The sequence below is a fragment of the Macrotis lagotis genome, chromosome 1, assembly GCF_037893015.1.
Source record: "Macrotis lagotis isolate mMagLag1 chromosome 1, bilby.v1.9.chrom.fasta, whole genome shotgun sequence".
NCBI lineage: Eukaryota > Metazoa > Chordata > Mammalia > Peramelemorphia > Peramelidae > Macrotis > Macrotis lagotis.
Genome location: NC_133658.1, coordinates 608,521,172 through 608,593,260, shown reverse-complemented (window position 1 = coordinate 608,593,260; position 72,089 = coordinate 608,521,172). Strand labels below are relative to the sequence as shown.

The 72,089-nt window shown below is 37.8% G+C and overlaps 1 long non-coding RNA gene and 1 pseudogene across 1 annotated transcript; one reads left to right on the top strand and one right to left on the bottom strand.

Moving 5' to 3' along the window:
- Positions 1–22,341: 22,341 nt before the first annotated feature.
- LOC141507379 (uncharacterized) lies at positions 22,342–39,705 on the bottom strand. Its single transcript, XR_012474129.1, has 4 exons — positions 39,405–39,705; positions 33,278–33,564; positions 31,649–31,833; positions 22,342–29,435 (listed from the first exon to the last, which is right to left on the bottom strand). It is a non-coding gene; the product is annotated as an uncharacterized LOC141507379 (long non-coding RNA).
- Positions 39,706–56,353: 16,648 nt separating this feature from the next.
- Positions 56,354–58,224, top strand: LOC141521891 (WD repeat-containing protein 1 pseudogene; annotated as a pseudogene).
- Positions 58,225–72,089: the final 13,865 nt, after the last annotated feature.

Here is a 72,089-nt window from a genome sequence, read left to right as displayed (position 1 = left end):
TGTCTGTCTTTCTGTTTCCATTTATGTATGATATATGTGTGTGTGTGTGTGTGTGTGTGTGTGTGTAGAGAAAGAGACATATATATTTATGCATGTATGTATATTTTGATCTTATGTATGTATGATGCAAATATCTTCCTGAAGTTTTTTTTTACTAAAGGCTGTGAAGAGGACTGCAAGATAACCCAAATGTCCTATGAAATGGTATTCCCATCAAGTGATCATCTAAATAATGACCGCACTAATATAATTAAATTTAAAACACCACGAACACTCATCACCTCAACAGAAATCAAATTAATGAAATGGTCAATCTTGTTTTTAGAGGATTAATGGCAAATACTTTTCTGCCGTAGAGAAAAGGTGAACCAAGAGTAGAGAATGTTGCTTGTGTTGTCAGATGAAGTTGCAAGATCTGAGCTGGGCCTGGAGTCAAGAAGACTCAAATCTTTGTGAGTGCAAATCTGGTCTTAAACACCAGCTATCAGACCCTGGGCAAGTCACTTGATTTAATTTTCCTTGGTTTCTCATCTGTAAAAATGAATTGAAGAAGGAAAATCCCAAATGAGGTCACAAATAGTATGAAATGCCTGAGCAACAACAATGGAAATTACATCTTTATTTTCAGTAATTTAGACTACCAAAGACAAAAATGGTTAAGAATCCCTGGATTAGATGAGTTTGAACTTCAAAGTTTCCTCTATGTAAGAGATTTTTAACTTTTGTGTCATGGACACCTTTTTAAAAATAATATTGTATTTTTTTTCCTTAAATACATGTAAAAACAATTTAAACATGTTTGCTTTTATTTTTTAAGTCTTGAGTTCCATGATGGACACTTTTGGCAAGCTGTTGAAGCCTAAGGACCCCTCCTTAGTATAATATTTTTAAGTCATAAAATAAAATACATAAAATTTACAAAGAATTCTCATTGTATGTGAAAACAATTATCAAGGGGCAGCTAGGTGGCCTAGTGGATAAAGCACCAGCCCTGGAGTCAGGAGTACCTGGGTTCAAATTCAGTCTCAGACACTTAATAATTTACCTAGCTTTGTGGCCTTGTGCAAACCACTTAACCCCATTTGCCTTGCAAAAACCTAAAAAAAAAATTATCAAATATATTTCTTTAAACTGCAAAGGATATATGAAGGAAGATGCTATCTGTACCCAGAGAAAATACTGATAAATAGAAGTATGGATAGAATGTATATTTATTTGTGTCTGATAGTATTCATTGCTAGAATTGCATTAGGAAGGAGAGGGGGAGGGAGGGAGAAGAGGGAAGAACAAAAGAGAAAAAAAGACATGATAACATATTTAAAAAGAATAGCAAGTTGTACATAATAGATTTGTCATTTCATATGCAATCATCTATTTATTTCTTTTACTTTTTACTTTTACTTTACTTGTTATGGGAATGCAAGTGTTATTTACTCAATTAAAATTTTAAAAACAAATAAATAGATGCTGTATTGATAACTCCTGACTAAGGTCATAAATGACAAAACCAGAATTAAAATCCACATTTTCTAATTCCTTTTCTATTTCCTAACTATGTAATCTTTAAGGTCATTTCCAGTTTGAATCTGTAATTCTCTGGGCTTAAGAATCCTTGCCTGACCCCTTGGGCTTTAAGCTTTTTAATTTGACTCCTTCTAAGAAGAATTCTAAAATAATGAAAGAATAAGACTTTTTAAACAAAGGCTGATGTCTGGCCTCATGCTAACAAACCTCCTGCTTAGACCTTTGTGTTCCTTTAGGACTTAACTACTGGAGATGAGGAACGCCAGGGGAAAGATATTGCCAAATATTTCCGGCAGTTATAAGCATGAACATTTCAGAAGATCACCTAGTTCAACCTCTTCGTTTTACATATGAGGAAGATGAGGTGCAAAGAAGCAATTCCCAAAGCTCACACAGATAGAAATGACGGAGCTAGGGTGAAATGTATTCTATGTGTGATCCTGCCAATACTTTGCCATGTGACTTTCTATCTCTGTACCTCTTCCTTACAAGAGAGGTAATAATACCAATCCAAGAATGTCTCCACCATCCAATGCTGTGTTTTTTACATAGTCCATGATGTCAGACCCTATTACAGAGTTTACATAAGAAGCAATGATGGTAAAATTAAAAAAAAAAATCAAGTGGGAGACAGAATAAGTGAATAATTGAGTCTTGGCTTTGATGCTAATTAGCTATGTGACTTTGAGCTTTGCCCCTTATCGTATAACAATGTTGCTAATTCTTTCTCTTGAAACTGTTGTACTATAGAGTATTTTGTTAGCCTAAAAGCACTTTGAAAATGCAGGTGTCATAAGGGTTTTTTTTGGCTAGAAGACTAAGTAATGTAAGGTTGTAGTTTCTCTAAAGGCAAGATTCGGGGCTGTGAAGCATAATAGAAAGCTTCCTCTCTCTCATAACTTCATAGACATACTTAAAGATTATATCTTTGTATTCTTTGCATAGAAGAAACAGAAACCAAGATTGATCAGTACAAGTCTTTTGAATCAACAAATGTATACTAAGGACTGTCCCAATTCTCATAGTAGCTGTTTTGGAGATTAAAGAGAGCTTTTGGCCATTTGCCAATTACACGGTCAATGAATACCAAAGCCAATAGACTTTTATTGAAAACATCTTAATTCACACAAAGGAAGGTTTAAAGCTTAGGTCACATGAAGCACACAGGAGTGAGCTGGGGCAATCAAGGATAAAACTCCATGAGGCCACCAGAATCATAGACGCATAGATTTAGAGTCAAAAAAGGGAACTTAGGGAACTTATTTCCTTTTACAGATATGGAAACTGAGGCCCAAGAATGTGAAAGCATATTAGACCCTGAGTTAAATCTAAATGACTTGCCGCAGGTTACACAGGTAGGATGGGTTTTGAACCATGTACTTTTTAGCGTTGTGGTCTTCAGGCTATCATGAGAAGAGAAAGGAGGTTAGCAAAGATCCTATGAGAGACTAACCACATAGACACATTGGTTGTGTCAAACTCTGCATTCATCCAAGAGAGTGTTGGGGACACTTAAGCCCTTACTTCCTTGTCTTCTTCCCCACCTTGCCCCCCCCCACACACACACAGCAGTTACTAGGTGATACAGTCAGCTCCAGATAAGGATTTTCTAGGTAGGGATGACACTACATTGTGTCTAACTGGTTTTCTATCTCTGATATCCAAGGTCAGGAAACCCCAGAGATGACCTACAAATCCAACCTTAGTGTAGGTTTGAAAGCTTCCAAATGTAAAGCATTCCATAAAAGGGAAGAGTCAGGAATTGGGGAGAAGAATGTTGTCAGGCAGGAGGAGAGGGGATGTCTAGAAAACAAATAATTTATGCTACAGCAAGAGAGGCTGTATGGATATGCTTGTTCTGATTTCTTACTGCATTTCATGATCATTATTTGATAACGTGTCCTTTTTAGAGCTTTGTTAAAATATAAATGGGAAAGCTGGACTCCTCTGATTTTTTTCAACATTTCTGTCTTAATTGAAAATTCTTTACTTTCATTTTTGTTAAGTATCAATGTCTTTTTAAAAACAATGAGGCCAATTCGCAATCATCTTCCCTCTATTCACCCCCACCTCTCATCAACTTTTCTTCTAAATATAACTTCATATTACAACTTTAGTGTACTTCCTCTCTGCTAAGAGGAAGGAGTCATGTTCTATTGCCATTTCTCTGGTGTCAAAATTGGTTAATGTAGAATTCTTAATTTCCTAGACTTTTGCTACTCCAACAGCTATATACATCAGATAATTTAAACAAATTCTTTCCTAAGGGAAAATCAAGAAATCTCTCCTAAAATGTATATTGATAGTTTCTGAAGGTAGTCAAAGGTTCCTAGTACAATTATGTATTCTGTTGGGCCTAGAAGACAACCCAAGTCACCCAACATGGAAGTAATTTTTAGAAGATGATATTTGTCAGGAACAAAATGAAGTTTAGCTCTACTGGCATATGACTACCCATATTAGTAATCTAATACTGAGTTATCATGAGAAGACAGTAGCTGGAAGAGAATAAAACAATTTGTTCATGAAAAAGGCTCTAATATGAAAGTACATACCAAGGCTGACCCTCCTGTAGGGAAATCATGAAGGTGGCAATGTCAATATCCTTTAGGCCTATCAACTTTACCTCTTCTTACCTGATAATCATTTAACAAAACATGTGCTTTTAATTGGTAGAATAAAATAAGCATTTCCACAATATAGTACAATAAAAAGATGATTCCCAATGAAACTATAAACTTACTATGTACAAATTGCTATTGCTTTTAAATATATAACAAAATTAACTTGTAAATCATTTTTCTTCCCCCCTATATATACACACACATTTCTTATTTATCACTTCATTCTCTGGATGCAAATAGCATCTTTCTTCATAAGTCCTTTATGGTTAAATTAGGTAAATATAATAGTCCTCCCCACTACCATCTATTATATTTTCTCTCTCCTTTTTCACTCTGTTCCTCTTCAAAAATGTGCTGTGGGGCACCCAAGTGGCACAGAAGACAGAGCACCGGCCTGGAACCAGGAGCTCCCAAACCTACATCCCACCCCGGAGACCAGCAACTATCCAGCCCCGTGGTCCTGGACAGGCCACCCAATCCCACCATCTTGCAAAAAGTAAAAAAGAAAATGTGTTATATATGACTATCCTGTCCTATGATCTACCCTCTCCTCTATCACCCACATCCCCCCCCATTCCCCTTCTCTCCTTTTTTTCTAGATGTCTATACTGTACCCTATTGAGTATGTATACTGTTTCCTTTCTGAGCCATTTCCTTTTCTTTTTTTTCTTTTTTTCTTTTTTAGGTTTTTTTTTGCAAGGCAATGGGGTTAAATGGCTTGCCCAAGGCCACACAGCTAGGTAATTATTAAGTGTCTAAGGTCAGATTTGAACTCAGGTACTCCTGACTCCAGGGCTGGTGCTCTGTCCACTGAGTCAGCTAGCCAACCCTCTGATCCATTGCAAATGAGAATGAAGATTTCCTCACCTTCCCCCCTTCCATACCATTGCAAAAGCTTCATGAAATATCTTTTATATGAACTATCTTAGCCTATTCTACCTCTCCTTTCTCTTTCTTCTAGTAAATTTCCATTTCACCCATTGACTCCATTTTTACAAAATATTATATCTTCAAATTCAGCTCTTTCCTGTACCTCATCCATAAAAGCTCCTTCTAGTAAATGAGAAGGTTCACATGAGTATTATCATGTGATAATACTCATCTTTCCATTCAGGAGTACACCCAGTTCATCATCATTAAGCCACTTATAATTTACCCTTCTCATCCACCCTCTCTCTGCTTCACCTGAGTCCTGTACTTGAAGGTCAAACTTTCTGTTCAGCTCTGGTCATTTCATTTGAACATTTGAAAGTCCACTATTTCCTTGAAAGTCCATCTTTTTTTCCCAGGAAGACATTCAGTTTTACTGGGTAGTTGATTCTCGGTTGCATTCCTAGCTCTTTTGCCTCCCAGAATATTATATTCCAAGTCCTGTGAGTCCTTAATGTAGTTGATGATAAGTCCTGTGTGATCCTGATAACAGCTCCATGATATTTGAATTGTGTCCTTCTGGCTGCTTGTAATATTTTCTTCAACTTGGAAGTCCTGGAAATTGGCTGTAATATTCCTGGGGGTTGGGTTTTTTGTTTTTGGATCTCTTTCCAGGGGAGATCAGTGGATTCTCTTTCTATTCCTATTTTACCCTCTGCTTCTAGGATATCAAGGCAATTTTCCTGTAGAAATTCTTTTAAAATGAAGTCAAGGGAGCCAAGATGGCAACAGGAGAAGAGCCTCTCTTAGGTGTTCTCTCTATATAATATTTCAAAATGCATAAAACAATGACTCTAACTAAATTTTCGAGAGAAAGAACCCACAGAAAGATCCAGTGAGGCAATTCTCCATCCCAAGGTAACCTAAAAATAGTGGAAAGGCTCCACTCCATGGGGTTAGAGGGGCAGTCCACCAGAGTGAAGGAACTTCAGCCTCCAGGAGTCAGCCTCAGGACATTTGGGAACTGCAGCTCATGGCAGCAGGGGCAGTTTCCTGACCTACACCCCAGGAGCACCGGGCACAAAATTGGAATATCAGCAGGGGGACCTCTGCCAGAGCAAGCACGTGAAACCCAGCCCTCAGGCCACTCAGTGAGCAGAGGTGGCCGGGCAGACTACATCCAGGAAATAAAAGCAGGCATAGCCAGTGGAGCCAGTAAGCAGGAGCCCCCAGGCAACTGAGCCTTGAGTGCTCAGCCTACCAAAGGTAGGGGAGTAGATAGGGACTTCTGAGGTCTATCCTCTATACCAGGAACAGGACTCTGGGGCTCTGACCACATTCAGATCCTGATCGCAGTCTAGGCCCCCCATAGAACAAGACCCCTCTCCACTTAGCCCCGTGGCAGAGGGATGCGCTTGGGGTCATTCTCAGACCAAGAGAGCAAACAGAGCTTAACAGACTGAGGTCCTTGGGAGGGAGGTATACCAATAATACTCAAAAGCTCAGTAAGCACCCCAAAACCAGGCATAGGCTGGGGAAATGAGTTAAACAGAGAAAAAAGAGGAATACCATTGAGAAATATATTGTCTATGATTCCAAGAAGGATCAAAATACTCAATCTGAAGATGAGGAAGTACAAGTTCCTGCATCTAAAGACGGCAAGAAAAACAGAAATTGGACTCAGGCTATGACAGATCTCAGAAAAAAAGATTTTGAAAATCAAGTGAGGGAGATAGAAGAAAAATTGGGAAAAGAAATGAGAGAGATGCAGGAAAAACATGAAAAAGAAGTCAGCAGCTGGGGGTGGCTAGGTGGCACAGTGGATAGAGCACTGGCCTTGGAGTCAGGAGTACCTGAGTTCAAACCTAGCCTCAGGCACTTAATAATTACCTAGCTTTGTGTTCTTGGGCAAGTCACTTAACCACATTGCCTTGAAAAATCTAAAAAAAAAAGCAGCTTAGTCAAGGAGATCCAAAAAAATACTGAAGAAAATAACATGTTAAAAACCAGCAAAGATCAAATGGATAAAACAGTTCAAAAAGTTATTGAGGAGAAGAATGCTTTAAAAAGTAGAATTGGCCAGGTGGAAAAAGAGATAAGAAAGCTCTCTGAGGAAAAAAAATCCTTCTGATCTAGAATGGAGCTAAAGGAAGCTGTTGACTTTAAAAGAAGTCAAGACATAATACTTCAAAACCAAAAGAATGAAAAATTAGAAGAAAATGTGAAACATCTCATTGAAAAAAACAACTTATCTGGAAAACAAATTCAAGAAAGATAATTTAAAAATTATTGAGATACCTGAAAATCATGATCAGAAAAAGAGCCTTGACATTTTTAAAGAATTCCTACAGGAAAATTGCCCAGATATCCTAGAAACAGAGGACAAAATAGAAAATGAGAGAATCTACCAATTTCCCCCAGAAAGAGATCCAAAAAAAAAAAACCAACCCCCCAGGAATATTATAGCCAACTTCCAGAACTCCCAAGTCAAAGAGAAAATATTACAAGCAGCCAGAAAGACACAATTCACATATCATGGAGCTCAGTCAGAATCATATAGGACTTAGAAGCAACTACATGAAGGGCTTGTAGGGTTTAAAACATAATATTCTGGAAGGCAAAAGAGCTCAGAATGCAACCAAGAATCAACTACCCAGCAAAACTGAACATCGTCCTTCAGAGAAAAAGATGGACTTTCAATGAACCAGGGGAATTTCAAATGTCCCTGTTAAAATGGCCAGAGCTGAACAGAAAGTTTGATTTTCAAATACAGGACTCAGGTGAAGCATAGAGAGTAGAGAAGAAGGCTAAAATATGAGGGACTTAATGATGTTAAACTGCATGTATTCCTGCATAGAAAAATGATACTGATAATACTTATAAGAAACTTCTCATTTAATAGAGCAGGTAGAAGGAGCTTTTATAGATAAAGCACAAGAGAGAGTTGAATTCGAAGATACAGTGTAAAAATGGAGTCAATGGCTAAAAGGGACATTTAATGGGAATAAGAGAAAGGAGAGGTGGAATAGGCTAAGATATTTCATATAATAAGATTTTTTATTACAATGAGCTATTGCAATGATATGAAAGGAGGGAAGGTAAGGGAGAATGAGGGAACCTTCACTCTCATCAGAGGTGGCTTGGAGAGGACTTTACAAGAAGTAAAGTCTGGCTGCTTGTAATATTTTCTCTTTGACTTGGGAGTTCTGGAACTTGGCTATAATATTCCTGGGAGTTGGGTTGTTTTTACTTTTGGATCTCTTTTCAGGGGAGATCAGTGAATTCTCTCTATTTCTATTTTACCCTCTGCTTCTAGGATAGCAAGGCAATTTTCCTGTAGAAATTCTTTGAAATTGAGGTCAAGGGAGCCAAGATGGCAACAAGAGAAGAGTCTCTCTTAGGTGCTCTCTCTCTTTATAATATTTCAAAAAGCATAAAATAATGACATGGATAGACATCTAGAGTAAGAAGGAGAGAAGGGGATGGGGGAGGGGGGGTGAGTGATAGAAGAGAGGGTGGACCATGGGGGATAGTGGTCAGATATAACACATTTTCTTTTTTACTTCTTGCAAGGGGTTGGGATTGGATGACCTGTCCAGGACCACAGGGCCAGGTGGTTGCTGGGCCTTCAAGGTGGTATATGGGCTTGGAGCCTCTTGGCCCCAGGCCCAGTGATCAGTCTGCTTCACCACTCAGCTACCCTATAGCACATTTAAGAAGAGGGACAGGGTGAGAAGAGAGAGAAAATAATAGTGTATGGTAGTGGGGAAGTATGAATGGAGGGAGTTGCAATCAGCAATGGCAACAGTGGAAAAATATGGAAGTAGCTTTTGTGATGGACTTATCATAAAAAACATGATCCACCCACGACAGAGCTGGAAGTGTTGGAACACAGACTGAAGCATGATGATGATGATGATGATGATGATGATGATGATGATGATGATGATGATGATTTTGGTTTTTGCAGGGCAATGGGTTTGGGCTGACTTGCCCAGGGTCACATAGCTGGGTGATTGTTGGGTGTCTGAGGCTAGATTTGAACTTGGGTGCTCCTGATTCCAGGGTCGGTGCTCTGTCTACTGCATCACCTAGCTGCCCCATTATGATTTTTTTAATTTTAATTTTAATTTTTTTCTCTTTCTTTTAATTTATTGATCATGAGGATCTATATTTTTTGGTGGAGGGGGTATTATGTTTACTCTTAAACAAACATATTTTAGTAATGTATTAAAAAACATCATTTCTACATAAATAAAAATAAATATAATAAAAAATAAAATAAAAAATAAAAATGAGTCCAAGGTTCTTTTTCTGATCATGAATTTCATGTAGCCCAATACATTTTTGAATTATCTTTTCTGGATCTTTTTTCCAGATCAATTGCTTTTTCAGTGAGATATTTCACATTTTCTCCTAATTTTTCATTCTTTTGGTGTTGAACTATTATATTTTGATTTCTCAAAAAGTCATCAGCTTCCTTTAGCTCCATTCTACATCTGAAGGATTTGTTTTCCTCAGAGAGCTTTCTTATCTCCTTTTTGATCTGGCCAATTTTACTTTTTAAAACATTCTTCTCCTCAATAACTTTTTGAATTGTTTTATTTATTTGACCTAAGTTGGTTTTTAACATGACTAAGCTGCTGTCTTCATTTTCATGTTTTTTCCTGCATCTCTCTCATTTCTTTTCCCAATTTTTCTTCTAGCTCCCTTACTTGATTTTCAAAATCTTTTTTTTTTGAGCTCTATCATAGCCTGAGACCAATTTCTACATTTCTTGGAGTCTTTAGATGCAGAAGCTTGGACTTTCTCATCTTCAGACTGAGTATTTTGGTCTTCCATGGGACCAAAGTAATTGTCTATGGTCAGGTTCCTTTTCTTTTTACTCATTTCCCCAGACTTTGCCTGGTTTGGGGGTGCTTCCTGAGCTTTTGAGTATTATTGGGACACCCTCCCCACAAGGACCTCAGTGTGTGAGGCTCTGACTACTCTCTAGGTCTATGAATGACCACAAGTGCACCACTCTACCCCAGGACTGTGGGGGGGGGGGGGGTCCCTGCTCTATGGGGGCCTAGACTGCAACTGTGTCTGAATGTGGTCAAATCCCAGAGTCCTATTCCAGGGGCAGAGGACAGACCTCAGCAGTCTCCCTCCACTCCCTTACCTTCAGTGGACTGAACACTCAAAGAGAAGCTGCCCTGGAGGCTCCTGCTGGGCAGTTCCATAGCCTGCTTCCATTTTCTGCAATCTGGACTGTGGCAGTCAGGCTGAGTGCAGTGGCCATGCTGAGGGTCTGGGCTCCACACCCGTTCTGGCAGAGGTCTCCCTGCTGGTCTTCCATGTTGTGCTTGGTGCTCCCTGGGGTGCAGGTCAGGAAACTGCTTCTGCTGCTGGGAGCCAGCACTCCCAGGCACCCTGGGGCTGTTTCTGGGAGGCTGAAGTTCCTTTGCTCCAGGGTGGTGCCCATGGAATACAATTTTCCCATTATTTTCCAGGTTACCTTGGGCTAGAGAATCACCTCACTGGACCTTTCTGTGGGTTCTCTCTCAAAAATTTAGTTAGAGTCATAATTTTAAGGTTTTTGAAATATTTTGGAGAGAGCATCTAAGAGAGCTCCTGCTGCCATCTTGGCTCCACCCCAAGAGACTTTGTTTAAGTGCTTTGTTAAAATATAGATGAATTTTATCTTCACGTTTTCCCCAATTTATCAAGTTAGTAACTCTGTATAAAAGGAAAAGGATTGTTTCTGTATTACCTGTTCTTGGTAAAGACAAATGGTGCACTCTATCATTCACTTCCCTTTCTTGGATGTCAAGAAAACATATGCCCATCTACATTCTTGTGATGGCTCTCCCATTTTGCCAATGAATGCTACCTCATCTGGTCAAAGAGAAACTCTTATTAGAAAACTAATACTGAAATATGAGTGAAGATAGATAGGCTAAAAGATTCCCCTGATCATGGAAATTTAAGTACATTTTGTAAGGACCTTTCTAAAATAGCAATTCTGCTTTTGATAGTTGTCCTCACTGGTAGGAAATTCAAACTGGAGACATAGGTTCTTCAACAAGTCTAGTGTGCTATAGATGACAAGTGTGGGCACTATATTAAATTTACTCTGAGGTGTTAAGGCATGTGTCAACCATATACCAAATGTGCCATCTACAGATGATAGAAAACCAAAGAGAGAGGTCCAATCAATCAGTAAACATTTATTAAGGGTCTGAGATGTGCCTGCATGGTACTAAGCACTGGAGATAAAAGAGATAAAATATATACCTGCCTTCAAGAAGCTTATCATCTAATGAGGAAGACAATATCCCAGCAGATGTGTACAAAACAAGCTATGGACAGGATAAATAGGAAATAATGGAAGGAAGGCACTGTAATTAAGAGCATTTTAGGAAGGCATCCTGTAGCACAAAGAATTTTAGATGAGACTTAAAGGATTCAAGGGAGCTACGTTAGAGTTGAGAAGGAGAGCATTTCAGGTATGGCGGATAGCTAGAGAACATGCCAAAAGCCAGAACCAAGAAATGAAATTCTTTTCTGGAACAGCCAGAAGACCAGTGTCACTCTAACAGTATGAAAAAGACTGGAAAGATAAGAAAGGTTTAGGTTATGAAGGATTTTAAATGCTAAACAGAGCATTTAATATTTGCTCCTGGAGGCAATAGAAAGCAAATGGAATTTATTGAATGGGGGGGGGGGGGTGACATGCTCAGACATGTGTCTAAGGAAAATCATTTAGTGACTGAATGAAGCATAGATTAGAGTGGGAAGGCTGGCAACCAATAATGCAATAATCTGGATGTGAAGTGATAGAGTTCTGGCAATCAGAGGAAAGAAGGGAGTGTATTGGAAAGATGTTGCAAAGGTGATATTGACAAGTCATGGCCTCAGTTTGAATGTGAGGGCGGAGGGGCAGGGAGAGAAAGTAAAGAGTCTGGGATGACCCCTAGGCTGTGAGCCTGCAGGACTTGGGACTGCCTGGTTGGTTGTTGTTTTTCATTCTTGAAGAGTACCAAAATGACATCTCTATCTTAGAGTCAAGTTACAATGTGTCTGACTGTGACTGATCAAACCAATATGAGCTCAAAATGTTCTATCACATGGGTGGCTAGGTGGTGTAGTGGATAAAACACCAGCCTTGGAGTCAGGAGTACCTGGGTTCAAAATCCGGTCTTGGACACTTAATAATTACCTAGCTGTGTGCTGTGTGGCCTTGGGCAAGCCTCTTAACCCTGTTTGCCTTACAAAAAAAAAAAACCTAAAAAAAAAATGTTCTATCACAGACCTGGCAAAAATAAGCCATGTGAATTTTTAGAGTGGATTCTCTAAATGTGCACAATTTGCACTACTACAATTCTACTTTGCTCAAAATACCTTCTCTGATGAAGACACTCCTTGCTGGGTGGTCCTGGGCCAATGTGTCCCTACAGTAATAGGCAAGGTAAGAGAGTTTAGGAGGAAAGAAAGTAAGTTCTATTTTGAACAAATTGAGTTTAAGGTGTCTACTGGACATCCAATTTGAAATGTCTGAAAGGTAGCTGGAGATGAGAAATTCATGAAGGGAGGTCAACAAAGCAACTGAGGCAGGAAAAGTAGATTTGAGAATCAATAGTATAAAGATGGTAATTAAATCCATGAAAACTGATGAGATTCCCAGTTAAAGTAAGATTGTGGGGGAAAAAAAGAGAAAAGTACCCAATTCAGAACCTGAAGGAAGTCTACTGTTAGAGGCATGATCTGGAGGATGATCCAATAAAGGAGTAAAGGAGTAAGAGCAGTAGTCAGAGAATGGGGGGGGGGGGGAGAAGAAATGAGTGATATACTGAAAAGTTAGAAGAGTATATCAAGTTAAAGAGTGATCAAAGTTGTCAAAGGTTGCCAAGAGGTCAAGGAGAATGAGGATTGAGAAAAGTCCAGTGAATTTGGCAACAATGAAATTATTAGTAACCTTGGAGAGAGCAAGAAGAATTGTCATGGTTCAGTGAAAAGAGCAGAGGTATTTAGGTGATGGGGTAGATAGAGTTCCAGCTCTGGAGTCAGAAAGATCTATCTTCATGTGTTCAAATTTGACTTCAGACATTACCTGGGAAAGTCACTAAACCATGTTTGCCTCTGTTTCCTTTTCTGTAAAATGAGCCAGAGAAGGAAAGGGAAAATCACTTCAGTGTCTTTGCCAAGAAAACCCCACAAAGAAGGAGGTCATAAAGAGTCACACAAGACTGAAAATAACTAAACAACAGAAACAATGGAAAGAACACTATCCCAGGAGATAGAAAACATCAATTCCATTCCTATATCTGCCACTCACATACCACATGACCTTGAATAAATCCCTTCCCCTTCCTAAACCTCAAATAATGGGACTTGGCCTGGATGGGGTTTTAGTTTCCTTGGAGTTCTAATATTCTATGTCTTCTACTCCATCAGGTGGAGTCCTCTTTGATCATTATCTTTAGTTACTTTCCCTTTGCTGGAAAGTGTCTCCTGGATATCTCTGAAGGCATTGTTAGCTAGGGGAATCTCAATGGGCTACTTACCACAGCCACAATTAGAGGATGGTAGATCCGGGATATTTTCCAACAAGTTATTGTTACATTTCAAGGACCAATTTTAAAAGCTGATGTGGTCTGATCACCTCATCTGAAAATCCAACTTAAGGAACAAAACATTTGTTCTTCTTAAAAAAAAAATCCTGTGCTTTATGCAAATGAGCCTATTCTGATGAGAAGAGAATGAGTTAAGAGGTGGCAGTTTGGAGACAGAGAAAAGGAGAAAACAAGAGAGAAACGAGACATGAGATTGATCAAGAGAGAAAAAGGCAAAGACAAAAGTAAAATAGAGAGAAAAGACAGAGAAGCAGGGAGAGATTGAACACCCAGAGCTTTATTTAATTTCCAATGTTTCACGTAAAGCCAGCTCCATCCAGCTCTGACCAGCTGAAAATATGTCTTTTCTATCAGAGCTCTCAATCTCTTGCAAAGTGAGTTGGAGGGAAATGATCCTTGAACATGTTATTCTGGGTGACTGTGAAACACTCTGTGTTCTCTGTAGGGTGACAATAGGTGGCAATGATTTCATAGGCACTTGGTGTCCTGCCCAGGTAGGGGCTTTGGCAATGCAAGATAGGGATGGAGCATTGGATGTTGATGGAGTGAGTCTGAGTCAGAGATGCCCATCTAAGAAGGGCTTCCAAGGTACTTTACAGTGGATTGCTGATCTTAAGAAGAATTTCATACACACTCTAAGTCAAGACTGTGGAAAAATAAAATCTTCCTGACAGGGAGTGAAAAGGTGAGAGAAATGTATGGATTAATAAATGTTGTAGATATCCTGATTGTTCCACTGACCTGCTCAAAGTTAACATTTTTATAAGATATTTTTGAATTAAGATATGTACATTGAGTTTTGTTGAGTTAACAGCATAATGCTATTGCACACTAAACAAACTACAACACAACTTTTATATTCACTGGGAAAGCAAAAGAATTATATGACTCCTTTTATTGCAATATTTACTTTATTGTGGTGGTCTGGAACACACCCTCAATATCTCTGAGGTATGCCTATATACAGATTCCACAACAGACTTCTTTCAGGGCTTCATTGTATTTTGGAGATGATCCTGGGTTCTCAAAAGCAACATCAGTACAAAGCAAATTTGGACTGAATTTATCATGATGTAAAGGCTTCAAGTATAATTCAAGGGGCAAACTATCTTGGCAGCCAAAGGATCAACTTAATTTAGTGTAAAGAAACCCATTACCAATGATCTGGTAAGCAAGGAATTTTAAGTTATAGAATCATAGCTTCAGAAACCTCAGAGGTCATCAAGTCTAATGCCCTGATTTTACATATGAAGAAACTGAGGCTCAAAGAAAGTTAAGTGACTTGCCCTAGGTGGCAGAGCTTTAAAGTGTCTGATATAGGATTTGAACACAGATCTTTCTAACTATGGTCAGGTATTCTATCATCTCTGTGACCCAGCCATAGCAACTCTTAAAAGAAAATGAAATAAGAAGTGGCTATCAGTACTAGGCAGCGTCCTTTCATTTCTGCAGTGATGATGGCAGCAGTAGAAGCAGAAAATGCTAAGTATCAGTTGTCATATAGTCATTACCATTTATTTAACCTCTGGTTCTTTAGGTGTAAGACACTTATCCAATAACTTCACCTAAGTCAATATGTCATTAGAGAAAGTGAATAATAATAATAACAATAAAAATAACTAACCCTTTTTAAGGTTTACAAAAGTGCTTCATCAACTCCTTTGATCTCCACCACAATTCTGAGTAGTAGTGGTTACTATTTTTACAGATGAGGAAATTGAAGTCTGAAGAGTTTATATTAACATCCTTATCAAGGCTATACCTAAGGTACATGTGTGCAGGGGACCCTAGACAAATTTTTTTAATTTTTTTAAATTTTTTTTTAGGATCTCTGAATATTACAAGCAAGTCAAGCTGAACAAGAGTACTTTCTAGGAGAGAACAGGAAAAGAGAACTGCAGAAACAATAGCAAAATGCTTAACATAGCATTGATTGACTGAATGAATGAATGAATGAATTAGTTAATTAATTAATTAATTAATGGAAACCCAAGACACAGTAGTATATCAATGACCAGGAATGTACTGGGGGAATGCGGACCTCTTATCTAGGAAATAATGTTCATGTAGAAAAGAACTTCTTAAACCCTTTACATAATATTTGTAATATAGTTTCCATTAAAATGGAAACTATGGCCTGCAATCTCAAGGACTCAAGTGTCTCAAAACTCAAAGAGTAAAGCTGACCCTTTACTCATATCAAAAAAGTAACAAAACAAGTTTCAAAAAAGAAAAAACAATAAATGCACCTGAAAAAAAATTCAGTTGTGTTAAAGTATTGTAGAACCTACCAAGCCATATAGTTAATAATCAAACTCATAGAACTTGCTCTCTAGAGTAAGATAGAAAAAGATAGAAAATTGAGGAAAAAACTAAGGGAAATATGACTTCTCAGCATGAAAAAGCAGTAAGTGTGCACCAACTTCAAATGAAAAGCAAATTTGTAAAACACTGTTAATTCTGCAAAACTTACAAAATAAGACACTTAATTTCTTTTTTTTCTCTCCTCTGTTCTACACACCTGTTCTCTCACTTACAAAGCTAAGGTCCACTATTATCCCAAAACAAGATCTTTTTTTTATAAAGTGCCTAGAGGTCTTAGTATTAGATGAATAGGGAGCCCCAATGTGATGGAAGGAACAATGTGTTGTGAGTAGGGAGACAGGTACAAAATCTCCTCTGTTAATAACATACTATATGGCTTTACAAATGATCACCTTTCTGAATCTCAGTTTATTCATCTATAAAATCCTGAAGTTGGAATAGATGATATCTAATGCTGCTTCTAGCTCTAGCATTCTAGGATTCTATGAATAGAGGTTCTAAAAGAGAATGGAATCAGAGAATTGTAGATTTTAGCTCTGATTTAGATTATATAATTGGAAAAAATCTTAGAGGTCATCTAATCTAAACTCATCAGAAGTCTTAAACAGAATTTGTTATCTTTTCCTCTAAATCTGGCCCTCCTCCTAAGGCCTTAATTCTTTCCATTTCCCAGGTTCCCAACCCAGAAGTCATCCTCAACTCTTAGCTTTCACTCCTTCTTCTAGACTGGCTCTCCCTGTACTTGCCCTTCAATTGACTGGTGCTTCTGGCCTCTCTCTCTCAGAGATATACTAGCTGGTCCCTCACATCATGGCTTGGTATGCATGTACTATTTCCTCTGTCTACAATGTCTACTCCCTTTTCGCCTGTACCAAGTATAGAATGGTTTTAAATTTCAATTTGTATCATGGTTGAACTTTCTGAGTACTTCCTTTTTCTATCCATTCCTGCCAGCCACTGGTTCAGCCATGTCTCCATCTGAATCCCTCTATCAGCAATGACATTAAACAAACATACACACTAATTTTTCCCCCTTCTGTTTCTGCCAGAGTGCTAGGGATCTCTATTTTCTATGTTTCCCAACTCTTTATAAATTAGACAAGGGAAGAAAAGACCTAGTCAGGATGACTTTGCAGTGCCTCCAGCCATCCCATAGGCAGCAACAACACATTCTGGTATCCCCAGGACTCAGAATCTAGGAGAGCCATTATGAGTGGGGTGCTTATTTAGCAGATTTTTTCTTTTGCATTTCTCTTATGATTTATTTAGTTCTTACTCTTCTGTTAGTTAATACCAAGTCGTTACAGAAATTGTGGTTTTGGGGGCTACTTAATAAATAAATAAAATTTTGAGAGCTGTTTTTGTTGTTTTGTTTTGTACCAGATGTGTCCTTGGATTGTCTGCAAGAATTCCTGGTGTGGAATTTCTTCTTCCAATGCACTTTCTCTATAACATCTACACATAGTATATGCTTATGAAATCTTTATTGATTGTTTGATGTATTGTCTGGAATTCCAAGAGATTTAGAAACCTACTCAGGGTCACAAAGTCTTTAGCAGACAGTTTTTATGATGTTGTTCCAAGGATAATTCTCTATACACAACAGCCTCTCCAAAATTATCTAATGGAGGGGAAAGGGTTGTTGAGGGGTGAAAAAGGAAGGATTTAAATTGCAGGACAAAACAAGTAGACTCTTTTTCAATTCTTTCAGGTTACTGTAGCCTGCCCATCTAACAATGGACACAAATTAAGATAACTTGACTCCTTTTTGGTACAGCAGTTAGGATTACTTTTAAGCAAGTATGTTTTTTGTTCTTCAGTCATTTTGGTTATGTCCAACTCTTTGTAAGCCCTTTTTGGGGTTTTCTTGGCAAAGCTATTTGAATGGTTTTCCATTTCCTTCTGCAGTTCATTTTACAGATGAAGAAACTGAGGCAAACAGGGTTAAGTGACTTGCCCACACAAGTAGTAAATATCTAAAAACACATTTGAACTTGGGCATTCCTGACTCTAAGCCTGGTGTTCTATCTACCACTTGGTGGATAGAGCATTGACCCAGGCCTCAGATGATTGACATTTACTAGCTGTGTGACCTTAGACATGTCACTCAACCCTGACTGCCTCAAATCCAGGGTCATCTCCAGTTGTCCTGATTCATATGTGGTCACTAGACCATATGAGTCTGGAGGAGAAAGTGACATTGGTGACTTAGCACAGCATCCCCTCACTCAAATCCAATTCATGAGCTTGTCATGACATCATTTCCCTGATGTCATGGTCTTCTTCTAGAACAAAAAGACAATCATCATCATCATCTACTGTGCCACCTGGCTGTCCTGGGCTTTAGCTAGGGAGGTAAGATTATGAACCAGCATATGTCTTTTTTAAATTGCTTATTTATATAGCAGCATATAAATTATTTAACTTCTATTTTCAACATGTAAATAGAATCAGTAATTTCTTTAGATAAGTCTAAATTAGAGAGGTAGGAGTTTGTCCTGCCATGTGTCTACTTTATATTTTTGTTTATTTAAATATCAGCATATGACTTGTTTAACTTGTACTTTCTACATGTAAACAGAATTATAACAAGTGTTCTAAGTTCCATTTCTCTCAATATTTGCCCACTGTTTTTTTCTCTCAATCACAAGCTGCCCCAACCTTTATTCTGGATTTCTAGGTCCATCCTTTCTAGCTCTGCAAATCAACTGCTTCTAAAGAATATTTCACAGTGAGTGTTGTTCACTCACATAAGCTCAGCACAAAATGCCCCAACAAGTTTTTATTTTCTTTAATTCTAAATTCACATTCCAGAGCTCTGATTCTTTGCAATTTCCCTTTTCCTGAATTCCATTTCTTAATTGTCCTTTTTTTTTAAATGGATGTACAAATATGACTGGATATTCCCTCAGCTATTCCTTTTTTGTTCTTTCATTCACTCCTCCTCACCTATTTATTTACTTATGCCCCTTTCTTTTTGCTACAAGACTTCTTAAAATGTTCTGTATCAGTCCTTGTGAACTGTTGGAAAAAATCAAAAAAGAAAGGAGAAAATAAAGTTCAACTGGAGTTTTCATAGTGATTAATACTTTTTAATTTATTGACTCCCTTTTATGTGTCCAACCCTCTCCTAAATACTGTAGAGGTATTCACAGAATCAGTCTCCACATTTAAAAAGTTTATACACTAGAAAGAAATGTAATTTAGGAATTAAAACATATCTTTTCTTACATGTCCCAGTAATAGAATTATAGATATCATGTTGGATAAGACTTTAAAGATTATCTTTTTTTTCTTCTTTTAAATTTTTTTAATTATCTAAAATCTATTTTCCTCCTTGCCACTCCCCCACCATAATTATGCAGAAAAGAAGGAAAAAACCTTGTAATAAATATATATTCAAGCAAAGCAAATTTCCACATTAGCCATGTCCAAAAAATACTTTTCCACTATACCCTGAATCCATGGCCTCACTCACAGGATATGGATGGCATGCTCCCTCATCACTCCTTTGGAATCATGGTCAGTCATCACATTGATCAGAGTTGTCAAGTCTTTCTAAGTTTTTTGTTTTAACAATATTATTATTATATAAACTTCATTCTGAATGTGTTCATAAAAGTCATCCAACATTTCTCTAAAAACTGTCTCCTTCTTCAATACAAACATACATTACCGCAATAAAGCGAATATCGCAATAAAGTGATTCACTCATATTTTTTGTTCCCCAGTGCATATAAAATTTATGTTTATACTATGCTGTAGTCCATTAAAATGTACAATAGCATTATTTTTTTAATGTATATACCTTAATTAAAAATACTCTATTGCTAAAAAGGCTAACCCTCATCTGAGCCTTTGTATTATTTTTGCAGGTAGAGGGCCTCATTCCAGTATTGATGGCTGCTGACTGATCAATTGTTGAAAAATGAGATGACTGGGCAATTTCTTAAAATAAGACAAAAATGAAGTTTGCCTCATCAATTGACTCTTTCTTTCATTTGTATTCTTAGTTGCCATTATAGAGTTATTAGTTTGATCTAATTTCAATATTGTTGTGTCTCAGGGAATAAGGAAGTTCAAGAAGAGGGGGGGGAGAAATGAGGAATGGCTAGTAAATGGAGAAATTGGAATATACACACTGTTTAAGTTCACCATCTTAGATTATAGTTTGTACTGCCCCAAAATAATTACAATAGTAACATCAAAGTTCACTGGTCACAGATCACCATAACAGATATAATAATAATAATAATAATAATAATAATAATAATAATGATGATGATGATGATGATGATGATGATGATGATGATGATGATGATGAAAAAGGTTGAAATATTGTGAGAATTTCCAAATGAAACACAGACATAATTTGAGCACATATTGTTGGCAAAATGGTGTCAATAGACATGATTGATGCAGAGTTACTATATACTAATTTATTTTAAAATGCATTAAAGGAGCAGCTAGTGGCACAGTGGATAGAGCACCTGTCCTGGAATCAGGAGTACCTGAGTTCAAATCTGACCTCAGACACTTAATAATTACCTGGCAATGTGACCTTGGGCAAGCCACTTAACCCAATTGCTTTGCAAAAACCTAAAATAAAAAATAAAATGCATTAAAAATGCAAAGTGTAGCAAAGTACAATAAAACAAGGTATGTCTGTACTTACAACATAATAGTACCTCCTTGTATTTAAATCCTCATAATTTGTTCAGTCATTCCCTAAGGGTCAGTCATTGAATGGATTTGCCTAAAGAGGACCCAGGCTTCAACTGGTGTTCCTACTAATTTATTGAGCAAATCACAACTTCCATGAACCTGTAATGTAAAAGTGCTGAAGTAGAGGAGGTACCCTTCACCTTTTTGTTTCCTATCTCTTTTTAGAAATCTAATTAAATCAATTGACTCCTTATCAGAAAAATGTTTTGAGATCCATAAGGATAAATACATAGGATTTCAAAGGAAACCAGTCCTATTGAAACAGATATATTTTTGTTCCATACAAGTTCTAAATCCCCTTGAAAACTGTTTGTAGATTACAGTTTAAGAACCTCAGGACTAGATTATCTCCACTATCTCTCCTACCTCTAAGTCTCCTGAACTGAGAATACTCTGTCTTTTGCTGATTTCCCCACTTTAATTCTGAAAACAAAGTTATGACAAGGGCAGAACTTATGTTTGGAGTCTTACTCCTCTCCTTCCTCACCCTCTCCCTTTAGTTGCCTCTATCATGATCCAAAAAAGGTATTTCTCACAAGGATCATTTACTAATCCTCAAAGGTGTACCTTCTTATGTAATTGAGGATATCCTAATGGTTGAAATGTCTTATGGACCTTGAGTGAAATCTCAGTCAACATGATATTCTTCCAATGACTAGCTCTCTGACCTTGGACAAGTGACTTCATTCCTCTATGCTTCAATTTCCTCAACTCTAAAAATAGAGGTTGAACTAGATAATCTCTAAAGGTTCGAATAATTCTGAAACTTTGAATTCTATTGGTAAAGACTGAAAGATATTTTGGAAGTGAGAGGCTTTTCACAGGGTCCCTCAAACACATATCTTAGACAACCATAAACTCTAGCTATGTATAACACCATCCATGCTCCTGCATTATATTTTTTTCAGAAATGCCCTTGAGCTGTTCAACATGATTATTTTTCCACATTACTTATTTAAGATGCTTAAAATTTCCCAAGCCAAGGAAATGTTCTAATCTTGTATTACCACCCCCAAAAGGGCAGAGTAATTTGAATTGAGGTAGTGACTACTCCAGATGAATGTTACCTGCCCAGAAATGTAAGTTCTTGACTAATCATGGATTAACCAAGGATTTTTTTTTAAAGAGGATGAAGAGTGGAATTTTTTTTGTTTTTGCTATTACGCTTTTCCAAATATCCCTTTTTTCCATTTTCCTTTTTAAAATAAACTGGTATATTACATCTGGACTTCACAATTAATCCCAGCTTGTTTTTTTTTTTTTGGTCTCTGACACCTTTGTCCTTAACAGACCTTACTTTACCTACATGCTGGTTAATATCCCTTAGCTGTTATATCTATAATTCATAGAGAACTCATTATTTAGACAATGGGACCCATTGTCTAATGACAAGTCTCTTTCTCCTAATGTTATTAACTGAAATTTCAGCTAATTTTTCATTGATAAATACATGGCCCTTCAACTATTTTTCTTTTTATAAGCTCATAAGTGAAATAACTATATAAATATTGGTTAAATTAAACTCCTTGAGAATTTTATACTCTAAGATTGAAAGAAATGCAATAGCAAGAGCAAAAAGTTGGACTAAATCATCCCTGAAGTCCTTTTCCAGCTCTAACATTATATAATTGTAGAAAAACTAGAGTAAGCCTAAAAGATGCTAATATGCCAACAGAAAGAATAAATAAATAATAGCTGTTCCTATTATCCTATTTTGTACTTTTAGAAGTGCCTTCACTTGTGTTGTCTTATTTTATCTTCAAAATATGCTGTATAGGACAAACATTATTGTCCCATTTTACAGATGAGAATGCTAAGGCACAGAGTTCAGTGACCTACAAAAGTTACATGACAAGCTAGTATTTAGCTTTGACCATAATCCAGGTCTACCAGCAGTTAGGTGGCACAAGAGATAGAGTGCTGGGCCTCCAGTCAGGAAGACTTGAGTTCAAATCTGTCCTCAGACACATACTAGCTATGTGAACATAGGCAAGTTGCTCAGCCTTGTTTGCCTCAGTTCCTCATATGTAAAATGAGGTGGAGAAGAGTATCTTTGCCAAGAAAATTCCAAATGGGGTCAGAGTCTGACACAACTGAACAACTGAATCCAGGTCTGATGCTTTGACAGGATGGATGGATGCCTTGGGGGCTTCTTTTAGTGTTTCTAAAGAGGTGTATTTTGGGGGGGGGGGGAGTGAGGGGAAGAATGGAGAAAAGGAGGGAGAAGAAGTTGAAGAATAGACCTAAGAACTGAAGTCAGCACCAAGGTGATGGAACAATCCATGTTTCCTTAGCTCCAGGCTCCTTCAGATGTAATCTAAGAAAGTGAAGAAGGAGTTGTCTTGGCCTGAAGAAGCCCTTAATGGCTCACCGGGTCCTCCAGAGATGCAAATCTTTTTGACAGCATTCCCTTATATGCATTCACCCCAAACCTCATCAGTTCAGGCATCATAGAAACCACAAGTATGAAGACTTTTGTTTTTTTGTTTTTATTCATGTACCTTGGCAAAAAGCCCGTCCAACCCAGGCCTCTGCAACTGTTGAGAATGAGAGACAGAAATCTGCATCCAGTGGTTCCTCAAAATATGATACAGATTGCCCTTGTCATTCCTTCCCACTCAATATACCCATTGGACAATAGTTCATTTCATTTTTGTATTTATCACCCAGAACCTAATAAAATACTTGTAATATCCTGGAATAATACCATAAAAGTGATATAAAACCTATTTCCCAAACAACAATTCAATTCAACAAATATCAATATCTAAATATATACTAGTTATAACCAGCATTGGGGAATACAATGACAAAAAATAAGACAATGTCTGTCTTATTGGTACTTATATTCTATTAAAGAAATAAATACATGAATATAGATAAGTAATACACAAATACAAATAAGTAGTGAGGCAATCTGAAGCGATAACCTGATCTATCACAGAGATGCTTTGGATATGGCATAATATCCTGGAAATTTTGAAGAAGAAATGGAGGAGAAATGGGTAATAGAGATTAGGAAGGAGAAACAATATTCCAATCTACAAAGGACTCTCACAAATTGCCATAGTTCCCAAAATCTGATGTTTGGAGATTCATTCATTTTGGTTTATGCCTCTCCCTTTGGTCTACTTTTGAAGTGTAAACATTCTTGGGGAATACTAAGTTTTTTAATATGAGAGGCAATGTGTGGCATAGTGACTGAATAGCTGGATTTGGGTTTAGAAGACCCAGGTTCAAGTCCTACCTCAGACACATATTAGCCATGTGATCCTTGGCAATTCACTCAGTTTTTTAGTGTTCTAGGTAACTGTTTAAGGCCATAAGTCACAAAACAGATAGGAACATTATCCTTTGCACATGCTCAAGGAGATTACTGTTCCCTCCTCCCTGCAGGATGGGGAAAACATATGAGGATAATGTATCAATTAGATTGTGATCCCAGCCAGTGATTGGCTGGAAGGGGGAGGAACAAGTCTTTCAAAGTGCATATAAGACTCAGCATTTCTGGGATTTGGTTCCCCTCTCTCTGTAAGAGAGGTGATCCTTTATTAAGATGTCTTAATAAAAGTCATTTTAATCACTCTGGAAAAAAACAGACAGGAACAAAGGGAGGAAATGTAGCCCAGAAAGTCTTTTGTTCATATGATCATACAATTATCCTTCTTACCCTTCTTTATTAGTCTCTTAGACCAAGGTAGCTTCTATTTATTGTAGGTAGAACCTGATTTGGGCAATTCCAATGCATCAGATTCAAAATATGAAGGAAATGAAACACATCTAATATTTAATAAAAGGCAATTTGCCCAGACATAGCACAGAGGGCATATTCAGCAAGGATACAGAATTAATTCAACTGGGTATACATTCCCTGCCTCTGTGTTGGCCATGATGGTCTCTTGGTCAGAAGCCAAGAAAAGAGCAGCCTTTGTTTCTTGGTACTTAGCACCTTGTACTTTGCTTGTCTTTTGAACTTGGGCTACCATCAAAACTGGTTTCAATACCTTTTAAGGAAAAACTAACAACCTATATGGAAGATATTGCTCCTAGAACAACAGTCAAGAGATTTTGGAACTTCTCAGCTACCCCATCGCCCAACAAGAGATCCCAATCACCCCCGTGAACCCAACTCAGTTACATCCCTTGGCTCCAGCAGAGGGGTTGGGGCTAGAGAGACAGCAATCCCCTTTCTTCTTCTTGTCGTGTTGGTCTGTGCCCTGATCATCCTTCACCTCAACAAATATAATTGCTAGATGTCCTACTTTCAGCACCAAATCTCCTCAGTTTCTCTTTATTGTTAATATCACAGTTGTCTCAGTTTTTTTGTGAGGAATAGAATACAAGCCATTGTCACATTTCTTTTTGCCCAGTGAAGCATGCCCATGAGCGTATACATTCAAAGTATGACTATAACACAATGATACCTTTGACCAAGATAACAGAACTTTCACATTCAAATGACTGCTGTGTTCCCCTTCAAAGTAGGCATCTTGACAGTTTGGATACTTCTTCCACCTGGGCTATTAGTGCTCCAAACATTCACTAAACTTTGGATTCAGATGAGGGTAGAGCTGGAGCAAGAGCTCTGGTTTTGGAATCAGGTTTGAGTTCATGTTCTACCTCTGAGGCTTACTACCTATGGGACTTTCATTCAACTCATTTGTCCTTTGTTTTTCTGTTTTGACTCTCCTTCATTTAGAAATCAAGATTATATTTGTGTCATAGAACAAATTGATAGGATTCCTTCTTTATCTACAGTTTATATAATATAGGAATTAATTGTTCTTTAAATGTTTTGGTAGACTTTGCTTATAAATCCATCTGGACCTGAAGTTTGTGGGGTTTTTCTTAAGAAATTCATTTATGGGGGTGGCTAGGTGGTACAGTGGATAGAGCACCGGCCCTGGAGTCAGGAATACCTGAGTTCAATTCCATCCTCAGATACTTAATAATTACCTAGCTGTGTGGCCTTGGGCAAGCCACTTAACCCCATTCGCCTTGCAAAAAAAAAAAAAACCTAAAAAACAAAAGAAATTCATTTATGACTTCTTCAATTCCTTTTTTCTAAGATAGAATTATTTTTCTATTTCCTCTTCTGTTAATCCAGGCAATTTGTATTTTTCTAAACCCATTTCATTAAGTTGTCAATTTTATTGACAGAATAGCTCCTAATAATTGCTTTTATTTCATATTCATTGGTTGTGAAATTACCTATTTTTCATTTTTTATGTGTACTCATTGGGACTCAGTTTCCTCAAATGTAAATTGAATGAACTGAATTACATGACTCCTAAATACCTTTCAGTTCTGTTTCTATGATCCTATAAGCTTCAAAGCCCATGTCACAACCATTCAAAATTCTTCATGGTTGTAAATCTTTGTCCTTCAAGAGCAATTTTTTTTTCTTTGAAAGAGACAAAAGTCAAGTCTGATGAATAAAGTGGTAGATCAAGCTGGGAATGCTTTTTGAGTCCAAAACAAAATAAAATTACCAAGAAACAGGACTGATTTCATTGACTCTGAAAGTTCCCAAAAGAAGAGTCCCCAAGACTCTAAGGAGTGGTGAAAGTATCACTGAATGAGGTAGGTAGCTCCCAAAGATAACTGCTTTAAAGGATAATAATCACTTAGGAAGATCAGTCCTGGTGAAGGCTTTCCAGAATAACAGAAAGTACAGTAAATCTGAACTCAAATGCTAGCTCCTACACACACTAATAATTTACTACTCTCATAAGTCTCATCTGTAAAATAGGGAGAATAATGTTTGTACTACATACTTCAAAGGCTATTGTGAAGAAATGATACAAAAAATATCAAAACTTTCACATTCAAATGACTGCTGTGGTCCCCTTCAAAGTAGTCACGTTGACAGTGTGGACACTTCTTCCACATAGACTGTCAGTGCTCCAAACATTCACTAAACTTTGGGTTCAGAAGAGGGTAGAGCTAGAGCAAGAGCTCGAGTTTTGGTACTGTCATTTTATTTCTCATGTTTTGATTGATAGCTTTTGTTTATATCATCTTCATTTCAAAATATAATCTTCCCCTCCCCAACCCAGCAAATCATCTCTCCTAACAATGATTTTTTTTTAGGCTTTTTGCAAGGCAATGGGGTTAAGTGACTTGCCCAAGGCCACACAGCTAGGTAATTACTAATTTGAGGTCAGATTTGAACTCAGGGACTTCTGACTCCAGGGCTGGTGCTCTCTCCACTGCACCACCCAACTGCCCCCTAACAATGATTTTCAAAAAGACCTAGAAAAGAAAAAGAGCTCGGCAACAATTGAATCTGATATTAAAAACAATACAATTAGTTTCCCACTTCTTTGAAGATAGGAGGGAGATACATTATCTCAATTCTTCTCTGGTCATTCAGTTTTGCTTTATTGTTTCTATTTATTGTTCCTTCTGGCCCTTATCATTTATTTTGTTTTCCTCATTCTGTTTATTTTACTCTGCATCATTGAATATGTTTTGTCATGTTATTTTCCTGTTAAATGAGCATTGCCTCAGACAAACTGAGCCCTGAGAAAAACCTTGACTTAAAAATGTCTAGGTCTATCACTGAATCTGGGGCTATCACCTATATCTTGCCCCTAGATTTCTGTAACTCAGGAGGAGAGAGTGAGGCCTATGACTTCGCATAGTTCTGCCTCTCTTAAATCTAAGTTCATTGAAATCTAGTTCACAGCCAGGACAACTGATGTCATAGGGATTCTTTGAAAAAGGACAAACAACAATCTGGTTTAGGGCATACGTTAAACTTCCAAATAAGCTTCTCTCTATTTCAGGGTCACACATTTCAGTCCTATCCCCTCATAGCCATCTCCAATTACTTCTGTCAATCCTCTGGATTTCATTCCTTCAGTTGCAAACTGATAGGATTAGTCTGACCAATATCAGATTTTCTGCCCTAAAACTCCTAAATGAGCCTGAACCAAATTAAAAGGTAATTAGGAAATGTTTTACAAAATAAATAAAAATACATTACAAATAGAGACAATGTTAATTTGTGATTTCCTAATTCAATATATTACCCATAGGAATCAATTTTTATTGGAGTTTGATACCTGTGTTCTGTAACTCTAAGGTTTTAAATTAAGGAAACAATAAGGGAGAACTAGAAAAGCAATGATGTAATGAATGAGTGAGTGAATAAATGAATAAGTGTTTAAGTATTATTTATGAAGCACTTTGTAATAGCTGGAGATGAAAATACCACAATAGTAGATAGATTAGTCTTAGAATAAAGAAAATTTGGGTTCCAGTCCTGATACTAACTCATACTACATAAGCTACCACGGTACAAATCTCAGTATCCCCAGACGATACATAAAAATGATATTAGAGACAAACTATGGATCCCATCACAGGAAGGAGTTTCCACAGAGAATTTCCTTAATGAATGAGAGATTCCAGGCTTGATCCTTTCCCCAAAGTAAGAAGTAATGAACTTTCCCATCACAACTGATGAGTCAACAAGCATTTATTAATCACCTGCTATGTACCAGGAACCTTCTCTAATAACCAGAGAAGCAAAACAAAGGTGGCACAGTCTCTGCCCTCAAGAACCTTACTTCTGAGATAGGGATTCTGCAAGTTCATAGGTAAGTTAATACAGGATATAGACAAAACAAATGCACCTTGAATGACTGTCTCCCCTTTTAGCCAGTGACATGAACTCATTCACTGGCCCCAATACCAGGTGCCAGTGAACTAACTGTGATTGCCAGGAAACTGGCATTCCATCTTCTCTGGGGAGTCAGTCAGGCCGACTCGCCCAGGTTCCGGCTTATTTACCAAGCAGTTGTGACTGGGCTTGGCCCCACTGTTCCCTGCCTCTGAGGAGGAGGAGGATGATTTCTTTGGCTGAGATAGCCTCTTTGTTTGAAATCCTGAGAGGCAAGGGGTAGAACCTTAAATGCCAAGGCAGGTGAGGCACCCACAGGTGGGTGTCAAAAGCAGGGAATGGCTGCCAGGTTAGGATGAAGTTAGGGCTTGCCAGGGCAGGGGTAAGAGGCCCATCAAGTGAATGTGTCAATCAAGGTTCCCAGGGAGAGCCACAGATTAAGAAATACATTGAAGTTGCTCCTGGTCCTGGAGGAAATTGCAAATACTCTCATCAGTCTGCAGGATCAGTCACCAGAGTTTCTGCCAAAGGTAAAGGGAGGTGAAAGGAAGGGACAGACTGAACCTCAACCTCAGACAACAGTCCTACCTGCTTCTAAGTACCTGTAAAGATAACTAAAAAGATAGCCTGGCTTTTATAAGTCTCTGTATTCCTTCTCATCACACTTAGATTCTAAACAATGTATCTGATTTCATCAGTGTGAATGTATGTGTGTGAGGGGGGATGGAGGGTACCCCTCCATCAATTTGGAATACAGCCTCTTTTCATGGATTCTCTTGGTCTTCTAATTCAGAACTTCTATTTATATACAAAAGATCCAGAGCTGGAAGGAGTCCAACTCCCCTTTTTACATTTCTGGGAACAGAGGTGCAGAGTCCAGTGACTTGCCCAAAACCGAATACATAATAAGAAGGATGCACACTAAGGACCTCTGATTCTAAGTCAATATTCTTCAATTGTTCTGTGCTGCCTAGCGGTCAATCTTCTGGCAATGTTTTGTCCTAAGAGGACAGACATAGATTCGTGTTTAACAAAACAAATATATTTAACAAAACAATCATTTATTTTTTCATCCCCTTGGCTAGATGATATGGTCCTTGCCTCTATGGACCTTTCAACCTATTAGGGAGAAACAACAGAGACACATATAAGTGAATATAAAATATATACAAAATTACTTGGGTGGGGGGAAGATAGCATATGTCTAATATAAAGGGGAGCTTGTTAACAAAAGATCAAAAATTTCAGAAGTTACAATAAAAAAGGAAGGAAGAGTGAGATAAGGACATGGGAGGGATGAAGCTGGCATGAGTGGGAGTGATGTGCAGAGAAGAGAGCTTTGGTTTAGGCTACCTACACCTCAGAATCACAAGCCTTTTAAGTGTAGAACCAAGTAGAGCATGCCACAAACTTCAGAGCTGCAAAGGTAGTTATTGGATCTACCTATATCAGAGGTCTATTTAGCTTGATAAGACCTGATAGAGTTAATATGTTCTTGCTAATGCCTTTGAGAACTGGAGTTCACACATCCAATTTACAATGTGGACTCAAAGGAGGATGGCTTTGTGGAACTTTAGATTTATTCTCTGAGCTGGAAAAAGTTTAGAGTTTACTTAGTCCAGTCTCCTAGTTTTATTAGTGAAATAAAGTGATTCTAGGATGGCAGAGGATAAAGCATTGAGCTTGAAATCAGAAGCTCATCTTCACGAGTTCAAATTCAGCCTCAGATACCTACTAACTTATGTGACTCTGGGAAAGTCACTTAACCCTGTTTACCTTGATTACCTCATCTGCAAAATAAACTGGAAAAGGAAATGACAAACCACTCTAGCATCTTTGCTACGAAAATCCCAAATGGGATCATGAAGAGTTAGATATGACTAACACCAAAAAAGTGACTCCAGTTAGCAGCTAAGTTGAAACTCAAATACTGATTCCCTAATTATTATGGGTTCAATGCTCTTTCCATTGAATCATGCTGCTTTTCATAAACTCCATCAATTCTCAAGTCCAAGTTGGAACCCAAGGTAGAAATGTCAAGTGTCATCATTAGAATTACAAAAGTGGCAAAGAATTTAGAGTTGAGAGATTTTGGTTCAAATTTCACTTTTGATATTTACTATGTTTCTACAGGCAAGTCACATTACCACTATTAACTCACTTTCCTCATCTGAAAAATAGTGAATACAACATCTTGATTATCTGCCTCACAAGGTTATTGAGAAGTTCAAATAAAATTATGTAAATCAAGCACTCTGAAAAATAATTTAATAGCATTAAAACATTCATTATCATAATCAATATTATTGTTGTTCCCCCAAAGGGCAACAAAAATGTGCATACCCTTTGATACAGCAATACCACTACTGGGCCTATACCCTGAAGAGATGATGAAAAAGGGTAAAAACATCAATCGTACAAAAATATTCATAGCAGCCCTGTTTGTGGTGCCACTTGGAAATCAAGTAAATGTCCTTCAGTTGAGGAATGGCTTAACAAACTGGTATATGTATGTCATGGAACACTATTGTTCTATTAGAAACCAGGGGGAATTCAGGGAAGCCTGGAGGGATTTGCATGAACTGATGCTGAGAGAGAGAGATAAGCAGAACCAGAAAATCATTGTACACCCTAATAGCAACATGGGGGGTAATGATCAACCTTGATGGACTTGATCATTCCATCTGTGCAACAATCAGGGACAATTTGGGGCTGTCTGTGATGAAGAATACCAGCTGTATCCAGAGAAAGAACTATGGAGTTTGAACAAAGACCAAGGACTATTATCTTTAATTTAGGGGGGGAAAAACCTGATATCATATTGTCTGATCTTGCTATCTCTTTTACTTTATGTTTTTTCCTTAAGGATATGATTTCTCTCTTATCACATTCAATTTGGATCAGGGCAGGGAGGGAAGTAAGATTACGGGGAAAATTGTAAAACTCAAAATAAATAAAATCTTTTAAATAATATTATTGTTATCCTCAAAAAATCAACTGCTCTCAACCTTTAATGCAGAAGAACTGCTGAACTTTTGTGTCATCAAGAGTGTGGCTGGAAGGTGAATTCAGCTTCTAGAGCAGTCTTTTCTTTGATCTAGCAGCAGTAGCATCTCCTGTTCCAGTTAATGACACACCAACAAATTAATAATACTCAGACCTAGCCATTGAAAGGGAGCACCTTTAAGCATATTTTAAGATCATAGATTTAGAACTAAAAGGGACTTTGGAGGTCATTTGACCTAAAACTCTTATTTTACAAGCAAGGAAAATGAATCACAGAAAGATGTCTTGCCCAGGATCTTTAGATTTCCTAGGATAAAGAGTTGTACCTTGAAGACCTTCTAATTCATCCTTCTTCCTCTCCTCATTTGTACAGATGAAGAAAATGAAATCCAGAGGGATTCAGTGACTTCTGAAATCTGAACCTCAATCCCCTGACTTCAGAATCAGAGCTTTCTCTATTATACCATCTTGTCTTTCTAAATGTGAATCCATTATTTCATAAATCAGGAACCTAAAACCCAGAGAAGAGAAGTTAGTTTTGATAATATATATATATATATATATATATGTATATATACATATATACATATATATATATACATACATATTAAAGGCTTCTTATTAGCAATGATAAAAATAAAATGCCTGGGTCAGAAGATACGGGTATTTAGACTGAACAGAGTGCAAATGACTCCCAGGTCATGGGTTTATTTCCTATATAGGATAGTTACTTTTTCCCCAGACTACTCTTCCATTATCATGGACCATACATATCCTGACCAGCATTCTCAAGGATGCACACACTTAGAAATGTTTGGGGAAGTTCAGGTATAATTTTTATTCCTCAATCAACCAACCAATCAATCAATAAGCATTTGTCAAATCTACTATCAGGTGCCAGAAATATAAATTACAAAAACAAGGCAATCCTTGCCTGGAAGAGATTTCATTCTACTGGCAAACAGACAGACAGACCCCAGTACTGGCCACACTGGGAAGCCAGTGATACTTGTCTCAGGAACTTTCCACCTCACCTTCTTGAAATTCCTTCTCCCTTTCAGCACTAAGCCTCCTCTAGGTAATCAGTGCCTAATCTATGCTTTCTCAAGGTCCCTTCATCAGTCAGCCCTCCCCAAGAAGATCTGTTCTTTCCTATGGATGGATCCCAGATACTGGGTTAAACTAGGAATTAACTGTATGAACACAAGCAGTCATTTTACCTGAGTCATAATTTGATCTGTAAAATACCTTATACCTTATAGGACTGGTATGAGGAAAGTATTTTAAAAATCTTAAAGTATTACATAAATATGACTTAATTATTTTATTAATAATTATTCATCTTCTATCCTAGACAAATAAAATGACTTGAAATATCTCTCTCCCTGATAAATTTTACACATTACAAAGAATCTTCAGTCAAGAAGTGACAAATTAGAAGGGTCACTACATATTCCACCTAAGTCCACAACATCTCCCACATCTGTTCCAATCTCTCCATTCCCCTTACCTGGGCTATTGCAATAGCTTTCTAATTGGTCTACCTGTTTCCTATCTCTCTCTCCTCTTTCTTAGCAATCCCTCATTCAGCTGTCAAATTAATATTCCCAAAGTACAGGCTTGATCGTGTCACTTCTCTGCCTAAGAATCTTCCATGACTCCCTATTGCTTCTGAGATAAAATGCAAATGCTTCTGCTTATCATTTAAATCCTTTTACAATCTGACTCCAACCTACATCTCAGACTGGTCTCACATTATATTCTCCTTTTATATGCTGTTTCTAAAATTTTCTGTTTCTAAAAAACTGCTTCATTCCCCAAATCTGTTCGTTTTCCACAAGCTAGTGTCCAATTTCTAAAATGTTTCCCCTCCTCACATCCACCCTTGTAAACTTTTAACTTCATTCAAGGTTCAGTTCATGTAACCTATTATAATATCAATATTTTGTTCTTACCTGATTCGATCAGAACAGGGTTAGGAACATAATAGACATTCAAGATTGTCCAACTTTTGACTCCAGGCTAGTTTTTCATTTTTTTTTCTCTTCTCTCTGTTAGTATATAAACCATTGGACACCCCAGTTTCTGTTTATAGAAACTGGCTAGTTGTTTACTGTCCCTGGGGCTAAACATAGACATGTGAGGGTTCCAGAGGCCATTCACAAATTCCTTCTTGATCTCATGCACTGGCCTTGTTTAGTATTTTGCTCTCTCTGAGTCCTTTTCTTCTTCAGTTGGTCCCCTTTAAAAGACAAATGGAACAGATTGGCATCTGAGTAGCTGCTGAGAATCTCAGTTGAGTCTGTCACAATTGGCTCATACTGTGCAACCTCACACACAGTTAAGCATCCAGGAATAGGGAAATCCCAATAGATGCCAAAGGCAACAAGGAATAACAAAATCCAGAGAAGGGTCAGGGGTCAGTTGTTAAAGGAGTTCAATCCTTTAAGTGTCCAAACAGGAATGATCAGGATGAGTATAATTATGCTCCTGTAGACCAGGGGTGGAGAACCTTTATTCTGCCAAGGGTCATTTGGACATTTTAATATCATTCGTGGGCCATTCAAAATTATCAACTTAAAAATTAGTCTACGTATATTTGATCAAACATTTACTTAATTTCATTAGGGGCCTAAAAAGTTCCTAGATTTATTGAATTTCAAATCCCACCTGCAGTTGTCATGGCAATGCCAGACCAAATGATTACTTGGTCCTGGGACATTCTCCACGCTTGATATAGACAGATGGGGTAGCTAGGTGGCACAGTGAATAGAAAACTGGGTCTGGAGTCAGGAAGACTGACATTCAAATTCAGCATCAGACACCTAGTAGCTATGTGATCCTGGACAGGTCACTTACTCCTTGGTGTCTCAGTTTCCTCATCTGTCAAATGAGGTAGAGAAGGAAATGACAAACCTCTACAGTATCTCTACCAAGAAGAACCCAAATGGAGTCATGAAGAGTTGGGCATGTTTGGAACTATACTCAGACAGACTGAGGCCAGTCTACTGGCCACAGAGGGCAGTGTTGTACAAAGGAAAGAACTGAGTGGAAGGCCAAACAAGAGCCAAGAGAGCTAGGCTTGAGTCCTGGCTTTTGCTACTTTCTAGCGATGTGACTTCAGACAAATCACTCATTATCTCTAGGTTTCTTCATGCTCACTTTCATCATCTATAAAATAAGGGAGTGATATGAATTAATTCATACATAGAATGGAGTTATTCTTTTACCATTCAATTCCCCACCCTTCATTTGTGTGTTGTCTTCCCTCACTAGATTGTAAACTCCTTGAGGGCAGGAACTACCTTCTTTTTTATTTATTTCCATCCTCAGCATTTAGCACAGAGCTAACAGTAGGCTCTTAATAGATGCTTATTGAATTGAAACTATGATTTTAGAGTACTGTTAAGATTAATCCAAATTCCAGATGGGGAAAGGCAACAGCAGCAACACAAAGGAGAGTCCATAGCATCAGAACCAATATAAGTTTAACCACTGAGGAAGTTTATACCTCAGTTCTAGCCACTGTATCAGAGGAGTTATTTCCTAACAAAAATCAGCCTAGAGGACTGGAAACAGCTTCATAGCCAAGGAAAATAGAATTTCTTGATAGGTACTGAATCCTGGACATCTCATAGACCAATCAAACCTCAGAGATGCAAGGGAACTCAGGGGTAATCTAGTCCTCAGCAGCATAAATACGGAAGGGTTTGTAGAATGACTCTAAGGAGTGTAAGTATTTAACCAAAATGTGCCTTCCTATCACTTCAATACATTGGTCTTCTAAAGCAGTGGTCTATAAAGTGGAGGTTAGGGCTACTGGGGGATTGTGGATTGACCCCAAGGTGTATGTGATCAAATAATCAGAAAGGTAAGAAGATGGATCCCAAACTACCTTTCAGCAATAGACTTTTCTGCAATACAACCACACCTAGCCTCATCCCCAACACTACCCCATTTTGGCCCCCCCTCACTATTCAGGCGCCCAACTTTTTTCTGAGTCATAGCTCAACCCTTCAGGACAGTTATAATCCTACTGTTACTTGGGTATCCAGAACAGCAGAAGTTGCATAGATACTGTATGAGAATTCCAACACAACAGTCCACATCAGAGCTTCCCTGTAGCAAGCATACTCAAAAGTGAGTTTGACAATTTTTATTTGACTGTTGGCCACTGAGGGGAGGTGGGTGAGAAGGGAGGGTGGAAGGAAATTATGTAACTTAAAAATATGCATATGCATGTGAATGAATGTTGAAAAGCTTTCATACCATGTAATTGGAAAAATAAAATAAAACATCAATTGAAAAAATTAAATAAACTTTTTTTTAAAAAGAAGTGAGTATGGGGTAGCTAGGTGGCGTAGTGGATAAAGCACCAGCCCTGTAGTCAGGAGTACCTGGGTTCAAATCCAGTCTCAGACACTTGATAATTACCTAGCTGTGTGGCCTTGGGCAAGCCACTTAACCCCATTTGCCTTGCAAAAAAAAAAAAAAGAAGTGAGTATGAGCCTTGCCTCCACCTTTGCACCTTGTTCAGGATGAGCATCCAGGAATTGGTTACTTCAGATAACTTTTCCCCCAAAATCCACAGTTCTTCCAAGTCTCCTGATAATATTGTGGACACCATTATCCTTCCAGTTACTGAGATTTATAATCTCAGGATTATCTTCAGTTCCTCACTGTTCTTCACCACATAGAGTTAATCAAATGCAAAATTTTGTCCTTTTCCTCCACAACATCTCTCACATCCAGTCCTTTCTCTTCATTCACATAGCCACCATCTTAGTTCATACTCATTTTCTTTCCCCTGACCTGAGTCTCTGCCTTCTCTAGTCAATTATTCACATAACTGCTAAAATGATCTTCCTAAAGCACAGGTCTGATTATGTCAGTCTGCTCAATAAACTCCAATGGTTCACTATTGACTCAAGTAAAATATTATTTCTTAGTCAAATATTATTTCATGGGGCGGCTAGGTGGCATAGTGGATAGAGCACCGGCCCTGGAGTCAGGAGTACCTGGGTTCAAATCCGGTCTCAGATACTTAATAATTACCTAGCTGTGTGGCCTTGGGCAAGCCACTTAACCCCGTTTGCCTTACAAAAAACCTAAATATATATATATATATATATATATATATATATATATATATATATATAATTTCATCTTTGTCTCATCCTGTGCTTATTTCTATTTTGTGTAAATTTTATAATGCACAGAATTATTAGTATAGTAGTAATATGTGTATAATTTATAAATAGGTAAATATACACATATTGAGGTACTCAATTCTTTTTTAACTGATAGAGATGTGATCCAAAAAGTTTAGAAACCACTACTTCAAAGCACTGGGTGGAAAGAGAAAGGAAATAAATTGATTCAGGTGCTCAATTGCTCCTTCTGATACAGTTTCCAGATAACTTAAAATGAGGAAGAAAGATAGATCTGCCTGGACTAATATAGAGCTCTTCTCATCTTTCTTCCACAAGATTGAAGACAGCTGCACTGTTTCCTCTAAATCTTCCCTTGTTCAGGCAAAAGCTCCCCAGTTTTTTCATTGAAAATTTTTGTGAACTTTGAATCTAAAGCCTCCTATCAAAGGGAACAGTTGTCTTATTAGCTAACTTCTAGTAAAGTGCCTGAAGTGATGGGAGATAAAATGTAGCAAATAAAAGAGGGTTATTGAGTTTGCAGTGGACAAGCATTTAGGTGGCTCAGAGAATAAAGCCTTAGACTCAGGAGGACTGGAGTTTGAATCCAGCCTCAGAGATTTGACACTAGCTATCGGACCCTGGGCAAGTCACAACCCTGATTGCTTCACACCCAGGGCCATCCCTGGTCCTCCTAATTCTTATCTGGTCATTGGACCCAGATGATTCTGGAGGAGAAAGTGAGGCAGGTGATTTAGCACAGCTCCCCCACACTCAAATCCAATTCATGTACTTATAATAGCATCACCTCCTTAATGTCATGATCTTCTTTGAGAATGAAGGACAAACATTGTCATCATCTACATGAATAATAACAGATTTTTCTAATACTTTAAAACTGACAACACACTTTCTTCAGAGCAACCCTCTGAGTTAAGGATTGCAATAATTACCATTGTCATCTGATAGATGAAGAAACTGAGGCTCTGAGAATTTAGGTGAACTGCCTAAGATCATATAGCAAGGAAGTGTCAGAGTTGTTACTCAAATCTGGGTCATTATACCCTGGACCATTTTTACTGCACTGACCACAAGATGTCACAGAGAATGAAGAAGTAAAGAGAATTAGGAAATAGCAAAGAACTGTGACTCTGGGCAAGTCACTTGACCCTGTTTGTCTCAGTTTCCTCTCTCTAAAAGAAAATGGCAATTCATTCCGGTATCTTTGCCAAGAAAATCCTAAATGGGTCATAAGAGTCAGATACCACTGAAACATGACTGAACAACAACAAAGCAAAGAACTACAAATAAAGTAGATGCCCATCAACTGAGGAATGATTAAAGATATTGTGGGACATGAACATAATAGAATATTACTGTTGTAAGAAATGATAAACATGAAACAGAAAATGGTGGAAAGATTTATGTGAACTGATACAAAATGAAGTAGAATCAAGAAAACAAAGTACACAATGACGAAAACAATGGGGAAAAACCAACAGAACAATTAAAACTGATGGTTGTAAAACTATAATGACTAAACTTTAAAGTCAAGATACAGAAAGATACTTCCTTTTGACTTATTTGTCAAAAAAGTGAAAAACATGTATATAGAATGCTAAATATAACATCAGATATTTTTGACATGTTGACTAGTTTTCAGAACTCTTACTATTTTTAAGAATTGGTTTATTGTAAGGGATGACTCTTTGGAAAGAGATGTGAGGAAGGATATGGTAGGGAATATAAGTGATTAAAAAAAGACATCAATAAAAAAAATTTCTATCAAGAACACAATATGACTCTACAACTTATGTCAGCCTGTGTTTCAGTACTTTGTGGCATCAGTATGAAGATGTGCCTAAAAGACGGCTTGTAGACCTACACACACACATATATATTGCTAATACTTCAGAAAAAATTTCAGGAGGCACTGAACCTAGTGAACACTGAATTACATCATGAAAAATGAAAAGGATCATATTCTAACAAGGACTAGATAAGAATGTGTGGGTCATTTTCTAATCAATTGATTGTGTTCAAACCACTGTCTTGTTAGAGGCAAGGCCAAAATCAATATCAAATTAGGGCAAAAAATACAAATGCAAATGAAGATATGTCATATATATGAGGTGGCTTCAACCTGACTTATTTAAATAAATTATTGGCACAAAAAATATGAAATAGATCTTTAAAAAAAGGTCATTAGCCTGGAATATCACAAGACAGTTTTAGCAGTATAAATCAATCACCAAGTCTCTTTGCCAAACAGAGTGCTATGGCAGCCAATGACAATACCAGTTTAGGATATAAAGTTCTTTGTAAAAGTTTGAAGAAGACAATAGTAGTAAATTATGAATAGTATTGCATCATAAAACAATAAGAAGCAGAAGGAAAAACAAGTTTAAAAAAAGTTGAAAGACCTAAGACAACTTGAAGACATTTAAATATGAACCTGAAAGGATAATAAACAGATTAGAAAATGGAAAAGATAGGTAAAAATGAAAAAAATCTGTCTTCCATCAACATTGGAGTGACTAGATTTGGACTTGAACATTATATAATTCTTTTCTTCTTCCTTCCTAGGGGCTCTAAAAATTATGGTTTTCTGAACTGTCATTATAACAAATATAATCACAAGATTTGCTAGCTGCTGGAATTTATAGGAAAAGTCTCTTATGAATTTTTTTCTTAACCAAGGACAAATCAAAGGAATCTTCTGGGTTAAAAAGGGAAGAAATGTTTTTAATCATGTGAGTCAGTAGGAAAACAGGATCTGATTTACATTCCATTTTTTGGGAACATATCCAGCATAGTTTATATTCTAAACCAGTGATGTTTAGTGTAACCAGTGTTACCACCAGAAGTGAATAGTAAATCAGAACATCTATAAGCACATTTTTATTTAGTAGATATGTGGTAGAATTCTTACCTCCCACAGGGAAAGTGCTAATTCTGCTGAGCGTGAGAGAGACCCTGGTGTAAAAGAGATGAACAAAGAACAAGGAATCAGGAGAACTGAATTTGTGTTCTAGCTCAGTCAGTAACTGGTTTTGATCTAATGCAAATTCCTTTCTTTCTCAGAACATCAGTTTCCTCAAGTCCTTTTTTTCTCATCAGCTGTCATATTCTTTTCCTTCTCTGCTTTGGGCTGCCTTGGAGATAGTTCATCTAGTAGCCAGTCACTATAGTAGGGTCAAGAGCTTGGAGATGTGCTTGACTGAAAGAGCTCCAACCCTCAGGTCTATTACTATTCCATGAGCAGCTTCCTGGGGTACCCTAACACATTGTCTCCAATGCCTATCACAATTTTTGAGCCCGTGCTCCATTCAAACTGAATGTTATAGCATCTTCATTTTTTCCCTGCGAACCTTTCCATGAAGTTTGTCCAAAACAATATGTAGGTCAACGTGAACTGAGAACCGAACCCAGGTCTTCATAAAGTCTTGGAATATTTCAGCTGTACCATACCATCTCCAGCAACATGCCTCTCTCCTCACCTCATTTCCTTTCCCAACTTCTGAGCTCTTTTGAGACACATTCCTTTTCTAAGCATTATGTTGGGCTCAAAACAGAGTTATCTAGTTTCTTAGTATCTTAGCCCTAGGTTATTTGTACTCTGGCACTGATATCTGGGCTCTCTCCAGGTAAAATTGTGGTTGGAAAAATTTATTTTTGGTAGTCAAATCTAAAAAAGGGTTGATGGGCTGGTATGGTTTGGTTACTATACCCATTACTTGTTCTGAACCCATTTCCCATCCCTCCTCAGGGAGTCTAGAGATAAACAGAAAGAGTGAGTAAGTAGAGGCTCTTCATTTAGAAGATTCACCTGTTCCTTAGTTCCTTCTGACTCAGCAACCAATGAGTTGATTGCTCCATCATTTTAAATCACCCATATCAATTATAAATAACTGCATGACCAGAGGCAACCAAAGGGTTCAATCTGCTGAGACACAAAGCCCCTGGAGTCTCTGGGATATTCCAGGAGAGGTCTGGGTTCATATTCTCTTTCTAGTCCCCTAAAGACTAATGCAGCTTCTCTTATAGTATCAGTCTCATCCCTTATTATTGGCTCCACTCTTGTCATGCCCTTCCACATGGGCCTGAGTATTTTAAACATCCTATATACAAAGGAGATAATAAATGCTACTTCACATTTTTATCAATTTCTTTATTATCAACTAATCACCACTAAGGAATTAGAGAAAAAAGATCTATTCCCTTTCCTCTCCTCCTCCTCCCTTCATCAGATTGAATTTTAACTGGAGACCTGAGGGAAAAAATTTTAAGGTAAAAAGAAATTAATTTCTAATGGTTTAATTTCAGAGGAAATATAACTGAGTTGAGGGCAAGAGCTCTTCAAATTGTGCCAAGGAAGCAATAAGATAATCATTTAGGATTCTGAGTCTTCCTCTCTCCCCTCCCCATCTTAATCTGTGCCAATCAAGAGACATCTCTATTCTCAGATTTATGACCTTGCCCCACATATCTGTCACCCTATCATTGACCAGGAGGTATATTTGCTTTAGGTTTGTAATATATCTGTCAAAGAAATGTTCTGGTGTCCTAGAAAAACCAACAGAGTACCCAAATCTGCTCCCCTCCTCCCCTCCAACAGACAGGGCCCATCTCTTCAGGATCAGAAACTTTTCTTAGATCTTGCTCAGAGCAGGGAACACAATAACTAGAGTAGAGAATGGATCTGAATGGATCTGCCCTGCATCCGACCTGGTTCAACTGTAGATTAGCTGAGTACCTCTGTAATATTATTTAAGGGTGGTCTGCTCACCCCTCAGATATCTCCTCTACCCCTTATTCTGATGTCTGTATTTTATTATTAGAAATTCTTTCCTTAAATTTAAGAATTCTAGTTTCAGATAATTGGAGATAGATCTGAGTGAGGTTAAGAACAAGGGTTCTTATCAGTTATTTGTACCTCAGTAAATGAATGAATGAAAGGAAAGCATTTATTAAAGCTTACTAGAAGTATATATTCCTACTAAGCCTAGAAATAAAATCATAAAAAAAAGACTGTCAACCCTCAAGAAGTTTGCTTTTATTCTAATTAAGAGACATCCTATACCTTGGAGAATGGTGACGAGGGAAGGCAGTACTGGTCTGGGGAGCCATAGTGAGTTGATTTATATGGCAGTCAATTGACATACACTGTTTAAAAGCAACAATGATAACACAATTAATTTCATTACTGTGCCCAAAACAAGAAATGGAAAGGTTTAGTGTTGTTGCATGTCCTTTGTTTTTTTTAGGTTTTTGCAAGGCAAGCGGAGTTAAGTGACTTGCCCAAGGCCACACAGCTAGGTCATTATTAAGTGTCTGAGGCTGGATTTGAACTCAGGTACTCCTGACTCCAGGGCCAATGCTTTAATCCACCCTTGTCCTTTGTTTTTAAAGTGGATCAATAACTTCATGGGTTGATGTCTCTGTGTCTAAATTGGATTTAAGTGAAGCAGAGTTGCTCAAAGTTATCAGCCTCACTCTCTCTTCCACAGTCATCAAAGTCTAGTGACAAGACAAAAGACAGAACTCTTGATGGCCCAGGATGCAGTGAATGACATGGGAGACTTCCATGTCTGGCCAAGCTCTTAACCACTACCTTCTTCAACCACCTTCATAGTCCTTGGAACAAATTGTTCTCATCTCATCATGGGTTTGTGACCTTTAGGCTACCTTCAGTCTGGTTTAGCATGTCTACTGAGACAGTTTTATTAGGGTGTGGCTGCTAGTCATGCTACAGCTTCTTGGAACCATAGGTGAATTGAGTGCTAGGTGGACACCAAAAGTGGATGAGCTGGTTAGACCCTCAAACCAGAGATGCAAGTCCTCCTAGGATATTCCATACACCCCACCTGGGAGTGATGCAAACAGATGGCAATATGGCAATCTGGCAATTGGGTTGGATATGAAGGTAAATCATGTCTGGAGTCTGAGGGCAGCTAAACTCAAGGGGTTAGATGAGGCTCTTTGTCCCCAAATTCTGGACCCCAGGGCAGGAATTCCAAAATTTCCAGAAATTAAAAGATTAGCTTCCCCAGGACCTAAAGATATGGATTCTGTAAATTTCCATTGGAGAACCTTCTGGGAGTGGGAACATCCAAGTGGAGGAGAGAGCCAACAGCTGCAGGCAGATAACAATATTACTTAGGTATACTTATGGGTGGGAGGTGAAAGTAAAGCATTTACCTCAAAGTGTAATCCTTTTATCAGGTCCTTTTTCTGGGAATAGGTTTGGATAAGGGAGATGTGGAAGGAACCAAAAGAGCATTAGTGTTCTGAGTTAAGAGGAGAGAAGAAAAGAGTAAAGAAATGAGAAGGGAGAGAATGCCAAGGTCAACCCTTACCCCAAAGAATCTCCCAAGCAAAGACTTGATAAGCCCAACCTCTGGTTAGAGGAAACAAATCAAATTCTCCTAGAGTGTCACGCAGCATTATCCAGAAGGAATCACAGAATGTTAGGACTAGAGGGGCCTTGGAAATCTTTGACTCCAACCCCTGGAACTCATAGGAAGGGAAATGACTTTTCCAAGGTCACAACCAATAGAATAGCACAGACTAAAATCTCAGTTCAGCATTCTTTCTACTAAATCATGCTGATTCTGATAGTGGATGATGGGGCCTGACTTTATTGTTGTCTGACTTGGGCAAGTAGATAGATTGAAAGATTTATTAAATATTAAGTATATACCAATACCTATATTACAACCCAAATATACCTATGTTTATATGATAAATACAAGCAAGAAAGGCTCTGTCCTCAAGAAGTTTACATTTGGGGAGGCTAGGCAGCGCAGTGGATAGAACACCGGCCCTGGAGTCAGTAGTTAAATCATCTGACCTCAGACACTTAATAATTGCCTAACTGTGTGGCCTTGGGCAAGTCACTTAGCTCCATTGTTCTCAAAAAAAAGAAGCTTACATTGTAATAGGAGAAAAATACATGGGGCAGCTAGGTAACACAATGCATAGAGCACTAGCCCTGTAGTCAGGAGGATTGGAGCTTAAAACCAACCTCAGATACTTGAGAGAGAGAGAAAGCAATACATAAAGGGATTCTAGAAAGAAAATGTACCACACATCTTTGGGATATGCCTGAAGTCTATAGATAGTCCAGAAGTGGAGTGATATTCTAAATCTGGAAGAAAAGAAAAAAGCATTTATATTACCAGGAACTCTGGGAAATAGGTGTTGTTATTACCTTCTTTTTACAGTTGAAGGAACTAGGAAACAGAGTTATGCAATTTGTCTCTAGGATCCACATAATTATTAAGTGTCTAAGGTCAGATCTGAACTCAATTCTTCCTGATTTCAGTCCCGTTTCTATTCATGGGTTCTAGCACCTTCTGAAGGAGAGTGATTATTCTGGCAATTATCATTGTGCCAGCAAAACCCCCTTGATAGAGGGCTCTGATTGATAGAGGGCTTGAAGAGGTGAAATTCTGAAGAAGTCCATCATCCCTCTCTTCAGCAATGATCATCCTCTGGGTTTGGTAATCAAACTCCTGTAACTTGAGAACCCAAGATGGTTCTTGGGTAATGTCCAATGGGGTATCACTTTATTAATTCATGCTGATCTAGGCCCTACAATATAACACATGTTTTATTCTAGATTTCATAAGCCCACCAGATCACCCTTCTAGAGTCAGTAAAACATTCTGGAAGCTATGGGTGAAGGATGCTATTTTATATACTATAATCTCTGGAAGCTATATGGAAAGTATACAGTTATCCCTTCCACATAGCAATTTTCTCTATCACAGTCTTGATATATCAAGATCAGCATAAGAAATTATTTTATTTATTTGTTTTTTGTTTATTTATATTAATATTTTATTTGTCTTCCAATTTTATACAATGGTAGTTTCTACCTATCATTGTAAGGTTTTGAATTTTACAATTCCCTCCCGCACACACACACATACACACAGAAGGCAGTCTGATAATCTTTACATTGTTTCCTAGGTATAAGAAATTAAATGAGCTAGCACACTGGCACAGGACCACCCGGTCTGATGTGCCCTCATCACAGAAGGTGCTGTGCTTGATGAGCAAAGCAGAATTGAAGTAGCCCAAAGGAAAGTTGAAATGTGCAAGTTTAGGTCAATCCACCCCAAATATTCAAATAAACTATTTGTGCCTGTTCCATGGTAGAGTATTCTAAGCTCATATTGGTTTGATCAGTCATAGTCAGATGCATTGTAACTTAACTAACATAGGTGATGTCATTTTGGTCCTCTTTGAGAATGGACAACCAACCAATAACTGACACTTAGCCTCTCAAATTCTCAGTTACCTCCTCTGTACAATATGCCCAGAAAACAACAAATGGAGTCACAAAATATGACATGACTGAAACAATTGAACAACACCTACCAAAAAAAGGTTCTTTCAGGCTCTAAACCCTAATTATTAGAAGAAATGACATATTAGGAACTGTTGTGTGTGGGAGTGCTATAAACCTTCATCACCTGGTGCCCTTGTGCACCAGAACCTCGTTTTACTAAGTGCCATGGGAGTAGGAGTGGATTAGAGACTAGGAAGGATATTTAAGCACTTGTATTCTGATGAATAAATGGAGATCTTGGAGACCTTGGTGTATAAAGGGAGAACTTGTCTTGTCTTGTCTCCCACCCCCCCTCAATGCTTGCCTGGGGAAGGTTAAGGGAGTCCAGAAAGGGACTCAACATTGACAGGCCCAAAATGTAGAAGGAATGCTCATAGCAATCTTCAGTACAATATAAAACCATCATTGTTTAAAAAAAAATAGCTCATTTCAAATAAAATGTGATGAAGACTGAAACAAAAAGAAACAAATAAGGGGATTCATTTAACAAAAGGCTTTCCTGAAGGTACTTCCTTAAGGTACTACCTTTTTAATAGATTGATAACTACTTGGTAGATCATGGGATTTGGAGCTGAAAGGCATCTCAGAGATCATGTAATCCAACCCCTCATTTTACAGAGGAGAAAAGTGAGCCAAATCACTTGTCTTGGTCTCGATTTCATTATCTGTAAAATAAGGAGACTGGGTGAAACAACCTTTTAGTTCTTTATCTATGATCCTGAATGACTTGCCTACTGTCATAGAGAGAGAAGGGAGCAGAGCTGGGGTTTAACCCAGACCCTGTACTCTTTGCAACTATATCAGACTGGCAAAAAGAGGATTTTAAAACTATGATCCATAATCTGTGGATGATTCAACAATTTAAAAAAACTGTTAAATATACCCAGCACAAAAGATTGACTCTAACAACAATATTTAGTACTAATAAATTCTTCCTTAATAGATCTATATAACAGGGAAGATCTGGAAAAAAGAGAGAGGAAGAGAGTGAGGGGTAAGGAGGAGAGGAAAGAATATATAATCACTCTGGATAGGATAAAAATTTCCAGGAGTAAGATCCCATAACACTTCGAAATTTGGGCCAAGGGAATAAAAGCCAACATCTGTGTCCACTAATTATTGACCCTCCCATTTTGGGGCCATGGCCCATTTTCCTACACTATCAAGAAAGTCTCTGATATGGGTAATTGATTTAAGCTAGTGACATCTGGACCCCAAAATTTAACTCACCTGCTGCTTCCTTTCCCCCTAAGCCACAGGTGGATCTGTTGTATCAACAGGACATGAAGGAAACATATTTTGAATAGTGATTCTTGTCATAAAGTCTGCCACGCCCCAGTAATTACTCTTAAAACCCCACACCCAGTCCTGTACTTTTAATACACTCTGAAGGCTTTGAAAGAATGAACCTCTTTCCCAGCTTTGGTTTATGCCAAAGATGCAAAAAAATCAATATTGTGACTGTCCTAAGTTTTCTAAACCAGAAGTAGAGGGACCAGAATCTTAACTATTATTTTAGCCTTTGTGGTTAAGAAAAAAAAATCTCAAATTGGTTTCTAAATCAGAAACACATAAATTGTTTTTGTTTTGTAAGAAACATAAGGCAGCATATTGGAAGTCATGACTTTCCATGCTAAGACACCAAAAAAAAAAAAAGCACTTAACCAGCAGACTTATATCTTCTCATATCCCTCCCATCTTTCAAAGGCCGTTTCTTCCATTAAACCTGTTTGACCTAGGAAACCCAAGAGAACAGAAAGCATAATAGACTTGGAATCTGAGAGAACTGGTTTGGAGCCCTAACTTTAACTCTTACTAGTTGGGATGGATTGGTTTAGCCTTTCTAGAAAGCAATTTGAAACTGCCCAGAAAGTTATTTAATGGTAGATCTCCTCTGAAAATATGTTTTTTGTGGGATGTTAAAGAATTAGAAAAATAAAAGGCTGTCTGTTCATCAACTGGAAATGGTTGAACAAGTAATTAGATATAAATGTAATGGTATGTGAATATTGTGCTGAAAAAGGAAGGCTGGGAAAACTTGAATGAAGTGATTAAAAGTGAATCAAATAGATAGTGTTACACTTGGAGTCAGGAAGACTTGTGTTCAAATCCTACCTTAGACACAATTAACTATGTAACTCCAGGCAAGTCACTTAACCTCACTAGGTCTCACTTTCCTCACTTGCAAAATGAGGATAAGAATAGTACCCATCTGAGAGAGCTGTCAGTATCAACTGAAATGAGATATATAGAGCACTTTGTAAACCTCAAAGTGCTGATTATTCACATATATATGTATAATATGTAGTAATAACATTGTAAAGACAAACAATTTTTAAAAGCTTAAGATCTCTAATCAATTCAATAACCAACCAGGACTCCAGGGACCAATGATAAAGCATATTACCTACCAATTGATATAGAAAAGTGGTGAACTCAGGATATAAAATGAGGTAGGTATTTTTTGGTCATGCCAAATGTAGTGATTTGTTTTTCTTGACTATGCTAACTTGTTACAAGACTTTTGATTTTCTTTATTTCATGCTTGCTAGTTTTAAAAAAAAAATTACACTGTCCAAGGAAAAAACATAAGATCAGGTGGATTTATAAGTGAATTCTACCAACATTTAAAAATAAATTTTAATATTATGTATATTTTTTGAAAAAATATGTAGGAATTCTACCAAATTCCTTCTATGATGTAAATATGGTTTTGATACCAAAACCAGACATAGCATAGAGAAAACTATAGATCAATTTCCCTAGTGAATGTTGATACAAAAATTTTAAATAAAATGCTAGCAATTGCAGTAATATATCACAAAGATGATATTGTATAAGCAGGTGAAATTTAAGCATTATCTGCAATGGGGATAAACTATAAGCCTTCCCAATAAGATCAGAGATGAAAAAAATGATATTCACTCTCACTATTACTATTGAATATTATACTAGAATTATTAGCAATAGCAATAAGACCAGAAAAATAAATTGAAGGAACAAGCACTTAAAAATGAACAAAATTATCACTTGTTTTGCAGATGATGTGTTGGCATATTTAGAGAACTCTGGAGAGACAACTAAAAAAAAACCATTCAAGACAACTTTAGTGAAGTTGTAGTCTATAAAATAGATCCACTCAAATCATTAGCATTTCTAGATTTTAGCAACATTACCAATAGAAAAAGATGTAAAGAGAAAATCCATTTAAAATAACAGTACTGGGGCGGTTAGGTGGTGTAGTGGATAAAGCACCGGCCCTGGAGTCAGGAGTACCTGGGTTCAAATCCGGTCTCAGACACTTAATAATTACCTAGCTGTGTGTCCTTGGGCAAGGCACTTAACCCCGTTTGCCTTGCAAAAACCTAAAAAATAAAACAATACGGGGGGGGGGGGCAGTTAGGTTGGTGAAATGGATAGAGCACTGGTCCTGGAGTCAGGAGACCAAGTTCAAATCCAACCTCAAAAACTTAATGGATTACCTAGCTATGTAATTTTGGGCAAATCACTAACCCCATTGCTTTGCAAAAACCAAAAAATAAAATAAAATAACAGTAGACAGTATAAAATACATGAGAATCTTCCTGACAAAATACCACAGAGGAACTATATGAACACAATTATAAAGCATTCTTCACACATATTTGGAGAAATATTAGTTGTTCATAGGTTGACTGAACCAATATAATAAAAATGAAAATTCTTACTAAATTAATTCAGTCCATATCAAACTACCCAAGAATTACTTATAGAGTTAGGAAAAAAATAACAAAATTCATGTGGAGGAACCAAAAAAGTCAACAATATCAAGGAAATCAATTAAAAATGTGGAAGGTCTGCTGTCTGTACCAGATCTCAAACTGTACTACAAAGCTGCAATCAAGATAATTTGGTACAGAATAAAAATTAGAATGGTTGATCAATGGAATAGATTGAGCTTACAATATACTAAAACAAATGACCACAGTGACCTAGTCTTTAATAAAAACAAAGAGCCTGGGTATTGGAGCAAGAACTCACTTTTTGACAAAAAACTACTTGAGAAAAACTGAAAAGTATTCTGGTAGAAACAAGATACAGACTAATCTATCTCATTCATACCAAGATAAACTCAAAATGGGTACATAATTTAGACATAAAGGTGATATAAATAAATTCGGTAAATATGGAAGAAATTTATGGTTAGGACAGGTTTCATGTCCAATCAAAAGATAGAGGAATTCATAGGAGATAAAATGGATAATTTTGCTTACATATGATTAAGAAGATTTTGCACAAACTAATGCAGTCAAAATTAGAGAAAAAAACAGGAAACTGGGAAAAAATATTTGCAATGTTTCTCTTATAAAGATTTCATTTCTCGTGTATACAGAGAACTGAACCAAACTAAGAGACAATCCCCACTTGATAAATGGTCAGAGAATATGAACAGAGACTTTTCAGGAATAAATCAAAGCATCAAAATACAAATTAAAACAGCTCTGAGATACCATCTCACACCAATCAGATTTTATAACATGACAAAAAAAGGAAAATGACAAATGTTAGAAAGGATACAGAGGTTCACTAATGTACTATTGGAGGAGCTGTGAATTAGTCCAACAATTCTGGAGATTAATCTGGTTCTATGCCCAAAGGGCATTTTAAAACGATGCATACCCTGTGACTCAGTAATACCTCTACTAGGTCTCAGCCAAAGAAATTAAAGAAAAATGAAAAGGACCCATATGTACAAAAATGTTTATGGCAGTTCTTTTTGTGGTGGCAAAGGATTGGAAACTAAAGAGATACCTATCAATTGAGGAATGACTGAACAAGTTCTGATATATTAATGTGATGGAATACTATTGTGCTGTAAGAAATGAGTGGGATGCTTTCAGAAAAACCTGGAAAGTGTTATATGAACTGATGCAAAATGAAGTGAACAGAACAAAGAGAAGAATGTATATAGGAACAGCAGTATTACAAGATAGTCAAGACTTGGGAACTCTACTCAATAAAATGATCAACCACAATTCCAAAGGACTCATGATAAAAAAAAAATTATATCTACTTCAAGAAAAAGAACTGATGGACATACAGCAGATTGAAGCATATAGTTCCTCTTTCTTTTTCTAGTTTTTTCCCCCAGAATATAGCTAATTAAGAAATATGTTTTTCATGGCTTCATATGTATAGGGTATATTTGTATTGCCTTCTTAAAAGAGAGGAAGTGAGAATTTGGATTTGAAAATATAATAAAATTGAATTTTAAAAAATTTTCCATTGAAGATAAAAAACTTCATTACTAAATGTTCACTCTGCCCCTAACGATTCTTCTGATTTGTCAGTTCTTTCTGGAAACTCCATTTTTAAACTGTGACTTTGCAGGTAGATCCACATTCTTTTGTGGACTTTACTTCAGATTCTTCAGACTTTCTTCACCATCCTCCAAGTAATTTCTTCAATGTTCACTTCCCCTTTCCAACTTTAAGGCAGGGACTAGTTTTCTTTAATTTGAATTAACACAAGCAGTTTGTCTGTACTTAGAACATATTATGTGTTCACTTACTATGCTATACAGATACCATGCTGGAGGTTGAAGGGAATTATTGGATAAATAAGGAAGACAAAATAAATACAAATAAAAATATTAAACTGGTAGAAAGAAAACTGAATTAAGAAAAGGAAACTGGTTAGATGTGTGGCTCTTTTACTTACAACCTGCATAACCTTGGATATCACTTCACCTTTCTGGTTCTTGGGGGCTAGAATAAGATGACTGCTAAAGTCACTTCTAACTCAAACTCTATAACTTTGAATTTTGGATTTAACTATTAGCTCAAGACAAATTAAAATTCAACAAATATTTATTAAGCACTTAAGCACTAGGGGAGACACACAGATGAAATAGGATGTTCATCTGGCAATCTTGACACTATAGGTGTCCTAAGAATCCATAGAACTGCTGAATGTGACAGAAATTCATTGAGATATATAAATATAGATAGATGGATAGATAGACACATAGATACATAGATAGATAGATAGATAGATAGATAGATAGATAGATAGATAGATAGATAGATAGATACAGAAAATAGGTACTATAGGAATTCTGGGAGGGAGAGACCCCTTTAGTGGGAATGCTCAGAAAAGATTGCAAGAAGTGGTAAGACCTGAACTGTATTTTGAACAATAGATAGCATTTGAATGATATTTGGATGAGAGAAGGGGAAAAGAAGGAACGTCCCTTGTTTTCCAGTTTGTAGAAATAGTATTTATTCATTCATTCGGCAACTATTACAGTACACTGTTCTGAGTGTGAAAAGAAGCACAAATGAGGGAAAGAAACATTGAGGAGACAATAAAAAGATTGATTTATGTAAGAGATGATGATGATGATGATATTTGTTCTTCATTCTCAAAGAAGACTAGGGCATCAGAGAGGTGATATCATGACAAGCACATGAATCAAGGTGCTGCACAAAGTCACCAGCCTCATTTTCTCCTCCAAAGCCATCTGGGACCAGTGGCCAGATAAGGATAACATAAAGGTAAATACTTAGAGATAAGGGTAAAAAAAATACATCACGGGAGTTTGTACATTATACTTTAAGCAAAAGGAAGAACCCCTAAAAGCTTTTGAATAGTGGGGGAAATGGGAATCTATGTTGTATTTTACATAAATTCTTCTGGAAAATGTTTTGGAGAGCGGGTTGGAGAAGAAAGAGACTGGCAGCAGAAAGATCAGTGGAGTTGCTGCAATGCAGAGAATCTAATTGAGAACCTGGATGTAGTAGCAGAATGTAGATAAAGGATATGAGTTAAATATATGGAAATTGTATATAATTTGAACTCAAACGTATGGTACTTTAGGACAAGAATACACCTCATGAAAAAAACAATAGATTTGGATTTAAAAGACTTGGATTTTAATATTATTTCATTATTTTTGTCTTCTGTGACCTTGGTGATCTTAGATATCTTCACCTTTCTGGGTCTTGGGTTTCATCTTTAAAGAGTATTGGACTAAATACTCATTAAGTTTATTCAGTTCTAAATTCTTTAAATCTCTTGGCCTATATCATGAGAGGATGGTACATATTACACTGCAACAAAAATTCAGTGAAAAACTGAATGCAAGTAGATAAAAACATGGAACTAATTCTAAATTCATTCAATTGAATAGCCCAATTGCTCACTTAGATTGAGTTTCCCTAAACACCTTCCCTACTGACATTTATTTAGCCATTCAGTAAACATTTACTGAAGAGCTACTAAGTGCATGTGGGCAACACAAGAAAAGTGTGATATTTTCCTTGACTTCTATGAGTTCACATCTAGTTGGAGAGATGAAAGATAGTAACAAAAACCCTCTTGAATAACATATCATTTAGGATAGGATTGAGAACTAGAAAGGACCTCATAAATCATTTAGTACAATCCCCTCAGGCACTAAGTGAGACCTAGGGACACAAGATGAGTTACACAGAGTTCTATGATCTGCACCAATAGAACTGGATTGTAACAGAAAAAGTGGTAACCCCCCCCAAAAAAAAAGCCTCAGTTCAAATGGAGGGGCCATCATTATGGTCTTAGGTGGTCAGAGAAGGAGACATGGAAAAAATGACTTAAGTTAGTCCTTGAGCAATGAGTAGGTTTAGACAAGTGACAAGAGACAAGGATTTGGAGGAAGTTCTATAAAAAATGGTATCTGATATTTGTGTCTTTTGCTTTTCAGAGAATTTTCTATTTGTCAATTAACCAAAATCTTCATCTCTCCCACCTCCTTCCCCAATTGAATTTTTTTTAAAGCAAGCCCTCATAACAAATATGTATAGTCAAGCAAAAAAAATCCCAATTAACTTTATATCATATTATACATGTGAGTATATATATACCTATATATAGACATACATACAGATATATACCTATTTGTGTATATACCTGTGAGTGTATACACTCACAGAAGTATATATCTCTTCTATACTTTGAGTTCATCATCTTTTCATTTTTTTGAGGCAATCAGGGTTAAGCAACTTACCCAGAATTACACTACTAAGTGTCTGAAGCTGGATTTGAACTAAGGTCCTCCTGACTTCAGGGTTAACTCTCTATCCACCACACCACCTCGCTATCCTGAGTCCATCATATTTCTTTCAGGAGGTAGGTAACTTGTTTCCTAATGGTTCTTCTAGATTTATAGTTTGTTATTTCATTGATAAAAGTTAAGTCTTTCAAAGTTGTTTGTTTTTTTTTATAACATTATTGTTGCTATATAAATTTTTCAGCTCCTTTCTCTCTGTACCACTTCATATAGGTCTTCCTAGGTTTCTCTGCAACCATACTCTTCATCACTTCTTATAACACAATAGTATTCCAACCCAATAATCTACCAAAACATATTCATAATACCCAGTTGGTGGTCACCCAATCAATTTCCAGGTCTCTGCCCTCACAAACAGAGATGCTATAAATATTTATGCTCATTTGGGTTCTTTTCTTCTCTCTTTGATATCTGTGATTTATGGAGCTAGTAGTAGTGTCACTGGGTCAAAGGACACACTTTAGATCCTTCATATCTATTATCTCAGAAAGTCCTATGAGATAAATGTGTCAGACATTATTCTCTCATTTTGCAGATGAAGGATGTCTTCATTCTAGATATGGAAAATCTCTCTAGCAATGGAAGTTGGTGCCCTCTCTATAACTTGTGTCAGAAGTAGGCCTTGAACCCTGGTCTTCCTGGCACCAAGTCCTACTGTCTATCCACCAAGTTATGCTGTCTCTACTGATGAGGAAATATTAATAATTCATGTTTATCCAACATATTGAGGCTTTCAAAATACTCTTCCATTTGATCCTCACAAAAAATCTGTGAGGTAGGTGCTATTATTATCCTAGTTTTAAGGATGAGAAAAGATTAAGGTGGTAAAGGAACTTGCTGAAGAATTAGGTAAATGTAGAGTCTAGACAAGAATCCAGGTCTGCCCAGAGTATCAGAAAAGGGTTATTTCTATTATGGTTAGGAGCCTCAGGTTCCAGTCAGCCAGCCAGTCTGTGACCTTCATTCCCATGAATTTCCTATGCTGGCTTGTTCAGCGTTGTGATAAAACAATGTTGAGGAACATATGCTATTAACCTCTGTCTGTCCACATGATATGACTTGTCACCTGTTGTCCTATCAAGCACAATGACTGCTAGGTAGGGAAGGAACATTTGTCTGGGGAGGACAATGAATATTGATGATTCTGGCAGTGAGACCTGGCAGCCACATGAGGCAGTTTGGTTTGAGGTTTCTTGTTGGTTTTTTTGTTTGGATGCCTATGTCTGGCTACTTCTCCTCTGCTCTTCCTGGGCCCCTGGGCTTACCCAAAGATCTATTGTAAAAGGATCCAGACAACCAACACCCACCCCTGCATCCCCCCTGACCCCCCAACCCTACCCCAACTGTGTGAGCTCTTCTCCCAGCATTCCTGGTGTCATTTTTGGAGTGATAACTGTTAATGGGTAGATCAGGGCCTGTGCCAGCATGCATCTTCCCCAGCCAACACAGCCCCACCTGAAGAAAGTTGCCAAGAGCAAAGCAACTTGGGAGATTCCAGTCTCCTCATGTCTGAGAACTCATAGAAGTGCTGGTGACTTGAAGAGAAGGCATTAGAGGCCATTTCTGGTTCCTTATATCCAGTTATATTTCTATTGGTACCCTTGCACTTCCACTGTAAAAATACACATCAACATGGCTTCATGGATGATCTTGGAGTCAAGAAGATCTAGGTTCAAACCCCATCTCTGACATTTGCTAGCTATAAGCCTCAGTTTTCCAATGTGTAAAATGAGGGGACTAGGACTTGATGACTTCTAAGGATCCTTCTAGCTCTAAATCTACAAACCTACAATCTCCAACTTGCTGTCTCTGCTTTAGTCATCCTCCTCATCTTTTCCCTTTTCTACCCACCCTGTCCCTGGAACATAGGGCTCCCTGCTAGTGGGAACTGTTACCTTATCTTACCCAGAGCCAGGCCTCCACATCTCCCCAGTCATCCATATACTATATAGCCCTTCCCCCTTTTGTTTTGTCTTCATCAGAGTAGAGACTCCCTGAAGATAAGAACTATCTGGCTTCCCCAGAGCTAACCACAGTGCATATTGTAAGAACTTAATAAATGCTCTCTGTCTTTATCTGTCTTTCGATCTGTCTGCTTCTCTTCTCTTTCCTCACTTTCTGTCTCCATCTCTTTCTCTGGTTCTCTCTTTGTCTCTATCTCTTTCTGTTTCTCTGTGTATGTGTATATGTATTGTGTATGTCTACCATACACAATACATATACAGCCATATACATATATATATATATGTATGTATGTATGTAGGTATGTATTCTCTGTAAGCTAGACATTGACAAGATAATGCTTTATCTGAAATGGGGGGGGATATACAGGGGAAATATAGACAATGGAAAAACAAAAAAGATATCAATAAAAATTTTATTTTAAAAATTTTATTCAATATTTCAAGGATTTATAATTTCATCACAGAAGTATTCTTTCTAGCAAGACAGATTACAAACCCTCCATACCCTTGTACATGTTCTTCATCAATGGCTACAACTCCAAAAACTCACATCTATTGTTAAGCTCTATGGTAATGAATTTCTCTGACCTGGCAGGGCTGATCCTTGAATGAGAGACATAGAGTCCATGACCGGTTTTAATTCAGTCTTTTCTGACTTGGTAGGATCTATAGAGCTGGTCTGTTCTCTGTTGGTGAAAGGGACCAGCAGAGTGTAAATAGATATATGTACATGTCCATGCAAATAGAATTATAGACTCCACACTCCATGCATTCACATAGCATCATTAGTAAAGAGCTGGAAAAGATCTTCAGAGATCTTCATTTTACAGTTGAGGAAACTGAGACTGAGGGAGAATAGGGAACTTGCCCAGAGAGGGAATATAATAAGTGACAGGTGAGATTTTTAACCAGGGTGCTAAGGGATCTTTTCCCAAAGCCATATATATATATATATATATATATATATATATGTATATATATATATATATATATATACATATATATATATATATATATATATGTGTGTGTGTGTCTAACTAACCAGTAGTGTCAAACTCTATTAAAAGGTTTGTTTCATATTATAAATGAGGGAAGATCAGGAGACGTTTAGCAGTATGCCTATCTTTTCTCTGACATCTTGGCTGGAAGTCTAATGTCAAACTCTAAAAGAAACGGAGGCCACTAAATTATTCATAAGTATCTCTTGGGCAGTATATCGACTTAGTAAACAACACATGCCTAGTAAACAAATACATGATTGTATCAACATGTTAAAATTAGATTAAAACTACATTTTTTTGGCGCTCGCTTCCGAGTTGTCGCGGGCTCGGCCGCCGCCTGCGCCTGCCAGAGCTGCGAGAGCAGGAGCCGGGCGGCCTCGGGGCGGGAGCGGCAGGGGCAGAGGCGGCGGCCCGCGACTCTGGTGGCTCCAGGGCGGCGGGCGAGGCGCTGTGCTCGGGCCGCGCTAACAAGTGGGCGCAGATGCCTTACGAGATCAAGAAGGTGTTCGCCAGCCTGCCGCAGGTCGAGCGAGGGGTCTCCGAGATCCTCGGCGGGGACCGGAAAGGCCACAATTTCCTCTACACCAACGGAAAATGCGTCATCCTGAGGAGCATCGATAATCCAGAGATTGCAGACATTTATACAGAACATGCCCATCAAGTTGTGGTGGCCAAGTATGCGCCTAGTGGATTCTACATCGCCTCTGAAGATGTCTCTGGGAAGCTTAGAATCTGGGATACCACACAGAAGGAACACATGCTCAAATATGAGTATCAGCCTTTTGCTGGCAAAATTAAGGATGTAGCCTGGACCGAAGATAGCAAGAGGATAGCAGTTGTTGGAGAAGGAAGAGAGAAGTTTGGAGTAGTCTTCCTTTGGGATACTGGCTCTTCTGTGGGGGAGATAACTGGACATAACAAAGTGATCAATAGTGTTGATATTAAACAAACCAGGCCTTATCGACTCGCAACAGCCAGTGATGACAACTGTGCAGCCTTCTTTGAGAGACCACCATTCAAATTCAAGTTCACGATTTGTGACCACGGCCGATTTGTCAGCTGTGTTAGGTTCTCTCCAGATGGTAACAGATTTGCCACAGCAAGTGCCGATGGCCAGATTTTCATCTATGATGGAAAGACTGGAGAGAAAGTTTGTGCACTAGGAGGAAGCAAGGCTCACAATGGGGGAATTTATGCTATTAGCTGGAGCCCCGACAGCAGCCATTTGCTTTCTGCTTCTGGAGACAAAACTTCTAAGATTTGGGATGTTGGTGCTAACTCATTGGTCAGTACATTTAACATGGGCTCCAACGTGTTGGATCAGCAGCTGGGATGCTTGTGGCAGAAGGACCACTTAATAAGCATTTCTCTCTCTGGATATATCAACTACCTGGACAAAAACAACCCCAGAAAACCACTCCAAGTTATCAAGGGCCACAGTAAATCAATCCAGTGCTTGACGGTTCATAAAAACAGTGGTAAATCATACATCTATTCTGGGAGCCATGATGGACACATTAATTACTGGGATTCTGAGACTGGGGAGAATGATTCCTTTGCTGGGAAAGGACACACCAATCAGGTATCCAGGATGACTGTGGATGAGGCCGATCAGCTTGTAAGCTGCAGCATAGATGATACTGTGCGCTATACCAATCTTATCCAGAGGGACTACAGTGGACAGAGTGTAGTAAAGCTGGATTTTCAACCAAAATGTGTAGCTGTTGGGCCTGGAGGCTATGCAGTAGTTGTATGTATTGGACAGATTGTCTTAATGAAGGATCAGAAGAAATGCTTCACTATTGATGATCCCGGCTATGAACCAGAAGTGGTAGCTGTGCACCCCTCAGGAAGCACTGCGGCCGTGGGCGGAGCAGATGGGAATGTCCGCCTATACTCACTCCAGGGAACTACACTGAAACATGAAGATAAGCTTCTCGAGGCTAAGGGGCCGGTGACAGACCTGGCCTACTCCCACGGCGGTGCTTTCCTAGCTGTCTGTGATGCCAGTAAAGTGGTCACAGTCTTCAGTGTAGCTGACGGTTACTCGGAGAACAATGTATTTTATGGACATCATGCAAAAATTGTCTGCATCGCCTGGTCGCCAGACAATGAACATTTTGCTTCAGGGGGCATGGACATGATGGTCTATGTTTGGACCCTGAGCGACCCAGAAACTCGAGTCAAGATCCAAGATGCCCATAGGTTACATCACGTCAGCAGCTTGGCTTGGCTGGATGAACACACACTGGTCACAACCTCCCACGATGCCTCTGTCAAAGAGTAGACAATCTCCTACTAGGGACCCCCCAACCACCAAGCCCTCTCTTTGGAAGGACTGAATCAGGGACTTAGAATTACTGCAGCAGGAAATGTCCTTAATTTCTATAATGCCTCCCTACTTGCCCTCTCTACTTTCCAGTGCCCCTAAAATGTGGGAGAAGAGGAAGGGGAGCGGGGGACAAGAATTAATCATTATCCTCCTATCTTTACAGGGTGTTCATATCTGTTAATGTATTTTGAAAGCTTTAGCCAGTAACAGTTTGCACATTTAAAAAAAAGACAAGAAGAAGCACTTAAATTATATCTGGAGCTTGGGGTAAATAAAAAAAGACCCAAACTTTATTGTGCTGAACATTCCAGAAGGAACAGTAATCCAGCAAGGCCTAGTTTTAAAGGGGGAGCGCTTATTCTCAGTACTTTTAGCTGCCAGACAGACATGCACACTGGCAGTCTAACTCCAGGAGAGCAGTCTTCCTCATATTTTGCCCATCGACTTAACAAAACATTTCTGTGCTAACTCAGTAGTATTTGTTATGACGCAGACTTGGCCAGGTGCTTTCTATGGCTGAGATAGCCTGCACCTAAGTTCAGCCTCAAAATTCCTTCCTCCTTCAAAGATGGGGTACATACGTAAATAAATGTATTTACGTTAATAAATGTTTTATGTATTTCACATCAGGTTTTGTGCTTCATTTTAAAGATGTAAACATGATTTACTGTTAATAATAATGGCATCATCTTTGGATTTTTAGAAACCTTGTTATCTTTTGGACTATGTGATGTGTTGGTCCCCATTTCAATGTCTTTCCTTTGCCTTTTTCTTCAAGGGCACAAAGATGAAATCACTGTAAGCTAATCTATGGTAATTTTCACCTTTTCCCCCTCTTTTCAGTGCAGAAATTAAAGTAAGTATAAAGTATCAAAAAAAACTACATTTTTGGTGCAGCTAGGTGGTGCAGTGGATAAAGCACCGGCCCTGGAGTCAGGAGTACCTGGGTTCAAATCCGGTCCCAGACACTTATAATTACCTAGCTGTGTGGCCTTGGGCAAGCCACTTAACTCCATTTGCCTTGCAAAAAAGAAACCTTGAAACTACATTTTTATTTTCTTCTGGTCATATTGGGAATGGTGGTGGTGGTGGTGATGTGTATATGACACCTCTGATCTAACCAATCAATCAACAGGTATTAATTAAGATTTATTAAGCACTAGGCATTGTTCTAAGGACTTGGGGGATACAAAAAAAAAAGGTAAGAATCACAAAAATAACTTCTTCACTCAAGAACCTTATCTACTAATGGAGAAAAAGGCCACGTGCAAATAAATGTGCATATATAAGATACATATGGAATAGACAAGGGACTTGAGAGTGGAACAAGTAAGGGTAGAGGAGAAGGCCTCTGATGATCAGCCTTTTTGTCCTTCTTCCATCTTGGGAGTTAGGAGTCTAATGTTATTTCCATTAATTCATTGGATGACACTTAACAAGTCACTACTTCTCTAGATGTCAGCTTCTAGGAAAAGTGATGTGGTAAAGTGGGAAGCACATTGGTTTGAATTTAGAGGAAATTCAAATCTTACCCCTGGAACTTGCTACTGGTTTGACTAGCTAATTTCAGAGGGCCCTTTTTAGCTCTAGATTTATAATCTTTTGAATTGAACAGATTCTGTGTAAATAAATTTTAATAAATATAAATAATAACTATAATAAATTATAATTTTGTTGGGGTTTTTTTAGTCATTTCAGTCATGTCTAACTTTTTTTTTTATTCCATTAAGGATTTTCTTGGCAAAGAAACTGGGATGGTTTGCCATCTCCTTCTCCAACTCATTTCTCAAATAAAGAAACTAAGGCAAACAGGATTAAGTGACTTGCCCAGGATCGAACAACTAGGAAGTCTCTGAGATCAGATTTGAACTCTGGAAGAGGAATCTTCCTGACTCCAGGCTTAGCACTCTATCCATTGTGCCACCTAGCTGTCTAGTATATTATAATATATAATAATATAAATTAATATATAATATATAATATAAATTAAATAATAAAAAAGCATTCAAATCATATCATCATAACATATAATTATGTTATTAATAGTATGCTTTGTTCCCTTTTCACCAGAACTGGGGAGAAGGCAATATTATTGTATTTTAACCTCTCTCCCACCTCTATCCCACCTTCCTCTCCAATGACTGAGCCAATACACCTGAACAAATGCAGGTACTCTACCTAATCTCATGGCGGCAGTGAGCCACGCATCATTTTGATGTCCCATCAAAATTTGTCATTTAGAGCAGGCAGCTCTGCTTCTGTGGCTTGGAGTGATTATAAAGACTCTGGTCCAAGAAACTCAAACTGTTTTACTGACAATATCTCCCTTCAGTGTCATGACACCAAAGGAGGTGAGGAGAAGGTCAAGGGGAAGGTGGAAAAGAAGGGGAGCAGCCATGATGAATCATAAATATTATTTCCCCTTCCCCACATCCTGTTCAACAGAAAAGGAAACAGAAACAGAGAATAGGCTACTGCCTCATCAAGACTGTATTAATCCAACCTGTGTTCTTATATTTTATATCCATCCCCCTAAATTTGGGATAATGGAAAAAGGAGACCTTTGTTTGAATTCCATCTCTGCCATTAACAAATCAAGACTCTGGTCATATCACAACTCGTGAACTATGACTTTCTTACCTATAAAATGAGGATAGTTATTATTATACATGGTATCATTATGAGAAAAATACCTGGGAAACTCTGAAGTCCCATAAAGAGTAATAATTGTTGATATTACCTATCTTTCTGTACCACGTTCATTGACACCCCCCCCTTCCAATAAAGGTTTCCTGCCGACTCATAATAATAACAATAATAATAATAATAATTTCTCTCTCTCTTCCCTAACTATCCATGGAGCTTATTGTATACACCAAATTTATTGGCATTTGATATGATTGTGTTTAGGCCATTACACTTTCTTCTGTTACTCTGCACCAGTTTCCTGTGACATATTTTTGTCTTCCAACAGAATCAAAAATTCCTCAGGAGCATTGACTGCATCATGAACTTTTCCTGTGTTCCCCACAGTTCAGTCATTCAATAGACATTTGAACTGAGCTGAATTGAAAGAGGCACATCAGAGGTTTCAATCCCTTTCCTTTGCCCCTCTACCACTACCCTGATCAGAGATGCTCAATGACTGGAATTGAATTGGGGTAGAGCCAAGTTGGAAAGTAAAAGCAGGGACTTGTCTGAGTTCTCCCAAATAACTTTAAAATAATTCTTTATAAAGAATTCTGGAGCAACAGAACCAACAACAGGCAGGGGTGAAACTGCTTTCTAACCCAAGACTACTTGGAAGGAAGATCTGTCTCACTGGGTAAGAATGGAGCAGAATCTAGCAGCCGGTCTTGGGGTGACTGAATTGGCAGCAAAGGTTTCAGTAAAGGGTCAGACAGTAAAAGGTCAGAAAATGTATCAGAAGGTGATTATAGGCTACCTGTTGCTGGCATTGGGTGCAGTGCATTGTTGTATAACCCATGCATGTTTCTGGGGTGCAATCCCAGAGTAAGGAGGAACACTAGCACCACAACACTAGAGCATACAGTCACAGGGAAGTGGAGACCCTGGTCACTTTTCCAAGGTGGGAAAGAAAACCTGTGGTTTCTCATAGACCAAAATACAGACTAGGAGGGCAGTGACCATATCTCTCTTTAGATCATTATCACCTTAGAAGAATTGAAAACTTTATAGATTCCAAGAACTATCTCTGAAAAAAAGTAGCATGAAAAAAATCTGATGTTTGTAACAGTGCCTCCTCCTCCTCCTGGGAGCAGAATTCAACTTTAACATAAAGTTAAAAGTCAAGAAATAGATTGAAATGACTACTATGGAAACATATTTAACACAATTGTCCATGTACAACTTTTTTCCAGACTGTTCACTGCCATGGGGAGAGAGGAGGGAAAAGAAGATGGGAAAAAATGTTGGTCTTATAAGCTTTGAATTAGATGTTGAAAACTGCTCTTGCATGTAATTAGCAGAAATTTTTTTTAAATGTAACATTAAAAAAAAAGAAATAGGCTAGCAAACTATAAAAAAGGGGTACTTTAAAGGGAGAGTGTTTCATTAAAAGAATTGATTGCTTAACTTTCTGTGGACTTAAGTACCAGTCTAAATTGTGTAAATTAAACTGTTCTATGTTTTGAGACTTTATGAGCTCAGTTCCTTTAAAGGTGAGCTGTTGGTTATCCTTGTGAGAAAGTATTTTTTTATTTTTGCAAAATAATGGAGGTAAGTGACTTGCCCAAGGTCACACAGCCAAGTAAGTCTTAAGTGTCAGAGGTCAAATTTGAACTCAAGTCCTCCTGACTCAGAGAAGGTACCCTATCCACTATACTATCTAGCTTCCTGGGAAAGTATTTTAAGTTCCCAGCTTCTACCTGAGTGAACTACAAACCAAAGAATGAGAATTCTCCAAAGTGATCCTTTATGTCAGGAGGGGACTTTTCCCACTAAGGGATACATCTAGATTCTACTATTTGTATTGCTCCCAATTGTGATAGTCTATGATTTACAGGCAGCTATATATAAGAGTGCTGGGTCTTGAGTCAGAAAGACTCATCTTTCTGAGTTCAAATCTGGTCTCTCATACTTACCAGCTGTGTGACTCTGGGAAAGTCACTTAATCTTGTTTACCTTAGTTCTTCATCTATAAAATGAGTGGAGAAGAAAATAGCAAACCATATCTATGTCAAGAGAACCCCAGAAAAGGGTCAAAAAGAGTCAAACACAACTGAAAACAACTCAACAACAACAAATGGCTCTAACTTTCATTCTAATTTTCAGGAAAGAAATCTGCTGACAAACTCCTTCATAGCTGAGGTTAGTGACCCAATGGGTTATTATTCCAAAACTATTTTCATCTTTTAAAAAAGACCACAGGGGGAAAATACCCCAAAGAAATGAGTCTACAGTGGTGGAATTCTGGGGATCCTCAATACCAACAGAATCACTGTGCTAATGATAAAAGAGATTTAAATATGGTAGCTACCCTCCATCAATTTACACTCTTATCTGAGGAGACAAGACAAAAATAAAGGAAAGAATAATAATAAATACATGCCACCATATATAGGTTGTGTCAAATGATTTATCATAGAGAGCCAAGGAATCATCCACAAGCCTCTGCTAAGTGATAAGCATGTTCACATGCATCGGGCAACATGCCCTGTACTGTGGACACAAAAAAGCAAGAAATTCTGCCCCCAAATAATTGACATTCTTGGAAAGGGTGAGATACTACATTCATAAATAATCAAATGCAAGATATAACAAAATATCTGCAAGGTGATTTGAGTAGTGGGAGGTGGAATTCTGGCTGTATATAAGAGGTAGCACCTGAACTAAGTCTTGAAAGCTTCCAAGAGGCAGAGATGAGGAGGAAAAGTATTGCAGGAATTGGGGTCAACTCATATAAAGATACATGTTATGTGCGGGGAATGCAAGTAAACAGCCATGACTAGAACACAGAATGGGGAATAATATGCAATCAGCTGGGAAAAGTAGATGAGAAAAGTTCTAAAGTTCTTTTAGTGCCAAAAAGAGGAATTTATATTCTAGAGACAATAGAGAACTATGGAAGCTTCTTGAGCAGGATCATAATATAGTCACATTTGTGTTTTCAGCATATCATTTTATTAGCTATGTGGAAGGATGGATTGAAGAAGAGAGAGAAAGGAAATAAGGATGACAATTAGGAGGTTTTTTTAATTACAATAAGGTAGACTTGGCATCAGGAAGAGCTGAGTGAAATCCAGGTTTGTTGTAAACACAAAATAAGATAATATTCATAAAGTGTTTAATCCAGTATCTTATACATAGTAGGCACTATGTAAATGTGGGCTATTGTTATTATTATTATGAAGGGAAGACTTGATGGAAAACTAAACTAGCATCATTTTAGTTTGCATGGAAATCAAATGTGAGAGATAGTGATAAAGTAGAACCAACAAGCCTTGGTAATGGAGCAAATTATGGGAGGATAAGAATGAAGAACTGAAATGGCTACCCTAGGTAAGAATGGTAATATGTGCTGCTCTTGAGAGAAAGAGGGAAGTTGAGAAGAATTTACTTTAGGAAAAACTGGAAAGAGGAGAGGGTCAGGGAAGAGGAGAGGAAAGATGAGAAGAGAAGGGGGAGAAAAGGGCAGGAGATCCTAGAGTACATGCACTCCTAGAGGGAGGGGCATGATTGATGATCTTGCAAAGGAGATTGAGAAGAATCCCTCAGTCTCAAAGGAGAACCAGGAAAGAACAATGTCACAAAAACTGAAGGAGATGGGAAAGGAGCCAGAAAGAGGGAGTGGTTATCAAACCGGAAAGAGAGATAGAGAAGCTTGAAGACTAAGAAAAGACCTTTGGATTAAATAATAAAGAGAAAATTGGTTTCCTTAGGGAGTAGTTTCAGCTAAGTAGTGATGAAAGGCCAGATTGTGAGGAAAAGATGAAGTTTTTAATATATCTCCTACTATGTGCCAGGCTTTTGCTAAGGGTTTTCTAAAATTTTCTTTATTTGATCCTCACAATAACCCTGTGAGGTAGGTATTGTTATTATCCCCATTTTACAGTTGAGTAATCTGAGGCAGATGGAAGTTAAGTGACTTGCCCAGTCATAAGAGCTATTAAGTACCCCTGGATTTGAATTTGGGTCTTCCTGATTCCTGAGGTTTTTGTTGTTGCTTTTATTTCAAACTTGAAGAAGACCATGACATCAGGGATGTGATGCCATGACAAGCACATGGATTAGATTTGAGTGAGGGGGAGCTATGCTAAGTCACAAGCCTCACTTTCTCCTCCAGAGCTACCTGGGTCCAGTGGCCAGAGATGAATCCGATGACTAGACTTTGGCCCTGACTCCAAGCCCAGGTCAGGACCACCTAAATACCCCAGGGGACAAGAACCAATATCCTTAATAAAATATAAGCTCCTTCAAGGCAGAGACTATTTCATTTTTTGACGTTGAATCTCTAGTACCTAACTTAGTACCTTCTTGTTTAGTTTTTAGGTAGTAGCTAACTCTTTGTGACATAGTGTCACATAGTGCTGCCAAGACAAGCACATGAATTGGATTTAAGTGAAGGAGGGTTGTGTGTCACCAGACTCACTTTCCCCTCCAGAGTCACCTGTATATAGTAGGTGCTTAAAACATGTTCACTCTTTTGGTTAATGGATCAGCAATGGGTATTGCAGGGGCTCAAAGAATGGAGAGAAACACAAAAGTAGTCAGGAAATACTTCATGGAAGAGTTAGAGCTTCAACTAGTCCTAGAAGAAAGGCTCTTCCAGGTCAGGGGAAGTTGATGCTCAAAAGTACAGAGCCAGGACTGACCCTGCTCTTTTCAGGGAGAGAGTAAATTGGTTGGAGTCATATTATGAAAGCCTTGAATGCTGGGGAAAGAGGTTTGGATTTTATCCTAGAAACAATGACAGGAAAGTTTTCAGGAGACATTGTGTATCATGCAATAGGCTGGTATGAGAGATTTTCTTTCTTTTTTTTTGTCTACTTCCCAGTAGACTTTTCTAGTGTCCCTGAAGATACATGAGAAGGTTGCTGCCTCCTCTCCTACCCCCAGTCTCAGGCCACCTCCATATTCACTCAGTCTCATCCCTGCCCCCAGTTACTAATCCTCCCCATCTAAAAACATTTTGCCCTGAAGCTCACCACACCAAAATTGGCCATCTTCCCACCTTTGTAATTCACTGAAATCATCTGACTGACTTGGAAACTTCCCCAAAGTTGTACTGCTAAGTTTACAATTTGTAATGCAGATTTTCTCACTGATAGAGGAAGAAAAGGAAGAAAGAAAAGGCAGAAGGTTGGAACTGAGATTGCCTGGTTGCAAACCACATTCCACCAGAAACCAGCAGGTGTGTAATTCAGACTTTGCACCCCAAGAGGATCTGGAGCTTGTGCTTCTGTCCCAGACTAACCCCATCCAAGCCTCATTGCAGTCCTAGACAGGCAAAGGGCCCATATCTCTGGGCTCAGTGACAGCCAAGCCACAATGCCCTGTTATTCAATCATTTTTGACTCTTCATGGCCTCTCAAGGTTTTCTTGACAAAGATACTTGGAGGGATTTGCTATTTCCTTACTCATCTCATTTTACTGATGAAGAAACTGAGACAGACAAAACTAAGTGACTTTCCCAGAGTCACACAGCTAGTAAGTGTCTGAGACCAAATTTGAAAGCAGGAAGATGAGTCTTCCTGACTCCAGGTCCCAATTGGACTATCTAGCTGCCCAGATATTTCTGCAGATTAAAACTAGTTGAAGCTAATTAGGTTAGCACCCCCTTCACTTACTTTTTTAAAGAGAGATCATCACTCTAAAGCTGTTAGAGAGCTCATAAATCATTTACTCCAACTGAGACCCATGGCAGTGAAGTGATTTACACAAGGACACATGGATGGTAACAGCAGAATTAGGATTTGAACCTAGGTCCTCTGAGCATGAAGTTCGTGTTCTTTTCCTTCGATAATGGAAAATATGCAGGAGATATTTTTAGAAAAGGGGGTCATCTGGTAATTACATATTATTACAGTATATCACTCATTTCAGGCAGGTGGTAGGTAGTTTAGGATAGAATGGCAAACCTGAAGTTAGGAAGAAATCATCTTCCTGAATTCAAAGACATTTACTAGCTATGTGACCCTGGACAAGTCATTTAACCCAATTTGCCTCAGTTTCCTCATCAGTAAAAAGAGAGAATGAAGAAAATGGCAAACTACTTCACTATCTACCAAGAAACCTCCAAATGGGCTTACAAAGAGTAAGGCATAACTGAACAACAAGCATTCATTTCCCTCTGCCCCCCCCCCCCCATTCAAGAATTTCCCTTTTTTCCCTTTAACTAGTCTTCTGGGAGCAAAATACAGATAAGTAGAATGGTAGCTGATGGGCCCTCACCTATAGAAGCAACACTCCTCAGAACCCAAAGAGTCTTTGTTTGGGTGGTCAGGGCTGCATCAATTAGGCAGTCTTTCCATTAGACTCAAATGGGGAAGTGTTCTAAGGAGACTTAGAACAGTCTCCTAGTAGATTAGGTTCAATATTAGAAAAAAATGAGATATTCATTGGTGATTTGATTGTGAATAATAATAATTGTTATTGTTATTATTTTGTAGCACACTATAAGCACTGTGCTAAGTGTTTTAAAATTCTAATCTGAATTGTTCTTCACAACAATCATTATTATCCCAATTTTACAGATGAGAAAACAGAGGCAAACAGAAGTTATGACTTGCCTAAGATCAATCAATAATCCATCAATAAATAATTATTAAGTACTTCCTATATGATAAGCTCCGTGCTAAGTGCGAGTCTTTCCAAAAAAAAGGCAAAAAAGTTCCTCATCATCGTATAGGAGCTTACAATCAAATGAATGATACTAGTAAATATCTGAGATTGAATTTGAATTCAGATCTTCCCAATTCTAGTTCTGGTATTCTATCCTTGAACTACCTAGCTGCCTCCAAAGCAGAATTACTTACCCCTAACTAACAACAGGAGAAGGAGATTCACCAAGGTTAGGCACTGACACAGTGGATCAACCAGAGAAAAGTTCCCTTTGTCTAAAGTGTCTATATGATCCACTAGCTGAGCATCAGAGAATGCCACAACTTTCCTTGCTTTTAGCAAGCAGTTGTTGTTGTTGTTGTTGTTCTTCATTCTTGAAGAAAACCATGATATCAGGAAGGTGATGTCATGACAAGCACATGAAATGGATTTGAGTGAAGAGATCTGTGCTAAGTCACCAGCCTCATTTTCTACACACACACACACACACACACACACACACACACACACACACATCCTTTATCCTATTAAGAAAAAAATAGCTTAAGTTGTTTGGGAGGAGGGGCTAGGGTGTCGTTACTACCAGAATCTGGTAACTCCTCAATTAAGTCTCTTCCAACTGTTCATTCATCCTGTGTGACGCATTCATTTTCTTTCCAAAGTTCATCTCAGGGGATCTATCTAATATACTGAAGTCCTTCCTCACTTGTGATATCTCAAGGATACCCTGGCTGATTATCTATCAGCCATTGGTCTCTCCATGTGACTTTTCTATCTTCTATTTCCATCATATAATTTTCTGGTGAAAACCTTTATTCTTTTCCCTCTTTTGAAATTCCTTGTTATTTTGTATCCTGCAGTCTACTCACACTTAACATGAACCTTTCCAGTGACCTCTTTGTGTATCTTTAATTCTTCAGAGGTTTGGAATTCCAAGTCTTGTCAAAAGGAAAAAATGACTGTATTGAAGATGGACCTGTGCTGTTATGAGAAACTTGGAGTCAGTATAAAAATACTTTGCAATTTCTCAAAAGGAATAAAACTTTCCTCTTCCTTTCCATTATTGGGTTCAACTCATTTTCTATCTTTATTATCTATCTCAGATACACATAAGGTAATCATCATACAAACTGTACAAGTTATTCATTCAAATGTATGTTGAAATCTGAATAATAGATCTTCTTCAACCCTTTGGTCTTTCCTATGTGAAGACCCTGGCTTAATGCAATCAGTACCATATCTTCCATGAAGAACCTCACTATCCATTGGGAATTCCTCTTTAATCTAGATTCAAGACTTTATCTCCATCACAATGACAAATACTTGTGGACAACATACATCCCCATGTTTTTTGCCTTGCCTGGTTTATTACCAAAAGATCTTTGAAAAAAAAATTATTCCTATTTTGTTGTTTCATCTTCCAAAGAATCTTGGAATGTTTTAAAATAGAGATGGGAGTGTAAAAGAGCAATATTGTGTAATCAACAAGTAATAAAGACAATGAGATCCCATATTCTCCATTTCTTTCAGTTAACTGTGAGATAGTAAGGTTGTTGTACATTGCTGAAAATTCTTTGCTTCAGAACTGGAAATCGAAAAGATGCCCATCAAGTGAGGAATGACTCAACAATGTGATAGAATACTATTGTTCTATAAGAAATCCTGAACAGGTAGATTTCAGGAAAAAACTGAAAAGACCTACATGAACTGATGCTGAGTGAAGTGGGAAAAAGCAAGAGAACATTGTATACATTAACAGCAACATTGTGTGAAGATCAACTATAATAAATTTAACTCTTCTTGCCAACAACCCTGTCTCCTTCCTTCAAAGACAATTCTAAAGACCTGTGATGGAAAATACTATCCACATCCAGAGAAGAAAGTATAGAGTCTGAATGTAGACAAAGCACATTATTCTCCCTTTTAAAAATTGCTTTTTTTGCTTTTTCTTTCCCATGCTTTTTTTTTCCCCCTTTTGTTCTGACTCTCTTTTTCAAAATACAACTAATATGGAAATGTTTAACATGACTGTACATGTATAACCTTTATGAAATTACTTGCTGTCAGGGGGAGGAAAAGGGAAAGGAGGATGGTAGAAAAATGTGAAACTCAAAATCTTACAAAAAAGTGAATATTGAAACTATTTTACATGTCATTAAAAAATAAAAAAATTTTTAAAAGAAAATTCTTTGCTTTCATTATACGCACCTAAAAGAGAGCATATTATTTGCATATAAGGAAAATAGATTATTTTTAAAAAGATACAAAATCTATCATGATCAAGAGCTAAACAACCTTATTTACCTTTCTTATTCTTTTCCAATGGAAATTGTTTTAATCATATGTTGGGCATTTCAATACCAGTGGCCCCTTTTGTTTCCACTCCCAAATCTTTTTTAATCATGCTATCCCCTATTCAAGCATCATCTCTTGATCTCTATTGCAGGATACAAGACAAGTTCCAATTCCTGAAGTTGACCATACAGCCTTCTCCACCCTGGCTGACCTTTTCAGTATTATCCCTACCTGCTATCTACCTATCTCGAACCCTCTATGCCAACTAGGCTAGGTTAGCCATCATCCTCCAAAAGTTCTTTGGGAATTTTCCCATTTTTTTCTATTCATATGATTTCAACAGTTTGGAAGGTCATTCTCAATCCCTTTTCTCAATTCCATTCATCCTTCATAGACTCCTCTATCTTCTGTGAAGACTTAGATGATTGCTCCAGCATCCAGTGATATATCCTATCTCTATTCCTACAGCACATCTCTGGCACTTAGCATATACATTCTGCCTTGTAGGGGTCGTTTTTCCATAAATATATATATATGTATAGATTATATATATGCATATATATAATATATATAATTTGTCTCTATCTCCAATTAAAGCAAAAGTTCCTTTCTTTTTGTATGTGTCATGGACCCCTCCAGCAGTCTGGTGAAGTTCCCAGGCTCCTTCTCAAAATGATGTTTTTAAATGCACCAAGTAAAATACAAAGATTTACAAAGGAAACCACTTTTATTGAAATAGTAATCAAAATATTTTTGGAAAAGTTCACAGACTTCAGATTAAAGACCTCTGAACTATATGTAGTATAAATTACTTTAATAGCAAAGAGTATATCATACATTATCTTATCTCTCATAGGGCTAGCCCTCAGTCTTACACTTACACTCCATAAGTGTTGATTGAGTGGCAGTTTAATCAAAGATAGAAAACATACACCAATATTGAGTAATATAAGGTAGTCAGTGTTGTGAACAAATCCCAAAGAAGGTTACAAAGAAATAGGATAGTTGACCTTTATAGATCCCACTTTTGCACTGATGATTTGGAAAACCTATCATGTTCCTTTGCTGCTCAATTTCACTGACTCCACCAGTCAGCCCTGAGTTCTGTGTTTCCCAGCCTCTATCATTCTAAGTTTAGTCATCTAACCCCTATGTGAAGCACAAATCCTCTCTATATTATTTCTGGTTAATATTCATTGACTTAACTTGAACACTTCCAGAAATGAGGAACTCATTATCTACATTCCATTCACAGACAACTCAAATTGTTGAAAAGATCTTTCTTATAATGAACCAAAAATCTACCTCCCATAATATTTTCTTTCAGAATAAGAATTAGTCATTCTAGGTTCATTATTAGTCTAGACATTCATTAGTGAGAATGAGTCAACTCCTACATGATATCCCTTTAAATATTTGAAGACAGGTAGTTTGTCTCACCCAAGTCTTTTTTTAGGCTTAATATTCTCATTTCTTTCAACAGATCCTCATATAACTACTAATAAATAACCTTCAGAAGCAGAGAAGGCAAACTTAATCTTTCAGTCCAGTTTGCTCAAAGGCCAACTCTTCTGAGGAGAGGACAAGGTGTCTTGAAGCCAAGGCCTGGGGAAGCCTGGGACACAAGCCAGGGACATGGTTTGGCCCTAGAACATCAGAGAGTAATTTGAACCATCCTCAAACCAGTACTCAGCAGCCAAGACAGGCAGCTGCTCTAAGTGGCCCGGTGGACCATATGGAATTACTGAGGTAAAGGGTTCTCCTCAGGAGGGACAAAGGAAAGCCATGATGTGTTGCCAACAACCATGTCTCCTTCTGCTACTCTCCAATACCAATTACCAGCTCCGTTCTGGTCCCTCTCTCTACTTGCTAGTCGATACTCCTTTCTACCATGCTGGTTACCACCAGTACACCATTGTTTTTCTGGTCTATAAAATCTTTCTATCTCCTGCACACTTAGTTGAATTCTACCAATCCTTCCAGACCCAACTCTTCTACTTTTTTTCATGTAGTCTTTCCAAAGTAGGTGACCTTTTCCATGAGATTTCACATAGTATTTTGTAACCTTCTAATGTATTTATCATTAAATATGGAAGATTTAGTAATTTTAGATGGCAGGTAGAGTGGATAGCGAGTTGGCCTTGGGAGCAGGAAAGTTTAGGTTTAAACTAATACTTATTATCTATGTGACAAGTAACTTGAGCATTACATACCCAAGAAATTTCTAAAATTTTAAATGCCTTTCTCCTCTAAGATTATCACCCATCTACTCTA